This window comes from Oryza brachyantha, chromosome 1 (assembly GCF_000231095.2).
Source record: "Oryza brachyantha chromosome 1, ObraRS2, whole genome shotgun sequence".
Classification (NCBI taxonomy): Eukaryota; Viridiplantae; Streptophyta; class Magnoliopsida; order Poales; family Poaceae; genus Oryza; species Oryza brachyantha.
Genome location: NC_023163.2, coordinates 15,273,527 through 15,340,800, shown reverse-complemented (window position 1 = coordinate 15,340,800; position 67,274 = coordinate 15,273,527). Strand labels below are relative to the sequence as shown.

Here is a 67,274-nt window from a genome sequence, read left to right as displayed (position 1 = left end):
CTTCATCACTACGCTGAACAAGCTTCACCAGGCCGAAATCTGCAACCTGTTGTAAACAAAAAAGAAGATGATCAAACAGATGGAAGATCTGAGCAGACATACCTGAAAAATTGACTGGTTTTACACGCCTCACTTTAGCTCGTAGACCATTATCCAGCAGAATATTGCTGGTTTTGATGTCACGGTGCACATAGCAGGTCTTTGTATGATCATGGACGTATTCGATACCGCGTGCAGAATCCACTGCTATCTGTGTTCTTGCAGTCCATGACAGAGATTGATGGCCTATACAAATTTCACACGAACAAGAGGTGATGTAATAAGTCTTAGGTCGTGTTTGGCTATACCTTTTAACTATCTAGATTCTCTTATTTTTCGCACGCACGTTTCTCAAACAGCTAAACAGTGTGTTTTTTGCGAAAACTTTTTATAAAAAAGTTGTTTTAAAATATCATATTAATCTTTTTTTTATTTTTTAAATTAATAATTAATTAATCATGTATTAACTTATTACTACGTTCGGTTTTTCCGACCGGATACCTTATCCCAACCCAACCCAAGACAAACGCGGCCTTAAGGTAAGGGCCAACACAGATGCATGGTCATGTAAAAACAAGAAATGAGCACCTCATTGATGATTCTATGAGTTTTACCAAAAACATATAAAAATTTCTTTTGGAACATTGATATAAGTTATAACAATTGTTAACCTCAAAAGATGCATGTTTCTCATTTTAATACATGCACTTTTTTTAAGGTACACCAAGTTTTTTACTCTTACCTCCTATGTGGTGACAGTCATTTATTATGTTTTAAAGTCAATTACTATCATTTGGTACATTATAATAAGGAATTTAACAATATTTTTATACAAGAATTTAAGAGATGTGATTATATACATACACTATTAAAATTTAAATTTAAACTTGCAGCAACAATTGAAAATACCGTGATAATAAATAAAACATTTTAACTTTCAGCTTATAAATTTTTATTCCGTATTTCGAAAAGTTCACATATTCTATTTGAAAAAAAACATTTATAATTTGTTTAATAGCAAATAGGAAATTCAAACTACGGTCATGTTTTCTTATCCCAGAACTCTACCTTTCAGCAAAGGATCATGGAGATGCTCACTGAGCGATCCATTCTGGACATACTCATAAACCAGGTAGAGGTGATCATCCCCAGCAGCATAACCAATCAATTCGACCTATACATAAATGCAAATGTTAAAGAGAAAAACTTTACATTTCATCAATCATCACCCATGGTGTCTCCGTCTGGGTAATTAACTAAGTGCATACCACATTTATGTGATGTACTTTGCACAGCACTTTTAACTCAGCAAAGAACTCCTTTGACTTGCTTGCTTTCATCTTCTTGACTGCGATTTCCTACAATAATGGTCACCATTTTCAGTTAGGGATATGATCTTCTAATACTCTCTCCATTTTAAAATAGAGCAATTTTACGGTTCTTGAGCAAATACAGATTGATACCAAAAATTTAGTGTAAAATTTGGGACCTCTTGTACCTTCTCAAAGACCATAAAATTGCTCTTAAATATATAGAGGACCAAAGATTACTCTATTAAGATATAGAGTTTTTTTATGACACAAAGTTGATATTATTAGATTCTTATTTGAAAGTATTTTCTTCTTATTATATTTGTGTCATAAAAATTATATCCTAATAGAATAATCTTTGATTAAACTCTTGCCCTAATAAAATAAAATAAGCCCTATATTTTGAAAGAAAGAAAGTACTGTTTTGTGATTATGGTAACATTTGAAAGATAATTTCCCTGCAAAATGAAACATTTGAAAGATTCTTTAGAAATTAATTTCTTACGTGCGCTCCTATGAATCCAAGGTAGACACTACCATATCCTCCCTCACCAATCTTCCTCTTCTCATCAAAACTAGACGTAGCATCTTCTATCACCCCCAAACTGAAAATCACAGGCCTCTCTGTTTGGAATGGATCAATTTCTGCAGCCAATAATAAACCCATCATCACAATAGCATTAATTAATAAGGATATATATGCTTCACCAAAAACACAAATAATAATAATGAATATATGTAGCATAAACAAGACCATTGATTCTCATGGATGGATAGAAACGGCTCTCAAGGGCAGCAATGCTCGTGTTGCTGGGAAGTTTCTCCATTTTGTGCGCAGCAGGTGCTTCGACGTTGTGCAGAGTAGTAGACCTCCTTCTCAGGCGAAGTGTGATGGTTAACACGCAGAGGAGGAAAATTGCAGCTGATATGGATGCTGCTATTATGATCGGCAAACGGCGAACGTCTAAAGATTAATAAAGGAAGAGGGAAAGATTCAGCATCAAGTTTGAAAGGGAAGAAAAGTATAGTACATATACATTTGAGAGACCTTCTCCGGTGCATTAGAGTTAATTAATCCAAGACATTTAATTAAAAATGGTAATTTAGTACTTTGTTAATTAATTGATTAGTAGTATTTTGTAATCAAGTTTGCTAGATCTTTCAGCTTGTCTTACACTGGATTTATGATAGTTCTCTAGCTAGCTATCGAGATTATGATGAAATTTTCTGAAAGAATCAGACTTTAGGATCACAATAAAAATAACGATATTAGCCCTTCAAATTTCTACTACACCTAAGAGCAACTCCAATAGTTTTCTAAATTTTGTTTCCCAAATCCTAGATTTTAGCAAGTTTGTAAACAATATGGCAAGTTTATAAACAATATGGTTGGTAGTATAATTTAATCCCAATTATCCTATAAAAATAGATTAACATTGTTGATTAAATTCTAGTACCAGTAGAATGCACTAGAGGGACCCTAAATTTGATATTCTAGTATACTTGCCCTCCTAAAGCTTTAGATATCAGTTTCCAGTACTTGAGAAAATAAATAAATAAGTAAATGCAAACATCTCCTGAAAACCAACAGTGACTCACTCCTGTTAGAGGAACCGGCGACTCCCATGGGCACAAACAGCGTCCATCCTGGGCTTATAAAATCAGGATCTTTCAGGCTAGGGTTCAAGTCCAAGATATCTTTCGAACTCGATCCAAACAAGCTTGCGATGGCGCCCAGGGTATCCCTATCCTGAACTGCATACGACAGCACCTCCCCCGGCGCCGTCGAGGAGCAGCCGCACGGAAGGTGGATGACCAGCCTCTCCCCGATCGCCAGGGTATGGCCATCGCCGCCGCCGGCGTCCATGGCGAGCCCACTGAACGTCCTGCTGCTGATCGCGTCGCCCGTGTCGCCGCCCTTCACCGTGTAGCCGGTGTCGTGGAAGAGGCCGGCCATGGTGGCGTTGATCACCCTGCACGCGCACGGCACGCTCACCAGCAGGGCCTCCTCCTCCGAGTCCGACGTCTCCGAGCCGGAGAGCCGCCGCCGGGTGAGGCGCTGCACCAGAGACGCGTTCGCGGCGAAGTCGGAGGCTACCTGGGAGAGGTCGCGCCCCCGCGGAGTGACGTAGAGGTAGGAGCCGCAGACTGGGTTGGCAGACGACATGGCGGCGTCGCATGGCATGGGCTGCCATCCTGGAGCTGATGCCAGTAAGCTTCTTCCCGGTGAGTGATCAGGCAGAGAGATGGTGACGTGAAGGTGCTGCAGAAAGAGGAAGAAAAAGAGGAGGAAGCCATGGCTGGCCATGGTGAGCAAAATGGGTGGCAAATGGGGGTCTGGTTGCTGCAGAGGTTGGTTTATCTGCTGCTCCATTTGTTTTGGCTTCTAATGCTTGTTTGGTACTCCCTGATCGGTGTCAGTTGCCTGGCAATGCCGGCTGTGATGTAGCTTGATGCCATGGTTTTTCCTTGTTTAATCCGCTTCCCTGAAGATCCACATGTCTTGGGCTCTTGGCATGTAGGAAGAATGGCATCATAAACTGTCAAAGATCCAGATTAGAGGGGTGCTTTGCTTCCTACAATGTGCAACAGCTCTGGTGAAGTACTAAAAAAAGTCTGGTCTGCTAGCTGCAGACCTGACCTCATGGACTACGAAAGAGTCAAAGATTGTTTTGGCTTCCAACATTTGGCATGTTTTGCAACGTTTGAGGACTGGATTACACTTATGAGTGTAAAATATATAGGGTTAATTTGATCTGTGCCATTATAACTATGTATATTTAGATAAATGCCATTATAATTCGTCTATTCGTAACCGTGTCATTTAAATTTTACAAAATTAGACACGTGCCATCGCCGTTATGTTTTCCATCTTCTTTCCCATATACACGTAGAACCCACCCGTCAGATTCATCTTCTTTCTCATCCTCAGTTTTCCCATATCTCTGTCCACCGATGAACTCACGCAGGCAGATGACGCAGTCAAACGGGACCTTGCGTCGATGAAGGCTTGGTCCACGCCGGCGTCGTGGAGGTGAAATAGCTGCTGGAGCTGCCCCTGGAATGCCATCACGTTGTCCGCGTCCTCCCTTGCCTGCCGCTGCCAGGTGGGTCCTATGTGTAAATAAAGAAGAAGACAGAAAACATAACGGCGATGGCATGGTTTTAATTATATGAAATTTAAGTGGCAAGACTACGAATAGACGAATTATAATGACATTTATCTAAATATGTATAGTTGTGATGGCACGGATCAAATTAATTCAAATATATATGGCATTGAAAAGGACAGAATGACACAACTTTTTTTTTTTTTGAGAATACGCCAAGCAAGCGTATCATTGTATTAAGGAGAATGGCACAAAATGATTACGCAGAGAAGTAGCATTGGTTGTTGGTATATTTAGTTCACTGCAGATGCATGAGATGAGATGATACGACACTATTATGTCATGGCCCGAGGGCCCCGAGACCCCAATGGGATAACCAACGTCGAACGTTGGAAGGATAGATGTGCGTTGTTCGGTCCATTATAGTAGTAATATAATTTAATCGATAATGTTGATCTATTTTTATTTTTATTTTTATTGGATGACTATGATTAAATTATACTACCAATAATATGTAGAAATTTAAGGGGTAATATCGTCTTTTTTATTGTGATCTTTATTAAAAAACAAAATTATAAAATACTAGTAATAAATTAATTAATAAAGTACAAAATACCATTTTTAATCCATGGCTGAGATTAGTTTTACTGGTGCTACTAATAAAATACACCGGAGAGGGACCTGGAAGGATAACCCAGCAGCATCGGCTAATAGGGATGATATATAGACTCAGATTGAGGAGAAGAACATTAAATAAGAGATTAGACTAATTGTTGACTCATTGCTCATCTGAATAGAAATATAATCCATGATTATATAGATGGTGAGACTTAACCTCTGAGTAACTAGCCTCTCAATCTAATTTTATCTTATCTCCTACTACTTACGTTCCATTCGTTGCAAAATATAACATTTCTAAGGTGTTTATCATGTACTAAGAAGACGTTAAAATATTCCCTTTTAGTAACTTTGGTGGACAATTTTTGAATTTCGAATAATTAGATGGGTTACTTAGATCCATACTATTATAAATTTGCTAGTTTTGAAACATGCCATTGCTATTTGACTAATTGTAAGGATGTTATTATAATTTTAGAACTATTCGAAATATGCCACTCCATACACTTTCGGTGTATTTTTAAAAAAAATTGGACCATATTGTCCCTGTGCTTACACGGTGCCCTTGGTATGTCAAAGGGCAATTTAGTCCAAAAATGACATATCTGAAATAGTTCTAAAATTACAATGGCATCCTTACAATTAGTCGAATAGTAATATCATATTTTAAAATTGACAAATTTATAATGACATGAATCTAATTAACCCTAATTAGATTCCCTTTCTAAACATGTGCAGAAATGATTGTACCATGGGACAAAATTTTAATAGTAAAAATGCCTATATTGTTTTAAAAGTAGTGAACAACTCGCTGCTACAGTACCCATGATATTGTTCACTTGCTAGAAATTGGCTCCCCGGGCCTCGACCTCTCGCCCTAACGCTAAATACTGCTATACTTGATTTTTTTTAATGTTTGATCATTTATCTTATTTAAAAATTTAGTATAAATATAAAAAATAATAAGTCATATTTAAAGTTTTTTTTATAATAAAGTAAGTCACAAGCAAAATAAATAATATTTTTATAATTTTTTAAATAAGATAAATGATCAAACATGACAAGTAAAAAAAGTCAAATAAATTGAGAGAGCAGTAAATACACTATACCCCTCTTTTCAAGCGAACAGTGTGCAGGTGGGCTACAACCAAAGTCCATACCACCATGCCCAGTCCCCAAAGCAAAAGCTGATGTGGTAGCCTACGTACTTAGGCCCGTTCAGTTTGCAAAATGTTTTCTACGAACATCATATCAGATATATATAAGATATATGGATATATATTTGAAGTATTAAATATATTTTAATTATAAAATAAATTATAGATTTTACTAAGAAATTACGAGACGAATCTTTTGAGCCTAATTAATTCGTCACTAGCACATGCAGGTTACTGTAACACTTATGGCTAATCATATACTAATTAGGCTTAAAAGATTTATCTCACGATTTCCTTCGTAACTAATGTAACATTAGTTTTAATGTTTATGTATTTTATTGTAGTTTATTTTTGGGTTAGATATGTATTCTTAGCGATCTAAAAGTTTATTTTTCAGTTTTAACTCTTTGATCGCCAAAAATACATATATAAAAGTTCTATTACCATTTTTTTTGCAAATATGTTCTTTGGCCAAGGATCATGCAGGAGCATGTGAAGTTCTATCACCTCAATGGCCAACTCTGCTAGCCAAATGCCCTTTGACACCCCCCCCCCCCCCCACAAATCCTCTCTCTCTCTCAAATTTGCAATGTCTAAATATTTCAGATGGTCAACAGTAACTGAAGAAACAACAGAGAAAAGCAGAGAGAGTTTTGTGCTACAATCAACCTTCTTCAACTTTAAATTTTTTTCTCTAAAAAAAACTTTAGATTTTTTTCTTTTATTCCCTCAACTCAGAGTCTGTTACATATATAACGTAAAGAAAAGATCTACCCAAATCCAACTACTGACCGTGCCATCCAACGATATTGAATCCATTGACCACTGCTCAACTGCACAAGGTCGCGTTGGACGATGGATACTTCTAACCCATATTCTCTCTTTTTCCATGAATACGTTTAAATAGTATAATTTTTATAAAAAAATTATATATAAAAGTTACTTTAAAAATTCATAGTTAATAATTAATTAATTATATATTAATATGTTACTGTGTTTTTCGCATTAGTTAACAAGCTAACTGTCGAATGGGGCTGAAAGGATAGATGACTGCTGTGTGGCTGACTGAATCAACTACTCAGCAGCCAACTATACGCATGTGCAAAACAAAATTCAACTAACAGAACTGAAATATGCATAAGAGACGAAATCCTACGACTAGGAAGAAAAAGACGAATGAATGGGTTGCTGATTAAACTTTGAATATTTTTTATTCTGTGAATTTTTAATCTGATTATTCCGAAATTCCACTGTGAATTTTTAATCTGATTATTCTGAAATTCCACTGTACGTCTAGTTAATCGAATTTGACCCGATAAAATACGAAAACAGGCATTCACGGTCTTTTAGAAGGATTAATTAAATAATTTCTTTTGGTTAATTAACTCCTAGCTAACCCAACATGATTTCTCATAATTTAGTTTAGAGAAACGATTTATTGACTTAGGGCAAAACTCGGGGTGTGACCAGTGTCCCACCAATGACTAGCGCTAGCTTCAACATGAGGAGTTCACCGTGGCCTTCCATGAGAACTTCGTGTCCATTATTACCATCATGAAGATAAAGAGGGACAAGATTCGGATGCTTAGGCAAGACAACATGAGTGTGCAAGGCTACCTGAATAATTCAGGAGGAATTAACTATGTGTCACTTTTAGTTTTGACTACTCCTCTTGAGAAATTTTACCGTCCAACACGGTACCATTTTCTAGCCATCGGATCGTGTAGATCGAACGGCCAATAATACGAGGTACCGGCGAAGGGAAGAGCGGTACCTCGCTCTGTGCGTGCGGTACTGTCTCTGTGAAGATGGCTGAGAGGGTAGTACTGAAATTTCACGTTCGAGTGTTTTTTCAAGATTAGAGTTGGATCTCTCCCTTCTCTCCTCGTCAATCACCTTCAATGACAGCAAACAGGGACCGGCGGAGCAAGGCGTCCGGCAGCCACTGATGCCGCCGCGCTCGCGGCGCATGCTTGCGCCGGCCCAAGCCGATCTCCCCGTCAGTCCCCTGCATCTTCGCTCGCTAGTTCTTGCTGCATCCTGCTGCTTCCTCTGGTTGCATCCTCGCTCGCTTGTTCACTGCCTGTGCTGATCTTCATCCATCCCGCGAGCAGCGATACTGGCATCCTGCTGCTTCCTCGCTCGCTTGTTCGCCGCCTCGCCTGGTTCAACTGAATACCATCCAAGACGTCGCCGCGACAGCCGGCGGCGGCGCAAGCAACAAGCGCTCGCGGCCCATCCTGCCCTTTCTAATCGGGTCAGATTTTACTGGGTACCTACCGGTACTGGTCCCATCCGGTACCACTTGTTGGACCATAGTAATGCTCACCCATGCATATATAAATTTATTTACCACCGTTGAGAGAAACTTCTCTAATTATTTGTCACTTTTAACAATGTGCAGTGTCATGTAAGATTGCCAGCATGGAGGGGCACACAAAAATACCATGTTGCTCCTGTGTATTCGAGCAAATAAACAGCTAGCACCTGACTGCAATTTTGTGGATTCATCAAAAATAAATCAAGTCAACTTGGTACAGAGGGTTGAACTAGAGTAAATGGTCTGACTGCAATTTTGTGTATTCACCAAAAATAAATCAAATCAACATGTACAAGGATTGAACTAGAGTAAATGGCATGATGAACTAATAAAGTGTATGTCTGAATGCTTGATGACATATTTTGTTTTTTTACTGATGTGTGGCTTAAGATGTCGCGTGATGAACATGATTAAACTTCTAATATAATGCACTGTATGGCCTAGTTAGGTTTAGCTCTATTGTGTTATATATGTCTGATGTAGACATGTCAGATTAGCTATTGTGTTATATATGTCTGATGTGGACATGTCAGATTAGCTATTGTGTTATATATGTCTGATGTGGACATGTCAGATTAGCTATTGTGTTATATATGTCTGATGTGGACGTGCGGTAATCTTAGCTGGAACCACGGTTACCGCGGTTTCAACCACGAAAGCCGTGCGGTAAGCTATGAGTTTCTCCTTCCTCTAGTACTTTGCTGCCGTGCGAAGCCGTAGTAACCGCGGTTGATTAGGCGATTTCTCTTCAATTTCGCGTGGTTTGTGTTTCGAAGACAACAATTTCTAAGTGTGTTAACCCCAGAATTTAGAAATAGCCGTTGAAAAATTAGTCAGGAACAGTGACCGGATCAGATAAGAAAGAAGGTCAATTGGGCTGAAGAAAAGGTGAAAAATAACTCGGATTCGGTCGATAAAATCTGAATCGGATTGGAAAAGGAGTCTGATGGACTTAAAAGCACGTAGATAAATTCAGAAACAAACCAGAGTCTGTAACTTTTCATCCGTAAATATTGATAACTGTATGTACTCTGACACATTGTCTTATGTCTTTCTTGGCAATTTAGCTTAAGTTGGCAAATTAGATAGACAATCCAGTATTAACTCTAGAACTATAATTGTTTTGAAAGTAACATAAAAACAATGTTCACGAAACGGACAGTTTCTCTCCCGTGGTTATCCCAATAACCGTAATTATTGCAGCGCGAAGCCGCCCAAAACCATAAAAAAAACCGTAATAATCGTGCTTCAGAGCTCTCCGCGGCTTGACAAAAGTAAGGATAAAATTAAAAGATAAAGGGCTCCATCGTTTCACAGTTGCAACTGCTTATAAGCCAAAATTTGAATTTTAGAACTTAATTTTAAACTTGATTTTGTGGTTTTTTTCATCATGGTTTATTTTAGACATTTTACTTTTAAGTCACTATAGACACGTATATAAAAGTTTTACATACAAATTATTTTTCGTTTGTAAAAACGAAACGATGGGAGCCAAAATCCCCAAATCAGCAAAACGAGGATCCTGCCCCCCATACCATGCAAGGATCAGCGTTCCATCCCCAATGACTAGTACTAATTCTTGGGCAGATGTTCACCGTGCTGGTGCTGGGTTGGAAGAGGGGACAAGAAATCCGCGATGTGGCCTGGCCTGGGGAGGTGATCGATTTACTCCAAGAAGTCCACGAGGAGGAGGAGGAGGACGACGAGCGCGGCAACGTGTGCGGATGAATCCGTCACCTACACAAAGGTGAGCCCCTCCCATCTTCTCAGCACCCGCGCGCACATCACCATTAGCATTAGAGGCCTCCCGCAAGGGGTGCTCGCCTGCGCCGGCGCCGGCGCCGGCGCGGCTCTGCCCCTGCGGCAGTGGAGGAGGCGCTAGGGCTCAGCCCCGTGAGAGCTGGGTTGGTTGGTGGTGCGGCGTCCACTCCACTAATGTCGAGCTCCTCCACATCGCTGGTGGTGGGCTGGGTTGCGGCCGGATTGGGGGCAGAGAGCGATGACGACAGGTAGAGGTAGCAGCACTAGCACCGCAGCAAATCAGTGAAAGCATTGATTACATTAGAAGAAGCTGGATTAGATTAAAACTAGCTCGTTGACCTCTAGGGTCCACGACCAGAGTGGAGGCAACCACTGTGTGTGCATAACAGGGTCAACTCTACTGGGCAGGAAATGAAGATGATAACCAAAGCATGATTAGGCTAACTATATAATTGTTTCTAACTATTTAATTTGGAAGTATGTCTGAATGGATTTTTAAATTGGGGTAGAAGTTTTTTTTTTCCAACAATATTTTCATTAAAAATTATAGTTTTCATACGGACAGAATTTTGTCCTCGGTCTTCATGTGAGATTTTTTTTCAAATAACATGTAGAAATATTTTGCTATATAAAGATTTTTTTAGTGTATAGAGAAACTTTCTATTCTTGTTGTTAGCTCCTATATTAAGTCTTTTCTTTAGTACCCTTCCATCCTAAAATGTAGCTACTGTATTAGAGCCTATCCAGATTCGTAGTCGTAGAATGAATTAAATCTCACCATATGTAGCTATATCATGAGATGGATGGGGTAGAAAGTTTAATGTATCATGTTTCTTATTATAGGAAACATCCCATTAGAAGCACTGTAAGTGAATTTATGTGCTTGTTAAATCCTGCAGTACTCTTCCCTTAGTAGGTTGGGCCAGATATTAACTGGTCTAGTTGTTACCTGCAAGTGTAGGTGTATTCTTCTTCCTCTTCTTTTGGCCAGAAAGTATAGGTGTTTTCTAATAGAGCACACTGCATGCCCTCAAACGACTAGTCACCAAAAGGATTGTTTATTTGCATCGTGCATTGTAATTTGTAATATGCAAATATCAAGATGTCTCCCCATCTGTAAGCATGATATGTTGGAATGCTCAACTAATTGTTCAGACTAACAATATTTAAGTGACCAACCTGTTGCCCTCCAGTCATTGTGTAATGTACTAGTGGATGCAGCCGTTCAAAAACCTCCCAGAAAGCCAATACTTAGCATCCACTCCCGTTTTCCTCAAAGCAGTTACATAGTCCATTTTCTTTCTCTCCACACTGTTCGATCTCCTGCTGTGCTTGTGTTGTGACTTGTGAGTGAGCTCTTGGTGTTCCAATGGCGGACCTTGTGGTCAGCATGGTGGTCAGGCCATTGGTGTCCATGGTGAAGGAGAAAGCCTCCAACTACATCCTGGAGGAGTACAAGGTGATGGAAGGCATGGAAGCGCAGCACAAGATCCTCAAGCGCAAGCTGCCAGCCATCTTGGATGTCCTCGCTGACGACAAAAAGCAGGCGTCAGAACATACGGAAGGAGCAAAGGCTTGGCTCGAGGAGGTCAAGTCAGTGGCCTATGAAGCAAATGAAATCTTTGACGAGTTCAAGTATGAGGCGCTCCGGCGTGAAGCCAAGAAGAAGGGGCACTATGCCGAGCTTGGCTTCAATGCAGTAAAGCTCTTTCCTGCACACAACCGTATTATGTTCCGTTACAAGATGGGTAGGAAGCTGTGCCGGATTGTGCAGAATATTGAAGTCCTTGTTGCAGAGATGAATGATTTTAGATTTACATTCAGCCCTGAGGCTGTAGAATCCAAGGAATGGAGGCTAACCAAATCTGACATCTTTGACCCCATGAATAGTGGCACCATGAATATTGCTAGGGAATCAAGAGAAGAAGATAAGAAGAAGCTGGTTAGCATCTTGCTTTCACAAGAAAGCAGTGTGGAACTCACAGTTCTTCCTATTGTTGGAATGGGAGGATTGGGCAAAACAACCTCAGCAAAGATCATTTACAATGAGGCTGAAATTCGAAAGCATTTCGAGTTGATGCTATGGGTGTGTGTATCTGACAACTTTGATGTTGCATCTGTTGCTGAGAGTATATTTGAAGCAGCTCCAAGGGAGAAGACTGATATAGTAAACAGGGATGACAAATATGGAAAAGATGATAAAGTAACCAACAAGTACAGAAAACCTCAGGCACTTGAGAAGCTTGAAAAATTAGTGAGTGGACAGAGATATTTCCTTGTACTGGACGATGTTTGGAATAGGGATGCAAATAAGTGGGAACAATTAAAGGCCTGCCTCAAAAATGGTAGCACTAGTAGTGCAGTATTGGTAACAACTCGTGATGAAGGAGTTGCTCAACTAATGAATCCAGATTATGCCTACAACCTTACTGCTCTGGAGAAAAGGTTTATTAAGGAATTTATTGACACAACAGCATTCAGATTAGAAGAGGACAAAAAACCTGCTGAGGTAACTGAAATGGTTGATGAGTCTTTATCTGAAAAAAGGAAAATGGTTGATAAGTTTGTAGATAGATGTGCAGGATAGCCACTGGCAGCAAAAGCACTAGGCTCTGTACTTTGCACCAAGACCAGTGTGAAAGATTGGGAGGAGGTATTAACAAGTAGCAGCATCTGCAATAAGGAGACTGGAATTTTACCAATTCTCAAGCTCAGTTACGACAACTTGCAACCAGATATGAAGCAGTGCTTTGCATTCTGTGCTATTTTCCCCAAGGATTATAACATTGATGTGTACAAGCTGATTCAACTGTGGATCTCAAATGGTTTAATCCCAGAAAAGAAATATAGCCGTCTTGAAACCACTGGAGAACATATTTTCAATGAGCTGGCTTCAAGATCATTCTTTCAGGACATAAAGCGAGTCCCATTTGGCATATATGGATATCGTTCTAAAATCATATGTAAGATCCACGATCTTTTGCATGATGTTGCCCAGTCAGTTATGGGAAAGGAATGTGTTGCTATAACTAAGAATTCTACTGAAAGAGAGTTGCATTCAGATGCTCATCACCATTTGCTTGTCATGTGATAAGGCAGCTACCGTGATGAATAATTATCTAAAGAAAGATTCTCCAGCTATGCAGACACTGCTCTGTGATATACGTCTCTATAGTTCTTTGCAGCATTCAGGAAAATACAGATCTGTACGAGCAATGCGACTCAATCAATACAATAGTTCATTCTTGCTTAAACCAAAGCATCTGCGAAACCTGAGGTACCTAGATCTGTCTGGAAGTTATGTAAATGCACTTCCTGATGATATAAGCATCCTATAGTATCTACAAAGTTTGGATGTTTCTGGCTGCATATATCTTTGTCGACTTCCAAGACAAATGAAGTACATGGCTAGCCTCTGTCACCTATATACTCATGGATGTCCAAGATTGAAGCATATGCCTCCAGATTTAGGAGAACTCAGTTCCTTACAAACACTTACATGTTTTGTAGTAGGCACTGGCTCAGCCTCTGATTGCAGTAATGTTCGAGAGCTGCAGCATTTAGACATTGGTGGTCAACTAGAGCTACGTGAGCTACAAAATGTTAGAGTGGAAGATGTAAGAGAGATGAACCTTGAGAAGAAGCAGATCTCAGAACTATCTTTAGTATGGGAGGAACAGCTCCCTGGTTTCCCATCAGCAATCTGTAATGTGGGGTTTATCGAAGCTCTCAAACCTCATAATAAGCTTCTGGTTCTAAAGATGGATTCTTGCTGCAGCTTATCTTTTCCGTCATGGATGGGTATGCTTAAACTTCTTGTAGAGATTGATCTGGATAACTGTACAATGTGCCAAAATATTCCACAGTTTTGGCAGCTTCAAAATCTTCAAGTTCTTCGACTGGCTGGGTTGGACAAACTGGAATATTTGTGCAGCGTTGGTGAAAACAGTGTGACATGCACGGCATTCCCAAAACTGAAAATGCTTGCACTAATAGATCTGATGAGTTTCAGGCGATGGTGGGAAATAAATGAGAGGCAAGAATATCTTGCTTTCCCTCAGCTTGAGGAGCTCATTATTGATAGTTGTGGACAGCTGACAGGTTTGCCTAGTTGTGACTGTAATATGTCAGGATCTGCATTACCAGCTTTAAAGAAACTCAACCTCAGAAGTTTAGATTGCTTTGAGAGATGGCAGGGTGCGGAAGGAACACACAGCAAACCACCGACCTTCCCTAACCTTGAGGATATTTGTATTTGGAGTTGTCCAAAATTAGTAAGTCTACCCAAAGCACCAAATCTCAGGGCATTAGGAATAGGGGATGCTAACACCCATCTGATATTCCTTTGCTTACCAACATACATGACTTCATTGTCCACTCTGAGACTGCAGCACTTAGGTGAAGAAGAAAAAACACTGTCTGAGCACAGTTTGATTGAGAGTGTGGACAGAAAGATGAATTGGGATCGTGAATTCCCTCTGAAAGTTATGGGACTAATTGGGTGGAATGTGTTGTTCGGTCCAGGTGCACAAGCGCTATGGCCATGTTTTGCACAACTTCAAGATTTGAGTATCTCGGACTGCGATGCACTCATCTATTGGCCAGAGAAAGAATTTCAAAACTTGGTATCCTTGAGGACATTGCAGATAGAGGAATGCAACGAACTAAAGGGCTACGCAGACTCTCCCAAGCACTCAACATCAGAAAGGGGCCAACTCCTGCCGCATCTAGAGTCACTATATGTATGGTGGTGTAAAAGTTTGGAACATCTCTTCAACGTCCCACCATCTCTCAAGAAAATGGATATATGGGATTGCCCTATGCTTAAGTCCATATTTGGCAAGCAGCGATGCAGGTCAGAATTAATTGAAGGGACTTCCAATGATGTCCTGGCATCTTCAGGGACATCAGCAGCAGCAGCTGGGGATCACTCTGAAGAGCCCCCACCACCATTGGCACAACCTGAGCATACGCACACATTTGGCAAGCAGCAACACGGATCAGAATTAATTGAACGGCCTTGTGGTGACATCGTGGCATCTGGGGATTACTCAGGAGAGCTCCCGTCGTTGGTAGAACTCTGCCTTATGAGTTGCAAAGCTCTGGCATCGCTACCCAACGTGCCACAAGCATACTCATCCCTCCAATCACTTACAATCAATGAATGCCCAGCTATAAAAGTGCTCCCTACAAGCCTGCAGCAACGACTGGGCAGTCTCGAGTAGAAAGATCTTGATTCTCGTCATGAAGGTATGCACCAATTTCTACATTTCCTCATGGTGAAGCAACAGGTTCAATCACACTCTTGTTCGGAGATATTATAGGGTGGACTGTATTAGGCATCTCGACCCAAAGTGATTAGTTCGAACATATATGTAAGTGATTGCAAGTTATAAGGTTCAGAGAAACAAATGCATGCAAACAAATTACTGAGTAGTAAAAGGAGTAGGCAGACAGAATAGCTTGACTGGTATAAGGTGAAAAATCTTCAAAGAAAGAAATTACTCCATGTTTTTTTATACGACGTCGTTGACTTTTATATGTACGTTTGACCATTCGTCTTATTTAAAAGAATTATGTAATTATTAATTATTTTTTTATAGTTTAATTTATTATTATAGGAACTTTAAGTATGACTTATAATTTTGCATATTTGAATAAAATTTTTGAACAATAAGAACGGTCAAACGTATACCAAAAGTTAATGGCGTAGTATAAAATAATATAGAGGGAGTATTATTTTTTAGGTAAGAAATAGACGTATTTGTTTGGTGCGATTGCCCACATTTCTCACATTGACTAAACAGTATGGACCTTTAAAGCCAAATGGTCTTATAAATGATTAGGTGAAAATTAGGTCTAGCTACTGATTGGTATTTATGTTTCAAATGATTGTTCTTATCGTTGAAATTGGCCGAATTTTGCCAAATGCCAACAATATGAAATTAAACTGATAGTAATTTAATTTTTTTCATAGCTCTGTATAATTCCATTATTTTTCTGCCTTAAAAATCTGATGGTGTATATAAGGAAGTTGATTTTAGCAGACTGAAAGTCCGACCTGCATCTTGCACCTTCTACCACAAAATTCCATTTCTGCCACTGCTTAGATACTCCACACTGAAATTCTGTTCGGCATTCGCCAAAGATTTCTTCTACAGTATCATATATTTTTGTACTATAATAATCTCTAGCGAACGAACACTGGATCAACAGAGATATATTAGTTGATACATGTTTACCCCTAGTAGTTATTAATACGGAATAACTAGTAAAATTCTTCTTCATTGGGTGCAATGCCTCCCTGTATATACTCTCCGTGATGCATTATACATATATATTTTCTGACGTCAATGTCTATTATCAGGGCCAAAATTGTTACAACCAACGACCTGGAAATATGCCATCCGCAGGTAGTAGTTTCTATTCATGGAGACATGGACATACTGAGGAAAGTTACCAATAAGCCGATTTGTAATATCCAAACAACCTGGAAAAGGCTGGTATAGTTATCGAAGTTTATGCAGCAATCCATCCAACAAGCTACACTTTAAAGTTTTGCCCAAATCACAGCATGGAACCCCTGTGTTTACGGCATAAACTAATCTATTTGCTATACTTGTAGAGCCATGGAGATGCTATCTTCTAAGAGAAACCAAATCTGGTGAGTTTAAGCAATGTGACGCTCTTACAACTGCCGCTTGTATTATAGGCCTATGGTTTCATGTCGTGCATGTTTTCTTTTTCTGGTTGTATTTCCTATTTCCAGAATGCTTCCTGTACGTCCAGATGAAGGGGGTTTTTTTTTTCTGTCGTGCATGTTTTTTTTTGGGTTTTAATCATGTATTTTGTATTTCCAGAATGCTTCCTGTACGCCCAGATGGAGAAGAGCTTGGAGAATGTATTTTCCTAAGAGAAAAAACACCGACCTGTCCAGATGGAGGTTCTTTTCTTTTTTGGGTCGCTTGAAGAATAATGAAGCTGTGTTCAACAGAATTCAATTTGAATAATCTCTTGTCCATGGTAGTCCGAATGGTCTCTTTGAATAGAATGTTTGGGATGCATATTTCGTTATACACTTATACCGTGTTCCAGGAAGTGATTCAATAAAGATTTTCTTCTTTTTGATGTATTTCTAGTTCTACAATAAATGGCATACTTCCAAAATGGTTTTCCTTTCCAATATCCATACTATTTATTCAGCTTCTATGAATATGTGAACATCTAACCCACACCTTTCGCTATAGTTGACTAAGCTCCAACTCTATCATTCGAGTTTGAAACGTTGTTACTACCTCCTCCGTTTCTGTTTTGTAGCGTAAGTTGTTTGATTTTTTGATTGCAATGTTTGACCATTTATCTTATTTAAAAATTTAGTATAAATATAAAAAATAATAAGTCATGATTAAAGTTCATTTGATAATAAAGTAAGTCACAAGCAAAATAAATGTTATTTCTATAATTTTTTAAATAAGACAAAAGGTTAAATATTACGAGAAAAAAAGTCAAACATCTTTGATATAAAACGAACGAGTACTTGTTAGGCCGTGTACTCGTGGATACGTGTGAACGCATGGTTTCAGACCCATTAGGCGCATAAACTCCTAAGGTTGATATGCACATACACTCCGTCAATGGAATAGAGAGTTCCACAGCGAAAATCTCCATTGACTTGCTACAAGAACAGTCAAACAGATACGTGGCTGCAAAACATAATAGTAGAAGCTGTTCATCTAAGGATATCACTTCACATATTATATTTTTTCCACGAGTAAAATGATGCAAAAGAGTGGATTATGGCTGCTCTGTGAGTGCCCAATACACAGAAACATGATATAAAAATATTTTCACTTAATTATCACAATGTTATAGTATCGTAATTCTTGTCTCATAAACATATGCGTTAGGCATACCAAAATATGCATTAAATAAAATAAATAATGTAAAACAGATAGGCTCATACTAACAGAAATGGCTTGATTGATCCTGAGCTCCAAGTAACAAACAAAGGTTGATCAGTCATCCAAGGGGCTCTGTAGAAGCAAGCAAACGAAGGCCATACTTGTAACAAACATATTGGTAAACCAGAGATCTATATACAAGTTTGACACTGTAGAAACAGGATAAATGACAAAGGCAGCCTTCTCAAGCAAGCAAGAACAATGCGGGAGTCAAATCAAAAGGGACTGAGCTTCAGGGTACTAGACAGCATTAGCAAGTAATACACGAAGTAGCAACAGAATGTGGCATGCATAAAACTGCATGCTTATACACAGGAACAGCAAAAATAATGCTATGATAGAATAACAAAAAGTATGTTAAAGGTAAATCTAACAAGCATAAACTATTACATTTCTATCTGAAGACACGATAGAGTTTACATGTACATGATCTATGCCATGTCTCTAAACAATAGATGTCCGATAATCATTTCCTTGACCACCAACCCAACTGATCGCTGTGTTTTTATGCGTATCGTCATTTGTCAGGTCAGCCCTCACGTCCTCGACATCCCACCACATCTCCTGTGATGCATAAAGATTTGAAAGCATGACCCTGTAAGAAGCCTTGTCTGGACATAACTCAGATAGCCTCTCAGCAACGATCCTTCCAAGGCTGGAATCACGATGGACACAGCAACCCCAAAGCAATGCACCCCACACACCGGAATCTGGTTGTACTGGCATAGTTTGTATAAGATCATATGCCGCCCTGAGCTGACCAAACGTTGCAAGAAGCCTCACAATATATACATAGTGCTCTATTTTAACCAATATATTGAACTCATCTCTCATTCTGCTAAACAACTTCCACCCTTCATCCAAGAGGCCCGCATGACAACATGCAGCAAGTAATGCTGAGAATGTAGCACTGTCAGGCCTGAGGTTGTCACTTATCATCTCATCAAGGATTTCAATGGCTTTCACTGCAAAACCGTGAGAACCAAGGTTTGATATGACTGTGTTGTACATAACTAAATTCTTACTAGGCATTTGGAAGAACACCCCATATGCAAGATCAGGAAAACCACATTTTGCATAAGCATCAATTAGAGAAGACGAGACCTTGATGTCTAGATGAGCTCCAAGCCTAACTGCAAAACAATGTATCTCCTTGCTATGATTAATATTTACTGTAGAAGCACATGCCGAGAGAAGGCTAGCAAGCAATATGTTGTCAGGCCTCCTACCCGAGTGGCACATTCGCTGAAACAAATCAAATGAGTCCCCGTACATGCCGATGCGCAATAACCCTGTAATTAGTGAAGACCATGTAACCAAATCTGCATCCAACAAGTTATCAAACAAGGTGTGGCCCGAATCCATGCATCCACACCTGAAGTACATGCTGACAAGCGCGCTTCTCACATGGTGTCCTGCATCATAACCTCCCTTGATACACACTCCATGAACGGCATGACCGAAAGCTAGCGCCTCATGATTCCAGAAAGATGAGACCAAGCTGACCATTGAGTACCCATCCGGCTGCTCCCCAGCTCTCCTCATTGCGGAGAACAGATCAAGGCCATCGTACCACATCCCCCGGTACCCATAAGCAGACATCATGGAGTTCCAGAGAACCAAGTCTGGCTCAGGCAATCCATCGAACACGCGGCGAACGTCGGCAAGGGGACCAAGCTTCGCGTAAGCGCTGACGAGCGCGCTTCCGACGACAGGATGCGAAGACATGGCCGAGCACACCACGATGGCATGCGCAGCCCTGGCGGCGTCGGGGCGCGAGCAGTCGACGCAGGCGCGGAGGACGCAGGCGAAGGTGTGCGCGTCAGGCGCTGTGGCGGAGCGGCGCATGCAGGCGAAGAGCGCGAGCGCCGCGCGGAGGTCGAGGCGGCGGGCGTGGGCGCGGATGAGGGCGTTGTAGAGAAGAGGCGAGGCCTTGTGGCGGCGGTCGTCGAGCAGGCGGCGCGCGGAGCCGAGGTCCCCCCGTGCGGCGTAGGAGCGGAGGAGGAGAAGGCGGAGGCGGAGGTGGAGGTCGTCGGGCACGGAGGAGACGAGCAGCCGCGCGTGGAGCTGCTTGGTGTGGGGGAGCGGGAGGAGGAAGGCGGCGCCATTCGCGGTGACGGCGGCGAGGCTCCCGCGCATACGGGTCTTGGTCTAAGGCCTGATTCATCCCCGGTGATAGGTGAAGCCCAAACGCGGTGAACTCTTCCTTTTCGCCATCCGGTGGAGGAGGCAAGGCCCAGAGGAGGGAGGCGGCGGCGGCGGCGGAGGAGGAGGAGGAGTGGGCGCGATCGGAAGAGGGAGGCGGTGGCGCGGCGGAGGTGGGGGCACGGTGTGGGTGGGCGAGGCGACGACGATGGCGATGCGGAAGAGGTGAGGGCGAGGCCAGCCCTACTGAACCCGTGCGGCCGTGCCAACCCTTTTTTTGCAAAGTGAAGTCCATATTATGCCCTTCAACTATACTTGGAGTATGAGCATGCTCTTAAGATTTAAGATTTTAAAAAGCAATCGGTGAGAGGTCAGTTTCTTATAATCTATAAAAGTTAGAAAATGTGGCTTCTAACTTCTAATTCATTTTATAGATATTACAACTCTAGATTCTTAGAAGCTAAGTATTGTTTGGGAGAGCTTCTGACTTCTGAAGATTCTGTAAGAAGCTTCAGCTACGAGAAGCTCACCAAACAGGCCTTATGTGTCATTCAATCGTAAAACCAACCGAGTATAGACTGTTCTTTAAATGTTGAAATCCAAACAAATTAAATATCTTGGTGGTTCCAAAGACTGTTTCAACTTACATGGTGCTTTTTTTAGAACCAACTTACATGGTGCTTTAACATAGTCTTCATCTTAAGTGGATAATATAATTAATCTCTTAATAATAAAATAAAACAATTTATGGGACTTATGTGTCATCCTATCTCCCTCCTATTCTCTCTCTGTTTCCTTCTTCCTCCCTCCTCTCTCCGATAGGGGCTCATCCCATACCTTAGCGGCGGTCAAATGGTGACAGTTAAGCAAATGGGAATTGGGATGGGGGAGCTCGACCCTGACACCAAGAACTTGAGCAACTTAGAGCTATGATGGAACCCACGGATAAAATTTGAACAGTTCTAGCAACATTAGAGTGAAGAGTTTCAAGGTCAAAAAATTACAACAACAACATGAGAAGCAAGTAGTTGAGTCTATTTTGAAAATACATACCACGCTGGCAGCTGCAGTAGAGCTGGCGGAGGAGGATTGGGATGTGAGAGCTCGACCTCGACAAAGCTGTTGAATTTGCATCTCTACTATAGAGAAAGAGATGGGGGAGAGGGCTCCTGGAGCCTAAGTTGGCGGCAATTGCTCATCGTCATTGTGGGATGCCTTCGTCCTAATCTCAAGAAGGGAAAGTAGCAGATGAGCTTGAGTGGTGGCAAGGGGAGAAAAGCTTGAGGCAGTGAAGCGTGCAATGGTAGCCAACAGAGTAGGTGAAGCCCGTCGATCGATAAGGAGATGACATGGCTCTCCTTCAAGACCTTGCCCTACTTCTGGCATGTCCATCTTCTATGAGGAAGCAGTCGCCAATGAGCTCAAGCTCTCCTACTCATAATCAAAAGCATGGTGACATCAGCTAACAGTGAGCCCGTCAGAGCTCAAGCTCGCCTAATTGTGTGTGGGAAGGGCGGGGGTGTCAATACCCAGCGGACCCCAACTAAGCTCAAGCTCACTAAGCTCAAGCTCACCAACTTGAGGGTGGTGTATAGTCGTGACCGAGGCAGCTAGGGGAGGAATAGATCTCTCATCAACATCCATTCCCCAAACCTTGGTAATTGTGTAGCTCGAGCTCAAGCTTCTCTTCGAGTTCGAGCCATGGACATGCCCTCCTCTAGTCGCTCTAGAACTATAGGAGGCAAGGACACCCAAGAGGAGTGGCAGGGATAGGGTGAGGAACACGTTTGTTAGCTACCTCAGCTCTAGGATCGTGTGCCACCGCAGCCTCACTACCACATCTAGCTATGTCTCAACCTGACCTGCCAAGCAAAGCTAGAGGTGGAGCGTACTAAAGGGTGTTGTTAAAGGGGCCCAACTGACAATGTCAGGACTAGAGTATGGTGTGCAACCAAGGGTGTGCAGGGACGAATGGTGCCTGGTGGAGACCACATGTCAAAGAATTCGACAATACCGCTAAGGAATCTGTCCTAGCCAACACCTACCACTTTTGTTGCTTCTCCTCACAGTGTACGTCCACTAATTTTATTTTTGTTTGACTGACACATGGATCCCATTAAGTTTTGTGTTTTAAGTGCCACGTAAGTGCTACCTAAGACGAAGACCGCATCAACACTCCATGTAGGACGAAAGCTCCTTTAAGCCTGGCTTTGATAGTTGTGGGACATTGTAGACCCGAGTTTGCTCTTGAGCGATGTGAATGGAACCCGACCTAAACTGAGGGATGTAGTGCAAACTTTTCCCCTTCTTGAACAACCCAATTCAACCCTACCCTTATCTCTATGACCTGAATTAAGATCCATAAGTTCTCAGCCCACGGGAATGTTGGGCTGTTCGCCCGTGGGCTATCTGTCACGCCTAGAAATTCCTCACACGAATTTCTGAACTTAATTGTGTATTAAATCCCTGTCCAGGACCAGCCAGGGTACACAAAAAGACAATGTTGATTACATAACCATCGTTCTTAGAAACAACTGAAAATTACACTTATTCTAGCGGAAATGCAGCGGAAAGAAAAAGGTAAACTAGCTCCAGCGGGTACGGCTCCAGTCCACAGGCAACGCTTCGACGGCGAATCAGCTCACTCCTGAGAGGCACCTCCATCGGACTCAACTTCTAGCTCTGGTGGGGAAAGTTAAGCAAGGCTGAGCACAAACCACCGTACTCAACAAGTAACACGGACAAGGGGGAAATAAATGATGCATAGGGATTAACAAGGACAGGCTAGGATTAGTTGCAATAAAGCAGCAGTTAAACAAATAACAGAGATTAAAAGAAGAAAGGTAATTGAATACTGCGAAGCATAAGTAGATAATAGTTGTAAAAATACCACAACACTGTCCAACGTTACACCACGTTGCAACAGGCCCAACCACTACTCAACGCTACACCACGTTGCAGTAGTCCCGAGTGAAAAACCAATTACTCAAGTTATTAGAGGTTCACTAATCACAGTGAAGCTGGGAGCTCGCCCGTAACTGTGGGCACGGCTATTCGAATAGATTATACTCTGATCAGAGGTGTACTACTGTACCCACAAGACACGACTCCACTACACTTGAACGTGCGCCGACATACCACCATGGTATACCGGAAAGGAGACCGTGATAGGACCCGTCACATAACCCTCCCTATTTAATCGTACCACACTTCAGGTTGCACCCCCTCCTTTACACCAAGTCGGGCAGTCCCCTCTTGTGCCTTGGTAGATCTGGAAGCAGCAGAGGCTTTCGTTACACCACGATTGCCCGTCCATACTCCATCACGCCTACCCTTGCCTGGGTACGTCAAATAGTTCGAAGTCATGCTCCAAATCCCACCTTACCCATTTCGGCATGTGGTTAGCACTTAATTACTTCCAGGGTTTCCCGTGAACCGGTCCTTAATCGCCATGGGTGCGACTCTCAAAACCATGCACCCACAGCCCACCATTATCAATATTTTAGATGACATTAACCCGAACCGGGTGATGAATCAATATCTCAGCTATCCAGAACTAAGCATGATTAAATGTGATCCCATGAGCTATTTGTTCTAAGCACGGCTAAGCATTAATCTAAGCCTAACTCTAATCAAATTACCCCTGGTCTAGCAATGAATAAAGTTGGATAAACAACGGCATAATAATAAGGTTTACCCGAAAATAACATAAAGTTAATACTCTAATTGAAACAATGCATATTTGAATAAATAAAGCGGGGAATTTGCAATAATGGGTTCAATATGTTCAAGGATGAGTGTCACTTGCCTTGCTCTGGCCCCTGGGGAACTTCGGCGACGATCTCGAAGTAAACCGGCTCTTCGGCGGGGTTCGAATCTAAGCGACAAAGCACAAAAATAAATAAAACAGGCACAAACTCTACTGAAACAGCAAAAGAAACTATTTTTAATGGATTCTTGACAATTTTATGAATTTAATGAAATTTGAATGGACCTAAACGGAGACTAGATGAATTACTTATGAATTTTAGAAGTTTTCTGGGTTTTTTAGCTAAACAGAAAAGTCCTGAATCAATTATTGCGCAATTAATGGGGTTGCTGACGTCAGCGAGGAGAGAGGAGGCTGACGGCTAGGGTCCACTTGTCGGTGGGAGAGAGGGGAGGGAGAGACTGACACGCGGGCCCGGGCAGGAGAGAGGAGGAGGGCGCGGGGCGACTGACGGGTGGGCCCCGTCGGTCAGCGAGAGGGGAGCAGAGAGGGGAGCGAGCGTGGCCGGCGGCGGGAGCTGGCGGCGGCGAGAGCGGCGACGCCCGGCGACGGCGCACGGCACGGCGCGACAGCGACGACGGCGCGACGGCGACGACCGGCGACCGGCGACGGCGGCGGCGGACAACCGGGACGGCGGCGCACTCGGCGCAACCGAGCGAGGCGGCGGCAGCGGGCTGGTGCGACGACGGCGAGCGAGCGGCGGGCGCGGGAACGCACGAGCGCGGGTGGCGACGGCTTGACGACGGCGTCGCGAAGGCGACGACGACCGCAGCGGGCGGCGGCGAGGACGAGCTTTGCACCCGTCCGGCGATGGCGTGCGGCTCGGCGGCGGTCGGCCGGGAAGGGGGAGAGAGAGAGGGGAGGAGGATGGAGACGCTCACCGGCGGCGGCGAATGCGCGGGCGGGTCGGCGAGATCGAGGCGAAGGTGGTGACGCGGGTAGGAGCGGGAGATCGGCGGTGGCGATGGAGATCGAGTGGCGACGGCGAGGAGGCCGGGCGCGACGGCGACCGGGCGGCGAAGGAATGCGCGGTGCTGGGGAGGCTCCCTAGCGGCGACGTGGGCGGCAGCAAGTCGGCGACAGCGACGCGGAGGCGGTGACACAGCTGGACGACGACGACCGACGGCTGGCGGCGAGATTGAATGGTGGCGGCGAACGGCGACAGCGCGGCGGCGACTCGAGCGAAGACGGAAAGTGGGCGACGGCGCGCGGCGGCTCGGGATTTAAAGGGCGGCGGCACCGGCTAGGGCGGGCGGAGGTTGGAGACGGCGGCGGTCTCGGCGGCGGCGGTTGCGGCGGCGGCGCGGAGTCGGACTCGGCGTGGCGCGGCGCGGGCGCTGGCGCGGGCGCTGGCGGGGGAACGGTCACTGACAGGTGGGCCCCACCTGTCAGTGGCGCGAGGGAGGAGGGAGGCGACGCGGACTCGCGGGCGCGGGCGACGCGGCGAGCTGGGCCGAGCGGCGGCCCAGGCGGGGGCGCGCGCGGGGCGGGGGAGAGCGGCCGGTCGGCTGGGCCGGCCAAGGGGGAGTGGTGGGCCGGCTCGGCTGGGCCGGCCCGGGAAGGAAGAAAAAGAAAAAGAAAAAGGAAAAAGAAAAGGGAGGGAGGAAAATTGGACTTCGGCCCAATTTGAGAAGGAAGGGAAAAAAAGGAAAAAGGAGGGAAAAAGGAAAGCCCCACTTTTGCCGAGTTTTAAATTAATTGTTTGGCCAAATTTTATACTTCTGCAATTTAAATTTAAATCCAGTTAGTCGATTTGCGAGCCTCGGTTTAATTGAATTAATTCCTTTTAGAGTGATTTTTCCTGAGTTAATTAAGCCGATTGTTATTTACGGATTTCTTTTTACGATTTTAGGCTTAGGACAAAACTCCGGGTGTGACACTATCCTAGCCCATTTCCAGGCCTACGCATACCATATGATGGTTATCGTTAATTTGTTTAGTAGGGCCCCATAAGTTTTATCCGAGGAAGCAATAATTTTTCCGGTAGTCCATCCTAACTGAAAAAAAATCAGTGACTAAAATGAGGAAAGAATAATTCAATTGTATTTCATAGACAAATGGATGAAATTAAGTAATCTTGTGAAAACACACTCGTGTGCTTGATGGATTTCTCTCCTTGTGGCCTTTGGATTGGATTAAAAAACTGAGAGCATTGATGGATAAAAAACAGCCAGCCTTTTAGCTATGGAAAATGTGTTTATATTCGGCAACCAGAACTCTCCTATTTATTTTGTTAAAAGCGTTTAAATGTTGTTAACAGTAGTTACCTAAAATCTACATTAAAAATTAACCCTGTAAATGAAGAATTACAATTAAGAGAAGTCAAAAAAATTAAAATTATTAAATTAAAAAAAGTCAATGGTACACCATAAAATTAGTAAAAATTTTAGCCAGACGCCCCCATCTTTTAGGTTGGGGTTTGGGTTAATATAACACAAAATCTTTTAGATCAAGTATCTAAAAATTTTATTCAAAATTACTTTATGTTTATAAATATGTCGATTGGTTTTTATATTAAAAACACCTAAATATGACCGGAGAACACGAACTGATATATTCTTTTCTACCATTACATAGAAGATGCATACTATCATCCTTATCCTTTTTTTTTGCTTATGCTTATGAGCAAAAAATTAAATTCTTAAATTTGAAGTTGATTCTAAGATTTTTTAATCATAGTTTATTTTTTAACATTGACTTTTAGATTATTCAAAACACATCTATACAAGTTTTATTAGGCGGCTAATTATTTTTCGTTTGAAAGGTCGTTTGACTTTTTTCCTATCCCCCTGTACTCTTGTACTTTCTGAGTCAAAATTTAAAAAATAATTTTGCTCTATATGGGCATCAAGACAATATATCCAAAAGGAACAGCTCTTATTTCAACTATCAATTATGATATGCCATGCCCTAGGCACAATCAAAGAAGTCAACATAATCATGATTGTCTTCTTACAAGTTACTCTCTCCATCTCAAAATAAATCAACTTATAAAGTTGAATCATGCACAAGCGAGAGATGGGTGGTGGAGCAACGGTGTGGTGCATGTGCGGTGCGTGGTAAACGCTGGCAACACAAACACAATGAATGTAAGTAAGCTAGGCTGCCTGTTGCGTAGAGAAGTTAACGGGTCGAGGCTCTTGGGTCCTCTTACAATCCTACTTAACCCCTACAAATTTTTAGCTCAAATGTTTATAAAATTTTGGTCTGTTCTATTTTGGGCCTAGCTCTTAAATTTTTTACAAAAAAAAAAGTTAAACCGTTACCACCTCTACCCTTGTCTGCCTATATATAGGGTTTTAGTCTTTAGGACAAGGAGTTGGATTGTTGCTTGCCTCTGTAAGTACCCGGTAACCAAATCCACTCAGGCTACTTGGTAGCACACATAGCGGTGTGCCCGGGCTTGCCCCCAACTTGTTTGACTCGTGAGCTAGCTTGTGTTGCTCGTTAAACCCAACAAGCTAAAATAGCTAATGGCCCGAGTAAGCTATCGATCGAGTCATGAGTTATTGGTCCAGTTCCACCTACGGTGGGTGACACGCCTTTCTTTCGTGGGGTGGGGGCGCATGCATGAAAGGCATCAGCCACGACAGCCCATGCATCGATTTCAGGTCAAAGTAGTCTCGTCGCAACGTGTTCGTACTCACTCCACTAGCACGGGATCCCTTATCTCTAACGGGCTAAAAGCATCGATCATCTGTATCGGGTAGCGCCCTCATCAGTCAGCAAAGGTTACTGATGTGTGCTAACATCTCAACCGGGCACAAGCCCGTCACCGATGGATATTATCTCAATCGGGCCGAGTAATATGCCCATCAGAGATAAGCTTGACCAAACCGTACGAGTCAGACCTAGCCCGTCACGGATATCCTATCTCAATCGGGCTAACACACAAGCCCGTCACTGATAAGTACCTATCTCTATCGGGCCTAGAAAGGAGCCCGTCACAGATAGATTTGACCCACGTGAGGAATAAAAATTGTCCTGGCTCGTATAACCTTATCTCTATCGGGCTCAAGCCTTAAGCCCGTCACAGATGACGATATCTCTACCGGCCTATTCTAGAGCCCGTCACAGATGACTTTATCTCTAACGGGCTTAGGTTGTACGCCCGTCAGTGATCAGTAGGTTAGTAAAAAAAATAAAATTTGTATTTTTGGCTAGCCTCAGGCTTTTGCTAGCTATGCCCGCTGCAAAAATACAGATTATATACAGATTTATCGATCCTAGCGACCCAGATTTCAGTCCATTCCCATCACATATATATACACATTTCAGTCCACTCACATAATCCATCACGACAAAAGCAATTCATAAAATATTATACAAATACATTCACATCCTTTATGGCCCACCAAAGCAGAGTTATGAACTAAAGCAAGTTAAGATGTAATTAATTAGCAACCAAGACATTATACAATCTAGAAAAACAAATAATACATATTAGATCAACTTAAGTGCAGTAATTATCAAAACATTGTAAATTTATGTCGCAAGTATGGACTTAATTACAACTCTTGTTCAACACAATTCAATGATTATATAATTACACAAAAATAGATGTTTGTCACAAGCATTGGAAATGTGGAAGTATTCATGGACGAGCTAGCTAGCACTTGACTCTAAACATTCCCTTGCTTGACAAGATATCATCAAGTATGAATCGTGCTATCTCTTCTCGAATGATAGCGAAGTTGTTTTCCGGCATCTTTGAAAGTTTATCCTACATGCGAGCCGCAAAGTTAGTCTATATACGTTGCGAGTTATCGTCCTACATTCATAATAAACAACCGAAGCACACACCTCAAGGTCGAGCAAGGCCACCTTGTCTGCGAAGCTTCTCATGTTATGGCAGACATGGAACCCACACTGGTCACCGACCTGTTGACGTATTGGGAAGTCTTTCTTGTGACTGAGTGTGGGATGCCCGACCTTATGCCTCCCGCCTTTTGCCATGTACTTGACCTAGGCGTCATTCAAGGCAGCTTCGATCGCCGTCCAATCATATATGTTTTTTTATGTTGGAGTTAAAGGTAGTAAACCAAACTCCACTTCGGCACTATGACCAGAAGAATCCAATGACCCCTACGACATAAATAAATTGATAGTTAAATACTTAGAGATGTGCATGTCATCGCCTTTCATGGTAAGTAGGGTGCACGCTTACTGTTTATTGTAGGCGCACATAAGAAAGTCCTTGTCTTGACGGAACCATAAGCAATCATACAAATACTCTACCATGCTAGCTCGATCAGTCTTCATAGTGGTCTCGTTGACGACAGATGGATCGAGCAATGCAACATGGGGTACATGACAATAGACATGCTTCCAAGTCAACCTATATGCAAGGAAAGGATCCGATTAAGCGTAATATATAGTTTGTTATTACCATATTTCATACGTAACAATACTTACAAGGAGTAGCACTTAAGGAGGTTGGTGTCGATTGATCGTAACCTGTAGAGGTCGCACAGATCTGTACTAGTGCTCGTTCGCCACACAGTACAGGTAACCTCTGTCTCCGTGCATGTGTGTTCAACGGTTCTCGCCAGGCCACCCGGCCGGTAATATACTTACCAAGAGCCTGCATGCATGCCACAGTGGATGCATGCAACCCACCTCAGTCTCGTTTCCAAAAATTTATAGGACAGTGGTCACCTCGACGCGTACGGTCACATATTTAAAGTATTAAACGTAGTCTAATTAAAAAACAAATTTTAGATTCCGCCTGAAAATCGCGAGGCAAATCTTTTGAGTCTAATTAATTTGTCATTAGACACTTATGGTTACTGTAGCACTTATGGTTAATCATACACTAATTGGGCTCAAAAGATTCGTCTCACGATTTTTCCCATAACTGTGTAATTATTTATAATTTTCATCGATATTTAATGCTATATTTAAATGTCCACAGATTCGACATGATGTTTTTAGGAAATGATTTAAGAAACTAAACAAGACCTTAAAACAACGACGACATGCCTGCCACAGCCCACAGCTAGCTACTACTACCTACCTGCATCGATCATCACTGTACGTACGTACGTACGTTTTCTGTATATATGCAATTGTGGCACCACCACTACTACTGTTGCACTGAATGATCGATCGATCGATCGTGTTCGCCGGCCGGTTCTCATGCCGTCCACACGAAATCCCTCAACCACATGGAATTGATGAAACGGTCGACTTAATTTCTTCAACCTCAGATCTATAGCTAGCCGATTCAATTCGACGATTCAGGTGGAGAGAGAGAGAGAGAGCGAGCGAGCGAGCTTTAAGTTTGGGGTTACAGCTGATCTGCACGAATCATGGAGCGATCCCAGAGGTCCCCGAAAGAACCACTTGTTGGAAAGAAAATTTAAGGGCCCTATTGGCCGAGTATAAAGGTGTATTAGCTGTCAAGAAAGTAATTCTTTTATATGCGTTCTTAACAACTAAAAGCCAATGTTTTTTTTAAAAAAGTATGATATCTGAAATTGATTTTAAATTTAAGTTTTTGAATTTAATTTTGGTAGCGACACATGCGCTACAGGACAAACAATGGGTCCGCAATCAGACAACCGATACCACATTTTGACAAATTAGTCTCATATTGTGATGTGTTTCTAAGGTTTTTATTAATTAGCTTACCCCTCATCTTTTCATTTTTCTTATGTTTATAAGCCAATATTTAAATTTCCAATCTTAAAATTGCAGTTAATTTTATATACTTTTATCGTAGCTTATTTGAAGTTTTACTTTTAGATCACTAAAAACACGTATAAAAAGTCTTATTCACAAATTATTTTTCGGTTGCAATTATGTTATTAGTTTTTCTAGGAAAAGCCAAAAGATGAGCCACTTGTGGCTTATGGGAATAAGCTTTTGATTTGACCTTTTGATCTTTACAAATTATAAGTTGTTACTTAAAAGCTTTATGTTTAATGGTAGAGTTCTAATGACCAAAAAGGTTTACTGAAACTAGCTTTTTCGCTTAACAGTGTAAGAGTGGTTATGGTTATAAAAAATCAAAACAAAAAATCTGCCAGTTTGTTTAAGCTAATATTTTTAGCTTAAAAATTGGCTTATAAACCGAGGGTTCACTGTCACAACAAACAGCAAACCACCAACCAGCATGAACCGTTAAGAAAAAAAGGAGCAATGACAAGAGAAAGGTGGGCAATATATATGACAACAACAATGATAAAGCAGCCTAATTATTAATTAAGGACCTTTAATTAGCGGTACCACGACAGACGAAGATGGCGACGACGATAATGCATTTCGAGGGCCGGGGCGTTGGTTGCCCCCACATGCAGCAGCTAGTACTAGAGATCAGCTATGGCCGCCTGCTGCTGCTGCTGCTGCGTTAGTTGTCGATGGATCGATCAGAGATTATTGTACTTGATCGCCTCTTCCCTGCACCTCAAGCTACCTTCTCCCTCTCTCTCCTCTCTCTCTCTCTCTCTTAAATAATGACCCTTTTCTTCTTCTTCTCCCTCTCCCTCTCCCTCTCTCTTCCGTTGTTGCTTCAACCCCACACTTTGTCATCAACTGTCATCTCTCTCCGATCATGTCCTCGTCTAGATCTCTCTCTCTCTCTTTCTTGGTGTTGTAATTAGTTTTTCTCTTTCTCTCTCTCCTCTTCTGCAGCACAGTGCCTTTTAATTATTTTTGGTTAAGCTGCATTGCTAGCAAGTGGTGGTAGTAGCAGCAGCAGCAGCTAGGAGAGCGAGCATGCATGTCATGTTACCGCTTTAATCCGCTATTATGTGTGGCTTAAGGCGCAAGCATCGAACTGCCTCCTGTCGCCTCTCCTCCATCGCCTGAGCTGAGGTGAGCTGAGATAACCACCGCCTTTATAGCAAACGGCTGCACACGCTAGCTGCCGCCCTGCCTGCCGGCCAGTTGCATTGTGTACGTACGTGATCGTCGTCGTCATTGCTGCCGGCCATCGATCGATCGCCAGCGGCGGCCGGTCTGTTTGTGCCGGCGAGTCGCGCCGGCGCCGGGGATGGGGCGAGAGGCGAGCACGAAGCCGAAGCTGAGGAGGGGGCTGTGGTCGCCGGAGGAGGACGAGAAGCTGTACAACCACATCATCCGGTACGGCGTCGGCTGCTGGAGCTCCGTCCCGAAGCTCGCCGGTACGTTCGTACCTAGGGGTGGTAATGGGCCTAACCAGCCCGTAAAATTTAAAAGCCGGATTTTAAATGAGTGGAAAATAAAATTATTTAGAGTTTTGAGTTAAAATTTTTTCAGAATTAAATATAGCTGTGAAAGAACCCATAGGTCTTGGCCCATGCCCACCATATTCATGCGTGCGCGTATTCGTAACCAAATGCAGGTGATCGAGATGCTTTGGTCAATTAATCTGTTCTTTCCTCTTTCACTAGCTAGAATTAATGTGCTTGATCAGTTCATCAGTTGCTCATATAATTAATTATTCGATCTCTGTCGACCTGTACACTAGAATGTGCTTAAGACAAAATTTGAATTCATATTGAAAATATTTATATTTTGGAATGGATGGATTATCTCTTGTTCGACCGATCACTCTCTGACAGTGCGCAATTTGTGTTGCTGTGTGCAGGGTTGGAGAGGTGTGGCAAGAGCTGCAGGCTGAGATGGATCAACTACCTGAGGCCTGACCTCAAGAGAGGCAGCTTCTCCCAGCAGGAGGAGGATCTCATCATCAGCCTCCACAAAATTCTTGGCAACAGGTGATCTTCGGGGTTCAAAATTCCAGTTTGGAATTTCTGAAATTTTTGTCCAGCAATGGGTCCTAGACTCCTAGTACGATAGGAACCTTCAGCCAATATATATATATATATATATATATATATATATATATATATATATAAATGAATGATATAGCCGAAAAGAACTCCCTAACTTAGTAATAAAAAATATGTTCAAATTTTCAATTGTTCTTTTATCTTTCTCCATTGTGAGTTTCTAAACCGCACATATAAGTAATAGGTGATTAATTATCTAGATAAGCATGAATGCATGCATGGATAGATTCAGTTTAGTCAACAGAAACCATGTGCTAATTAATCAACAACCACTAGGTTTGACTGTCGACGTTGTATATGCAATTAACTCGGTGGTTCGGCTACTAAAAATTCATACCATTCAGTCTTGCTCCCATATCATATTAAGGGGTGATTGTACGGCCATTTTGCAAAAAAAAAAAGTTATGAAAAATAAATTATACATACGTTTTTAGTGATCTAAAAATCAACGCTGAAATATAAACTACGATAAAAAAATCCAAAATCTGCCACTAAGGTTTAAGCGAAAAGATGGCCATGTAAGTCTTTTATCCTAACGTACACATGTCAGCGTTAATTAGCGACGTTGATACATGAGCTGAGAGTGCCGTGTTCCGTTACTATACCGAAAAAAGTTGGTACGAGTAGTCGACATGGTTCCAATGTTTGCACATGTATTGATTGTGAATTTGTGATCGATCGATCAGGTGGTCCCAGATCGCGTCGCAGCTGCCAGGCCGGACGGACAACGAGATCAAGAACTTCTGGAACTCCTGCCTCAAGAAGAAGCTCCGGCAGCGGGGCATCGACCCGGCCACCCACAAGCCGCTCAACGACGACGGCGACCACGGCGCCGGGGAAGGTGGAGAGCAGCAGGACGACAGGCAGCAGCAGCAGCAGCACCTACCGGACGAGGAATGCTTCGCCGTCGGCGGCGCCGGGAGCGACTCCCTCGGCGCGCCGCACTCCCCGGCAGTCAGCTTTGACCCGCTGTCGGTCACCAACGTGCCGACGATGATGCAGCAGCCGTCGTCGCCCTACGCCGGCGCCGAGCACTCTTTCCGGTCGGACACCCTTTGCGACTACGGCGGCGGCGTCGGCGTCGTCTCCGACGCGGGCACGTACAGCGCATACACCGGCGACAGCTCAAGCAACAGCAACAGCACGGCGTGGACGACGTGCGGCAGTAGCGTCGTCGTCGTCGGCGGCGGCGAGCCGCGCATGGACATGTTCGGCGGCCGGGTCGACGCGGAGCCGCCGCCGTACCCGTTCGACACGGCCAGGTTCAGCCCCTGGCACCACCACCACGAGCCGACGCCGGCAGTACCGCCGCCGCAAAGGCTGGACGACGGCGGCGGCGCGGCGAGCTTCCCGATCCGGTCGCTGTCCCGGGGCATGCCGGAGTCGTGCTTCGACCTCGGCCGCGGCGCGCTCGACGACGAGTTCGGCGTCGACTTCCTCTGACCAATCACGAGCGGACACGCGTCCACGTATACGTACGCACGCCCACTCGAGCGTACGTACGTACACGGTACATAAACCTCGCTGTATGCCACAGAAGATCGCGGATCAGAAGACGCGACACGTGTCAGGAATCGGCCGGTTCTACCTTCTTACAATCTCTCTCTACTCGCACCTTTTTTTTTATTGGACTAAATTGTTCAATTAACTCTTTCTTTGGTGTAGCTGTGTGTGCATAATAAGGGCTACCTATATATATATATTATCCAATGATGATGGACTCTTTTTTGCCAGAATACACACATTGATGGAAATGATTAATATTCAATGATAATCACATATTATATATAAGAGCTAATTTTGTCTACATGTTCCATCGAACAGTTATTAATTACCAACCAAATCAGAGAGAAAAATAGAGACGGTATTAGAACATCTGCAGTAAAACATTATCTTGTCCATAAAAAATAATTTTTCCGTTGTGGAGAGGAGAGAGAAACATCGTCACCTGGCGAAAGATACGAAGGTATATTTGTGCCGTCTGAGGTTGGACTAAATTCTCCGTGTATTTATACCTTTTAATTTAGAAGTATATTGACTAAATTGTAAAATAGATTAGGGCTAGACTCACTTTTTTTTTACTTATATGCAAATTGTTAGTTGATGATTCTATCGGGGTTCTCTGTGCACAATTTTTGAGAGATATATCAGTTAACTGCTAGGAAAACTTATTGCCGTCAGCACTTTCTATAACAGTTTTTATGTGCAGCGAAAACTTACTACCGACAGATCAAATGCCAGGAGAAGTGTTTTTCTAGGACATATTCTTTGTGCTTGGTACTAGGTTTGAATCGAGAAATATAACTTTGGAGCAATTATAGCAGTGAACTATAAGAAAGCTAATATGAGGAATGAAATAATAAAACATAAGTGGATTGACTAATGCAAAAGTTAATTGTACATACGCTCCAATAAAGAAAACATTAAATGCGGAGGCGAAAGAAATGGATAAGAGATAAAAAATTAGAGTTAATTTTATAGCCAAAATACTATGTGTTAATATAAGCTTAAATCTAGTAGGTTGGCCCCTATTAGTAAACTTTCTCTTAGATGCCTATGATTATCATCAAATACTTTTTGGACCCGAGGAAAACAAGCCCATTTTAGCCGAATGAGTGAAGGTGGAAGAGAACTTGTAAAATGGAATAAATAGGTCCTAAAAATAAGAACACATTGGCACTAACTGAAATAAAATTTTGGAGGCTTCTAATTTTTATACCTTTGTGTGATCTCACATCCAACACTTGCTAAGATACTGGCTTGCACACTAAAGAGCATCAAAACAAGAGTAAATTGACTAAATTCTCGCAAACTTATACTCTTAAAATTGCAGATTGCTCTTTTTAGTTACATCTAAAATACAATAAATTAAATTAGAAAAACTATACATGACTGAAGTAACTTTAGAAGCATTAAATGCAAAAATCTGTTTCAAAGATTTTTCTAACATTTGTTAGCTTAAATTTATAGCCAGTGCCCCCGAACCTTTCACCCTATATTTTTACTCCTGTTTATACTTATAAACCAAAATTTAAATTTTTAACCTTAAATTTAGAGTAAATTTTAGGAGTTTTTTTACCGAAGTTTACTTTTCAGCCTTGGCTTTTAGATTGCTAACAATACGTATATAAAAGTTTTATTTATAAATTATTTTTTCTTTGCAAATATACCGTTTGGTTTTTTCTATAAATGCCAAACAGTCACCCTCTTTGTGCATGCTTTCGTGCCTATATATACTTAATCTGTCTGCTACTACACAAGTATATATAGGTAATAAGGTAAACCGCTAGGCGCTAGTCCATATTTCCGATGGCATCTTTTATCGTAACTTATGTGCATGACTTGGAGCAAGAATAAAAAATAAAACGAACTGCTAACCGTACGCCTGTAACTTAAATATTAACATTGCATACTAGCTAGTTAATTTGTACAATAACCAGCTGTTATCAATAACTCTTTCCGGAGTGAGTACAGTAAATAATATAAACTGATATAGAAATTTCTACATCACATATATACTTATGTGGAGAAGAGAAAAAAAAATAGGCTAAGATTTACACCAGCTACAATATAAATTTTAGAACATTGTGTATATGGAAAGTAAACCATATATTAACGATGTAGTATATATTTACGTGTAACTATTGTATGAGTTATTGTATGAGTTAGCTCTGTGCATGTTAGTTGTTGATGATATGAAAAAATTTTGAGCAATTTTATAATAGTTGAGTAGGTAACAAGAGGTACCAAAATTTTAATATAAAATTTGGTACATTCTATTACCTAAGATACCGAGAGGTATCATATTTATATTAGAAAAAGGATACCTTCTAATAACTTCTCAAAGACTAAATTTGCTCAAAAATTTTAGAGCAATCAACTAGCTCTTTTATTGACTCCTTTCTCGAGCAAGGTCAATTGTATAGCCAAATACTAACTATAGAAATTGACATGTCATCATACTCAGTGTAATGCTCAACTCATACAACACTTAACCACATATACATAATACAACATTAATGTGCGCCCATATATCTCTCACACATAGCTCTTTAGAGTCATGCTGTGGCTGACTATAAATCAAATATATAGTATGTTTTTCTTCTCTTCTTTTCTGGTTCATCCACCTAAGAACAAATCTAATAAGTGACCCTTGTAGTTCAATAATATAAGCAATAACTTCTGTATGATTTCCAAGATGTTCCTGATTACAATGGTTTTACAACCAACCAAATTGCTTAAAAACACAATATCAACAATTCAAATTACAAAATTTGACCGCTGAAGTTACAAAATGAATCTTTTGAGTAAAAACCTTAATTAGCATGGACAAAATAACCTACAAATATGGAATGGCTGTAGTATTTGCTAAGCTATCAGGCCAGTCTCAATGCATGTTTCATAGGGTGTCATGCGTATTAAATAGCGTGTCACATCAGCAAAATTGCTGACTTGGCAGAGCCATTAAATGATGAGTTTCATGAGATGAGATGAGTTTCATCTATATAAAACTCATCTGGCTCGATTACGTAGTTTACCGTCTACCTATGTCATAAAACTATACATTAAGACTGGTCTTCGGTATATATGCACTAATTAATGCACCCCTAGGATAATTAGGTTGTCTGTAGTTTTGAACACGTGCGCCCAAACCATGTACAGCAGCATGGACCAGCAGGAATTAAACGCACCAGCAGGGTACATGAAAGAGCTAGAGATCCAGACGTACTACGTACGTGCCTAAAATATTTACGGCATTAATGCAGAGAAGAGAAAAGGACTCATGTACGTCATCAGCTGTTGAGACCTCAATCAACTCATGTGGTGCCCTGCCCGATCGACACATATATGTACTGTTACGAGCACATGCATATAGTGTTTTCTGCCTGACAATTAACGGCCTAATACGCAATAATTATGCATATGCATCGTATGTGTACTCCCTCCGTGAATAATTCTTATTGTTTTAAATTCGTGTGTAATTAATTTGAAAATAGTAGGACAATATATATACATGAGTCATACAAAATAATGCAACAAAATTAAATAGTTATTTATTTTTTATATATTTTAATAGAAAGTCATAGTCAAAAATATGTTTTATTATTTTATTGTAATTATTTAAATCTGTCATTCCTGTAGGAGCGTATATTATTAGTAGACATTTATATTTATATTGTATGTTAATTGTTATATAGTATTTTGTAGCCATATAGTTGTGTTGTTCAAATAAAAAAATAATCGATATTTAATTACATAAAAAAGAAACATAATTAAATTATGCTTAATCATGACTATACATAATCCACAGGTGTATTATTGTCAATATACTCCATATCCTCTATTTTAGGAGTTCTGAAGCAGACCAAGCTAGCCAAACAGTTTTGATCTGTTCTCCAGTTCCCACAAAAACAACTCTCACTGAAGTTGGAGTTTGAAGCTAGGATCTAGGGTTCAGAGCCGTCCAAACATACGCTTAGAAGAAATTGTCCAAAACAACCCGAATTAAGTCCCACACGTAGTTAGTTGCGAGAGAATCCAGCGACTTCCTACGTCACAAAATAAAGCTAGCTATTTCCGTTAATCAATTTTTGCCCCAAAACAAAACTATATGTCCACCTACCTCTTATCTAAATCCAGCAAAACGATGCTCTATTTATTTTCCTCATATTTTCTCTTCTCGACCGATCACAGTATATATTTTTATAATAATTCTCACATATTTACCTACACCCGATCACAGTATATATTTTTATAATAATTCTCACATATTTACCTACACCTATACCTACCTACGTAAACAATTATATTTTAAAACATATCAAGTATTTTAAGATGCACCCCAAGTATGGTGGTGTTTAGTTACCAAAACTTTTTGGCAAAAACATCACATCGAACGTTTGATCGGATGTCGGAAGGAATTTTCGGACACGAATGAAAAAACGAATTTCACGGCTAGCCTAGAAACCCGAGACGAATCTTTTGAGTCTAATTAATTCGTCATTAGCACATGTTGGTTACTATAGCACTTATGGCTAATTATGGACTAATTAGGCTTAAAAGATTCATCTTAAGATTTCTTTCATAACTGTGTAATTAGTTTTTTGGTTTATCTATATTTAATGCTTTATTTAGATATCCAAAAATTGAATGTGGTGTTTTTGGAAAAAAAATTTTAGGAATGTCTAAATATAAAAGACGCCTGATGCGTACGTCAGCAAAGCTATCTAACTAACTGGAGTACGTTGCAAATCCACCGAAAGGTACTTGGTCGACAACCACACACATGCACGCAGCTTTTTGGGTGCTGTCATGAGCATGCATAGGTTGTCGTCCATTTTGGAACCCACCAATATCACAAGTAGTAGTCCCTGCAGCCTCCTACCCGGCCCTCCATGACACCGGCAAAGCAGACACTGATCAGGCATGTACATCTGTCTAGCTATATTCTCAAGGAGAAGCTTAAATGATATCGATGTACAGTAGTAATGAAGCACATGGACAATATCGATCACTTTAGTTCAACACGCCATATCACGTACTATCAACATATATTTTTGATAGATAGCACGGTTGATTTTTTGGCACACGTCTATAACCATTTATATTATTATAAATTTATGTGCACATATGTAAAATTATAAGTTATAAATTAAATATATTTAGTAAAATAATGTAATTGTAATAAAGTAAATGATAACTACATAAAAATTTTTTGAATAAGATGAATGCTTGATGGAACGTATAGTAAAAACTAAATGACATCATCCATTAAAATATGGATGGAGTGGAGTGTGTTAGGACTCCTATATCTTTTTATAACTTTCATTTCTTTTCTTATGCTTATAAGCCAAAATTTAAAATTTTTAATCTTACATTTGGAGTTGTTTGGGTTTTTTTTACCGAAATTTATTTCCAGCTTTGGCTTTTATATCGTTAAGGATATACATATAAAAGTTTTATTCATAAATTACTCTCTATTTGTAAATATATTGTTTGACAATCACCCTATATACTTTGTAACCCGCTAGAGGGAATTAAGTCCAATAAACCTGATACTACGTATGTACGAGGTATAGATAGCCATATGGGCCGCCCGACACGACACGGCACGGGCACGTCAAAGCACGGCACGGTAAGGCATGGGCACGACAGGCACGACTTGCCAACTATGCCATGCCATGTCGCGTGCCGTGCTTACCAGCAAGCCTAGGCATGGCACAGAAAGGGTTTAAGCGTGCCGTGCCAGCACGTTTGGCCCGCCGTGCCGTGCCGGCCCGGGTACATACACAAATCAGCAATACAATAAATATTTACTCATTCAATACAGAAACCAGATTTGACAGACACAATCATAGAAATTATAGAAACCAGAATTCAGACTCAAACCAGAAACTAATCAATACTTCATAAGTCAAAATAATCAGAATTCAACTCAGGCAGACATGCAGTAAACCAAATAATAGAATTACTAGTTTATCAGGCTATCAGCCAAACCAAACAGTCTCAACTCAAGCAAATAACAAAATTATCACACCATTCAACCATTCAAGTAGTCACAAACTCACAATTCACAGTCACAAAGTCATAGGCAAACAACCACAAAATATATCAAATAGAGTTGTTCGTGCAATGGCTGCCTCATTAAAAACCTATCTAGGTAAAAACTCACACCTCGTGAGAAAACCCTAGATAGGAAAAAAGAGTGTAGCCCAGCTCAAGTTTATAATTGTCCATACAATAGTTAAAATGTTTAAGTTATTACAGATCATTATTACAAGCTCATTCAGTCTCATTATCAAGAAATAATTCACTGAAGGAAACTTCAAGATCCTTGTCCTCGACAGTGTGTTGTTGCTCATCATTAGCTAGCTCCCAATCCTTCATACAAGAGACCATCTCCACCATGTCCGAGGTCAAGCATCGTCGTCGATCCTCCAAAATCCTGCCAGAAAGACTAAAAGTAGACTCGGAAGAAATTGTTGAAGCAGGCACTGTTAGTATATCTTTAGCTAAGAGAGCAAGAACTGGATATGTAAGCTTGTGGTCCTGCCACCAGTTCAATATATCAAGATAATCATCGTTGTACTGATTGACTGTGTCACTATCAAGGTACGACGACAACTCAGTGGCACCAATATGTGAACCAGCACTTGCTGCCTTGTAGCAAAGCAGTAGCAGAACCCCTCGTAGATACAGAGGGTGATGGAGACACAAGTCCAACACCAAGAGTTGCAGAATCAACACCTAAAGAATTTTTCCCAAAGACCATACCCCAGTTGATCCTCCTCTTACCTGGACCAGATGGTGCAACAGGGGGCCTTTGCAATCTAACTGAACCAAACTTATTATTGTATTTTTCAAACATAGTATTGAGTTCAGCTCTAATTTGAGTTGAGTATGCAGAGTAATCGGTACCAGTTAGTGAAGATAAAACCCTGATAACATTATGAAAACCTTTCATTTTACCTCTATGGTCTAGGATAAATGCAAAGGCATACAATGCAGGTATGTTTCTCCAATACTTAAGAAATTTAGTCTTCATAGGAACAACATAATGTCTAAGTAAATCATCATTCTCATATGCATGCAAATGTCGTGCTATTGAAAGAAGTTGATGAATCATAAGTGGAGATGTAGCATAATAAACACCAGAAATAACTACAGTAGCATCATAAAAAGCCTCAAGAAATTCTAGAATCTTTTCAGCAACATACCAATGTGAGTCAGTTATAAGTAAATTCTCATTAGGAGCTCTTGGGTAGTGACTGTTAATGAACACACCAAATGAGCTCCTATAAGGGACCAAATGCTTAAGCATAAGATAGGTAGAATTCCATCTAACATCCATGTCAAGACCAAACTTACGAGACCGAACCCCCACAACAATGCAATAACTTTTAAATCTAGCAATCCTCAAGCTAGAAGAGTTCAAGAAAGAGATGACAGTCCTAAAAGCCTCAAGATAAGGCTTCAACCTTTTCAAACCAGACTTAACAATCAAGTTTATAATATGGCAAGCACATCGTTGATGCATAAACATGTTACCAATATAACCATTAATGCTAGGTGTCAGCTTATCCATAGCAGTAGTATTGGATGATGCATTGTCTAGGTTAACAGAGAATACCTTATCCTTTAAACCATACTCATCTAGAACAAGAAGAACACTTTCAGCAATGTTTTGGCTAGTGTGAGACTCATCAATGAGCCTAAGAGCAAGAAGCATTTTCTCTAAGCACCAATTAGAGTCAACAAAGTGAGCAACCACACTAATATAGTCCTCCTTAGCATTCCCAGACCAAATATCAGAAGTTATAGAAATAGAGGACACACTAGTCTGCAATACATTCATAAGCTTAGCACGACAAGTATTGAAAAGCTTAACAAAATCTCTAGTGGTTGTTTGCCAAGAAACAACAGTAAATCTAGGATTATGTGCAGTTCTAATATAGTCTTGAAAAGCAACAGATGCACCAAAAGAAAGGGGTAGATCAGTACGTGCAATTAGCCTACACATTTCAGCACGAGCAACATCAGGATCATACTCCCAATGACGAACAGTGCCATCAGGGTTATATTGCGGAAGAGATTGATGCATGTTCTTATGACCAGCCTTAAGTTTGTAAGCTTTAGCATGTCTTCTAAGATGACCAGTACCCCAGTTGATTTAGCAGACAAAACAGTTTTGCAAATATGACACTTAGCATACTTTACCTCCATACCTTACTCGATTCACTTGATCTCTTCAAAGTCGTTCCACACCTTGGATCGACACATTCTGGTTCGCTTGCAGCTAGTGGCTGATGATGCGGCAGCTTCACCGGCACCATCTGCTTCATCGGCACCGGTGGCGCCACCAACGCCAACACCCCCATCAGCACTGCTATCGAACACCTCGACATCATCCTCGTTGTCCCCCCGTTCCCCCAACAACCTTAGCTCATCGTTGATGGACATCGGGTCACCACCGTCCGACATGTCGAGGTCGGCCCTCCGGTTCCTTGACGGCGCGCGTCGCACTCACCAGGCACTCCGAGGAGCACCGGCCAACGACCTAGAAGAAATTAGAAAATTAGGGTTAGGATTAGGGTTAGGGTTAGGAGGTCGAGACCCGAGAGCAGTGAGAAGGGGAGAGGGAGAGCTCACCTCCGCTGCCGGAGCAGCGGAGTTGCCGAGATTGGGGGGTACAAGAGCTGAATCGACGGCTTTGCTCACTCCAGCCGAGTGCCGACCGATGAAGTCGTGCATGGCGGCGTCGTGTCGAGGTTCGGCGACGACGGCCGACAGGTCATAAGAGGAGTTGGGCTGCCGGAGCCGGCCAGAGATGACGAGGGAGCGGGAGGATGTGAGGGCTAGAGCCGCTAGACGGTGGCAGCGACGCCGCGACGGGAAGAGAAGGCCGAGGAGAGGCGAAACGGGGGACGAGGCCAGGGTTAGGGTTGCCGATTTGGCGCCCCCCTTTTATACGGCGGCGGATGGCCTCTCCCCCTCTCCAACAGGCCGATCCAAGGGGCCTCCTCCCCTCCCAGGCCAGCTGCCGCCAGCCCATCCGACCGTTGAAGCGGGCCATATCGGGCCGTACTCGTGCAGGCCCAACGTGCTGGGATTACGGCCCAAACACGGCACCCCCCTCGGGTTGGGCTGGCATGGGCACGAATTGTATTGGGCCGGGCATGTTCGGGCCATGCTTTACCGGGCCGTGCTCGTGCTTTTAATAAGGCCCGGCCCATATGACCATCTATAGTACGAGGCCATGTTACCAATTTAAAATGCATATATCCTTTATCTATTTTAATTGAACCGGATTCGATCTTTTGATATGCCATACGTCCATATTGCATTCGGCCTGAGAAGCACAGAACGATTATTTTTGCAGGCGATCTTTTTTTAAGTGTTTTTTCTTTTATCAAAATACATTTGTAACTACAAAGATCAACTGTTGTTTATAACCGGAAAGTCCCAATTCCAGTGGAGGGGAAAAATGGACACCATGGAGAGAAATCGAACCAAACTAATCATGAGTTAAACTAGCGAAGACGACCTACAAAATATTTTGTCCAAAAATCGTTCATCAACTCCTACTAACCCATCTAAAATGTTTTTTTTTGGCCATCTCGTCCGGTTAACTGAGACAATTAACAGAAATTTTAGACCAAGACCCAAGCTGAGAAGGAGTTTAGAGCACAAGTCTTCGAGCAAATTGATCGGTTCAAACTATGTAAACCCCTCTTGATTTGCTATCGAATTAGTGCCATTTAACAATTTCCTTATGTACCTCTGTGCCGAAACCGAAAAATTAATGTGAAAAATGTTGTGGTTAGGAGGTGGGGGGATTGTGACAGTCTGTGCCACCGGAGACAAAGGAAGGTGACTAGTGAGGCGGCGTAGGGACATGAATTTTTTTATTTTTTAAAAATTTTTAAAAAATAATTTTATTACTAAACCTCGGAGAAAAATATTTTTACCATATGAACCTTTTGGCCATGCCAATGTTGGTGGCATGACAAAACAACGTTGCCATGTAACCTGGTTAGCGTGGCAGTCTTGCCACGCCAGTGTCAGTGGCAAGATAATGCTGCCACAAAAAATCTGCATGACAACGTTGTTTTGCCACATCAATATTGGTGGCGTGGCCAAATCATATGGTGGAAATATTTTTCCCCGAGGTTTAGTAATAAAATTATTTATTAAAAATATTTTTAAAAAAAATTAGGGATCTCTCATCACCGGCGCCAGTTGATCTTGGGGATTTTAGAGAAGGGAAGAAGAGGATTAGTCTGGTTAGGGTACGTAGGAAGTGGCACGTGGCACGCAGGGGTAGAACCAGAAAATATTGAAGTCTATAGCTAAAAGTAGCATGGTTCTAATTATTTCTAAAATTTACATGGCTCAAGTCCTAAGTCCCTTAGGCCTGGTTCCGTCCCTGCCAGCACGGTGGGATGGGGGAGGCGGTGATCGATGGCACTGTGCTCGATCGAACTCGCGGTCTGGCCTGCCGGCCATAGTTGAGAGGGAGATGAGGCCGGGGCTAAGCTGGCTAGCTAGGACTGTACGTAGCAGCAATGAATATATCTCAGATTTGTCCTAACCGTTTAAAATAATTGTCTTAAATTTACACCATATTTAGAAAACTTCAAGATATATAGATACGTACTCCCTGTTGTAATAATATATGTTGGATCGATGGGTTATGCATGACACATGCAAGGCACGCCCATATTCATGTGGCCGTATCAGTCGTGCTTCATCAATGGGCACATGTACGTACTCCACCTGCAAAACACAAGCTACCAATATTGAGTCAGATTACTATAAGCCAGATTATTATAATCTGTAGTAGAATAATCTGTGAGTTATTTCTTTTCTAAATTATTAGAGTCTGGATTATTGGGTTGCAAGTCTAAATAGGGAGTGGAGTGGCATGGTGGATAATTTTTCACACAATAATCTGGAAAAAGCTCACCTAGCTAAATGAGTTTATCAGATTATAATAAGCTAGGCTCCAGATTATAATAAGCTACTTTAATAAGTTGTATGTTTCTTTCAGCTTACTCCCAATAATTTGGATTATAATAATCCCGAGCCGAAAGAAACAAGGCCTAGATTATAATAACCTTAAGCTGAAAATTATAATAATCTTAAGCTGAAAAAAATATGGCCTAATCCTCGTGACGACGTACAGTGTACGCCTTGATTTCCACTAGCTGTTCCAATTCTTATCGTTTGGAATAAAGGTGTTTCTAAATTTTAAAAATTTAGTTATAATAACTCTTAAAATATTCTGGTTCATATTAGCAGGACATATATATAGATCAGTTATAAAGTTCACTTTAATAAAAACATTTATTTATTATATATATTAATAGAAAATCAGGATTAAAGTTAGATTTAATTAGAATACCGTACCATTGTACAAACCAATAAAAAACATTAAACTGAAGGGATGTGTAATAATAAATAAACAGCGTGACGATTCTTTTGCTTTCAGCAACATATCAAATTGCTGAAGTTAATTAATCAAAACTCAGAAAATTAAACACATAAAATATGGAATTAATTAGCTAGTGATACATATATTTCAGATATGATATCAGAACACAACAAAACATGCCTGCTCCATATGTACTACTGCACTGTAGTAGTATACATACAGTTGTCGTTGCTGTCGATCACGGTTACCGACACGCAACAAACTACTACCACCATTGACTTTTTTATATATATTTGAACATTCATTTTATTAAAAAAATTTATATATTTTTATATCATTTCATTTATTATTAAGTATATCTTTATGCATATATATATATATATAGCTTTACATATTTTGTAATGAATGGTCAAACGTATATAAAAAAGTCAACGACTCCAAACATTTAGGGACGGAGTAAGGTATTAACTTTAGGAGATGACGACACACACAGACACGGAAACATGCATGTGCTCGCGATCGATCGATCAATCAATCAACCGGTCCATATATCTCTCAATCTGATATCGATTGATTATTGACTTCGGTTAGAGAGAGAGAGAGAGAGATTGATCGATCATCAATACAAATGCAGGACGACACATAGTACACATCTCCACACGTACGAACGAAGGATGATCCATGCATGCATGAAATGATACGTAACCAACCTGTGTCCTCGATCGGCTATTAGCATGTCGTTCTCATGGGAGCTGTACGTAGTCATGTGTGAATTCCATGGAAAAACACTCACCATTAGATAGATTAATTAGCTGCCTTGCTGGATGGCATCCGTTTAATTAATTCCATACCGTTGATTTTTTTATATACGTTTGATAATTCGTTTTATTCAAATTTGTTTATAAAATATGTAAAGTTATATATATATATATATATGCATAAAAATATGCTTAACAATAAATGAAATGATATAAAAATAATTAATAATTTTAAATAAGACGAATGATCAAACGTGCATAAAAAAGTCAATGACGTCAAACATTTAGGGACTGAGGTACTACATGCATATTCGATCATGGATTCATGGTGATGGATGCATGATTCGCTGCAAATTAAACCACTACTGGCTCCCCCCGTCCTATCTCTACCAAAATTTGAGGGACTTTAGACCTACACATGCGTGTACTAACGAAGTTAATGAAATTATTACGAATAGGCTGGAAATTTTAGTGCTGTAATACTGTGGTTGATTAAAAGAAGAATGCAGTGTATAAAGTGTTATATATATCTTTAAATAAATTATGGATGTTAATTAGAAGCTGTTATATTTTAGGACGGACCGTGAGCAGCTGGCTAGCTACCAAGTAGCTTCCATCTGCAGGTTTATCAGTGTTTGTTAGTGTTGACTTTGCTTATGGATCACTGGGTCTACCTCTGTCACACTCGGTCGTTCGTGATGGATCGATGGATTTGTAGCCATATGTTCTATGCATGATTATTATTCAAGGGCTAGCTAGCTAGTGGATTGCATTGCATGGATAACGGACGTGTTATGTCACTAACAATGGTTACGTGCGGTTCAACGTTAATGCTATCTATCACATGAAAATTGAAAAACCATAGAAAATTCAGCTGTTATTTTTTGGTCGGCTGATTTTTGTTTCAGCCACCTAAACCCTCCATACAAAAGGAATCATTTACTAATTCACAAAATACAAATCTAGATATGCATTGCCCCTTAGGATTTTTTAGTATTTTTTCTTCATTAAAGCTAGGTACTCCTATCTTTTAATGTATGGATAACAAATTCTCAATATTTTATCAACTGCATTTAATTATAAGCTAGCTAATTAATTTGAATTTACCTAACTGTCTGTGCTGCTCTCAGAAATATGAAGTCGTGGAGATGGATCCAAATAAGAATGATATTAGCATGCATGGTCGATCTGTTTACGTCATTGATACTATGCTTTGATCTGTTTACGTCATTGACACTATGCATCTCTTGCTCTTTCCAGCGAAAGATCGCATGATGCGTCAAGCCAACCACCTTTTCTTTAACTTTATTTGGTTTCGTTTCGATTTTTCCCTCTTGATTTACCCGTTTTAACACTTCAACATGCAGTGTTAAGTGCTTAGTTGAGATCGAAATTGAGGTCCATTGATAATGGCAAGCTACTTTCGAAAGATGTGATATCTCGATAGAGTTGCTGATGGTTCTCCAAAAAGAAGTATATTTGTAGTTAGCACACTACTAGATAAGAGACACCTTATTTTACTTTGAACAAGGTTCTGGTATATATGTATACTTTTAATTTGGTATATGTTATTAAAAATATATAGAATTTTTATAAAAACCATTCATAATAAATTAATTAGGTTCGAAATCATATATACAATTGGATATGGTTAGTCATGCATGATTCAATGGTACAGATCCTCTCATCTATGACGGTCCATCATATGTCTAGACTATTCGGCCGTTAGAACGAAGTCATCTCAATCGGGCCTAAAATGAGCCCGTTGTAGATGTAGTCGCACGGCCGAATCCAGGTGCATATGTTAGAGCCTGTCAGAGATGATACTCATCTGTAACGGGCACAAAATGTATGCCCGATTGAGATTGTCTCAATCATCTCAATCGAGCCGAACTATCAAGCATGTCAGAGATGACACTCATCTCAATCGAGCCTAGATTATGGCCCATCACGGATGACTCTCATCTCTGACGAGCCTGATGACCCTCATCTCTGACGGACCTAAATTATGGCCCGTCACTGATGACTATTTTTAAATATGACAACTTCAAACTATATTTTTAAATACTAAATGATTTTAAATAGAAAAATTATCAACAATAAAGTTGTATAACTTACGAAGATTTACAACTTTTATTTTGGTCATTTTTGTATATAACGTTTTTTTTGAACAATTTGAATTCGAATTTAAAAATATGATAACTTCAAAACAACATTTTCAACTACTAAATGATTTCAACTAAAAAAGTCATCAACAACAAAGTTTTATAACTTATCAAGATCTATAACTTTTATTTTGGTCATTTTCTATATTACTTTATTTAAAATAGTTTAAATTTGAATTTGAAAATATAACAACTTCAAACAACATTTTCAAATACTAAATGATTTTAACTAAAAAAGTCATCAACAACAAAGTTGTATAACTCATCAAGATCTATAACTTTTATGTTTGTCATTTTTTCATCCGACAAAGTTCTAGTAACATTGTTTACAAAATTGACATATATGTGTTATAGTTTATAAATCAGATTAGAAATATGTGAATTTTGTAAACAATATTACTATCACTTTATCGGATGAAGAAATGACAAAAATAAAAGTTATAGATCTTGATGAGTTATACATCTTTGTGGTTGATGACTTTTTCAGTTGAAATCATTTAGTATTCGAAAATATTATTTGAAGTTGCCATGTTTTAAAATTTGTATTCAAATTGTTCAAAAAAATATTATATAGCAAAAATTCCAAAGTAAAAGTTATAGATCTTGATGAGTTATACGTCTTTGTTGTTGATGACGTTTTCAGTTAAAATCATTTAGTATTTCAAAATGTCATTTGAATTTGTCATATTTTCAAATTTAAATTCAAACTGTTTAAAAAAATATTGTATAGAAAAATGAACAAAATAAAAGTTATAGATATTGATGAGTTATACGACTTTTTTGTTGATAACTTTTTCAGTTGAAATCATTTATTATTTGAAAATATTTTTAAATTTGAATTCAAATTGTTCAACAAATGTTATATAGCAAAAATACCAGAGTAAAATTTGTATGAATGTGGTTGTGTTAAATATATTGATGGTTGTGTTTGCGAAGGAATGTATATGAATTGGAGATGTTAGGATGTGATATCCTGGCCCAGGGGTTAATAGGATTAAAAGGATACTTATACTAATAAATTACAATTTCTTTCCCGGAAGCAATCTTGCGTGCTTAGCCTAGAGCAATTTCTAGATGGGTGACCTACTGGGAAGGCACACGAGTGAGGACAAAAGCTAACAAAATGCCCGTCAGAGATGGGTGACCTATCAGGAAAGCAATGAGTGACCACCAAATGCACTTCAGAGATGACCAAAGACACACATATGATAACATTTATTTTTTTCAGATTATACTCATCTGTGACGAGCCTAGATTGTGGTCCGTTAGAGATGAGAGTCATCTGTGACGGGCCATAATCTAGACCCGATTGAGATGAGTATCATCTGTGGCCCGTCAGAGATGATGGACTTTCTTCCTTTTTAACATCGCTACTTGAGTAAAGGGACTAGAACCTTTGGTTCTCTATCAGTGTCACCACCATACTCACCGTGTGAAGAGCCTCCAAATGCCTAGGATAGGTTCAAGGTACCATTTCCACTTCACATCTCTAGTCTTACAAGGGCATATAATGTTGTGACCGGCCCGGTTTATTTTCACTTTGGATTGTTATAATATAGATTATTGAGGTAGATTACTGTAGGCTGGTAAGTTGAAGTAGATAATGCATGGTAAGATTACTATATGTTTGATTATTATAATTTGAAAAAACTAAGGGTAGTGGGTTGTCAAAGGGTAAACTCTTCGAACAAGAAACCGCGGGGCACCCTTTGCATTCCGACTAGGGTGTGGGCGAGAACGTGAGGACCGGGAGAAAGTGAGAGAGATGGAGAGGGTCAGGCCCCCTCGAGAACGACACGAACACAGCCTAGTTATATAGGTTCGAGCCGCTGAGAAGCGTTATACAGGTTAGGTCAGGAACAATAAAAGAAACTACTTTAACGGATTATTGATAAAATTATTGATCACTGCAATTTGAATGGGCTTGAACAGACTTAGGATAAATTAGTTATGGATTTTAGAAGTTTTGTTGCTATCTTAGCTAAACCCGAGAACGAAGTAACGATTTATTAAGTGACAACATGAACAAAATCTGAATTCGCACAACCGAATCACAAGCATGTCCAACACTGAACAAAATAAGGAAAAATGAAGGAAAATACGACGTTACCCTGACGACGGAACATGAACACATTTCACGTCTGTAGCTGTGCAAATCTCGACGACGGAGGCAATACGTCCAACGATGGCTTAAAACGACTGTCGGTAGAACAAGATAACCAACTCGTGTGCATACCAGATTCGCAGAACGACCCGTTAATGTCTCACACGAACAGTAGTGAATCAGTGGCAAAAATCGCAGAAAACACAGATTCGCACGGACAAACCAGAACCAATCATATCATAGATTGGATGGCCGAATTGATCTATTGGACGGATAATGAAAAGGGGTAAACTGACAGCAACCATGTCTCACAACTGCACAACGTGAAAAAAACAGATTCACAACATACAATAGCACAGTGAAACAACCGACTCGGCAGAGGCACGGCCAGGTAGGTCTCACAGGGGCTGGGCACACAAATGGGGCTAGTGAAAACTTGTGCGAAAATGATGCCGCATGATCGCTTATATAGCAAACACAACAAGATCAAATTAAAATGTTATCGTCCTTCCTACATACAGTTGAATAAAATGAACTCTGATGAGCAGTCCAGATGGTTGTATGAGGAAAGGAAAATTTCAGAATATGCAAGATAAACTTACAAGAGTTGTAACAGATTAGGGTGACATTCACCTATCGAGTGGGAGAAAGGAAATAAAAATAAAAGCTGTGGCACAAGCTCTACCAGTGTATGTTATGGGGCTGTTTAAACTACCAGTAAGTGTATGTGATGATCTAACGAAAATTGTTAGAGATTACTGGCGGGGCTCTGAGAAAGGTCAACAGGAAGGGGAGGGTAGGATTCCCAAGATATGTCTCTTTAATCAAGCCTTGTTAGCTCGATAGGCTTGGCGGCTGATTTCCTATCCAACTAGCTTATGTGCTCGGCAAAGTATTATCCAGATGGTTGCTTGAGTGACACAATATTTACAGGTAATGCTTCACCGGGTTGGACATGCATAGTCCATGGCCTTGAGCTGCTGAAAAAAGGTCTAATTTGGCGAGTAGGGAATGGTAAATCCATTATAATCTGGAGAGACCCATGGTTCCCAAGAGATCACTCGAGAGGGTTGATGTCATCTAAGATGGGTTTGGGAGTTAATAGGACCAGATTATAACTAGGATGTTGCAAAAATTAATGATCAGTTCCACCCCGTCGATGCTGCAGAAATAATGCAAATAAAAAGGTATCCAAGTGGGGGAGATGATGATTGTCTAGCTTGGCACCCTTTGGGTTCGAAGTGCCTATCGTCTCAGGGGGTATTCCGTCATCTTCTTCAGCTGATGAGCATAGGAAGATATGATCTGATTTGGAAAAGCCAAGTGACTCAGAAGATCTGGATTTTTGCTTGGAAGGTCGTTATAGACAGCCTGCAAACAAAAAGCGGAGAGGCTTGTTGCAGCAAAGTCGCTGCACCTTGTGTGGTACTGACGATGAGGATGCTTACCATGCTCTCTGCATGTGTGATCACGCTCGAGGACTATGGGCTGCGATGGAGGATGACACGATGGAATGCTGGTTCCGAATGGTTGCTACTATATTTGTAGCAATATACTGACATTTACCGCACTATGATTTTGATGCTATGTGGAAAATGAATTAGCTCATGGGAAAGCGGCTTGCCCGATCATGTCTTCATGCAGATTCCTATTGACATATGTTGACAATTTATTACTTATTAAACAGTGGCTGAATGTGCAGCCAGCAAAGGGAAAGCAAGTGGTCAGTTACTTTCCGAACAATCAAGGTACTATGAAATTACAAAATGACACATCTAAAACTATTAGTCCTAGCTAGAATAAGCTAGAGCCGGGTTGGATGAAACTTAATATCGATGATTCTTTTGCTGAACGATCATGCGTGCTTTTGCAGGTTGTTCGATTTTTTCTGCTTGCCAGGCTTTGAGTTTTTGCAAAGGAGCGCTTAATCTGAATGCTTAGCTTTTCTAGAAGTCACGAAGACCCTCCAATGGACAATGCTTCCACTGGTGATGGAAACAGATTGTGCAATCATGATCCAATTGTCCTGACTAAAACAGGGAAATAGTTATTCATAAAATTACTCGCTCTCATAATAGAATTAGCCATGAATTAGCAAATTATGCTACAACTCAGGATAGTTCTCTTGTAGTCTCATATCACATTTAGTAAAGGAAGATGGAACTGTTTAATATATTTCTGTTTCCCGTAAAAAAATGGGGCTAGTGGCTCCTAGGAAAACCTTGTAAGAAAATGACGCCGCATGATCATTTATATAGCAAACACAACAAGATCAAATTAAAATATTATCATCCTGCCTACATACAGTTGAATAAAATGAAACTGACGCCCCACATTACAACTCTGATTAGCACTAGCATGTTTCATGTAAGTAACCGTATCAAGAACATCATCTAGGAAATTACAGTCAGCCATCCAAGTCGGATGTGTAAGCAGTCTCCACTTAAACAACGGACCAAGCCTTTGCCATCCCAGATATCATACACATCAGACCCTCTTGACACTGTCTCCGTGGATGACTACGGCTCCCTCGGTCATCAGAGTGCCAAGAGCACTGCGAAGCTGTGAAAAAGTATTTCAGGAATGGGTTAGTACCTGCCATGGTTGACAGGTTGAATGCAAGTAATGCAGACTAAATCTCTCAACTTACATCATGCAGATGAACTTCCACTGAGCTCTGCTTCCTAAGTTCTTCCAGCAACTGTGAATTGATCAGGAAGGATAACTTAGCCCATTGGTTTGCAGACAATGATTAGAACAAAGGACACTTATTGAAGGTTCTTTACCTCAATCATTCTCATCGAGGGCCCTCCAAGCTGCATTTTCTCCATGATAAGGTTGCGGGTTGCTGCGACAAGATTGTCCCGCCTCTGCCTTTCACTCGCAGATATTCCAGTCATGATAAGATCCATATCGATTGTACCTTTTGTAATTGATAAAAGGGGTCAGCATTTCAACTGGTGGTTACAAGGAGAAAAAAGGCAACACAGTTGAGCAAATTTGTCTAACCAGTTGCATGATCTGTCGCTGATTGCTGCATGGCAACTTCGAGAAGCCTGAATGCCTCTACAACATCACGTACTTCCACCTGTAGACAGAAAATAATGAAATCATGAGTCACAACAAACCAAACTAACAATAATTGCGCTGTGAAGCTAAAGATAATAAGTAACTTGGTATCAGGAATGATCATTACCACTTGTGAGAATCGCATTCGGGCCAGTGCTTCACTGAGCCGAATCAAGCTCTCAATTTGTCGAGCTGTCGCAGTTATGACCTATACAATAAGCAGAGAAGCATCAGTTACTTGTATCATCTAACGGTTCAAAAGGCCATATTAACAAGTCTGTACCTTCTTTCTGCTACCAGGGCTGTTTCCTCTTTTCCTCATCTCAACATAGCCACGAGTCAATTCTTCCGCAGCTTCATCAGATAACTGTGGTTGTATATGCTTCCTTGCATAACTTATGTATGCTACAAGTGTAGCCAAATCCAAAACCTCAAGCTCCACTATCTATGTAGCAGAAAGAATGCACAACTAATAAGAAATGGGGACAATTTCATTCTTAACCTTATTTTGATGTCTAATATTGATTTTGCCCCTGTTTTTTAGGGTTTTCATTTTTAACCCTGGTTTTTTTAAACTGAAGTTGCCCCTCTTTTGGACGGACAACAGTAACGGCGTTGAGTTAGCGATAAAAGTACCTTTTTAGCCTTACTCGGGATTTTCATTTTTATCCCTGTTTATTTCTACAAGTATAAAACAATAAGATGTGCTGCTTCAATGTAGAATGGAGGGCAAAAATACAATTGATGAAATAAAGGGATAAAAATGAAAATCCCGAGTAAGGCTAAAAAGGTAGTTTTCTCACTCACTTAACACCGTTACTATTGTCTGTCCAAAAGAGGGGCAACTTCAGTTCAAAAAAACAGGGACAAAAGTGAAAACACTAAAAAATAGGGGCAAAATCAATATTAGACATCAATATAAGGGTAAGAACGAAATTGTTCAATAAGAAGTAGGCTAAAGCTGCAACCAGTGTTCTGATGTGCAAAACAGTAAGCTGTTTGTATCAATGAGCAAAAAAGAAACAAACTTCAGAAAAAAAAAGGGGAGTTATGTTTTACATTTGGGTTATCGAAATGCAATGAAACAATATGCTTAGCCAAGCGTCTATCGGTTTGCTCATCTGCCTTGTCCAATATCAGATAAATGAGGTCAAACCTGAATTAAAAAAAATCAAGAATTAAATAACTTCTGTTACCAATCTGTCCGTCCTGAAAGAGTACACATATTCACTTTGCATTGTACTCACCTTGAAAGAAGTGTTGGAGGAAGGTGAATATTGTCAATCACAGAGAGCCTTGGATTATACCGCGATTCAGTAGGATTTGCACATGCTAGAACCGATGTTCTAGCATTTAAAGATGCAATTATTCCAGCCTTGGCAATGGAGACAGTCTGTTGTTCCATTACCTGCAACATTTTTTAAAAAAAGGCAATTTAGCATTGACTAAATACTACTATGAAATAGAACTTTGGGGTGCAGCATTTCAAATGACCTCATGTAACATGCTTCGAGCATTATCAGACATCTTATCAAATTCATCAATACAGCAAACACCTTTGTCACTCAAAACAAGTGCTCCGCTCTCAAGAACCTGAAATGTGATGTCATGGTTGAAGTCATCAAGCAAACATTACATGTAAAACGAGTTAAAGTTAAATTGTGAAAATAAGGGATTCATGGTAGACTTACAGTTTCACCAGTTTCAGGATCCTTGGTAACGTATGCAGTAAGGCCGACAGCTGAACTTCCTCTCCCACTTGTATAAATGCCACGGGGAGACAGTTTGTGCATGTATTGGAGAAGCTGAGATTTACTTGTTCCAGGATCACCAACAAGCAAAATATTGATGTCACCTCGGAAACTAGCTCCAGATGGAAGTCTCAAAGGATTTCCACCAAAAAGCTGGAAACAGCAGTAAGAGCATGTTATGCTTGGCTATTATTGCAAAAACATTCAAACAGATAGTTTGATATTATAGTATGTTGCCTGACAAAGGAGGCCTCTTTTAACATCATCCAGCTCCCATATGTTTGGAGCCAATGACCTAGTTAACCTGTCATATATATCTGGTAACTTTGACAACTCTTTTAATTTCTCAATCTGCAACGCAGGAAAGACAGTGTCAAACATATTTACACATAGTGCCATCCCAGAGGAAGTTATCGAGGAAGACCTTATCCGTGAGAAAATCATCTTCAGTTGTCTTGTTAGCATTGGGGTTATCAGTATCCATGGAGTCCTCAACATGAAGTCTAGACTTGTCTGTCTTCTTTATGTGAAGACAGTCAATGTACGTCTGATTAAAGCAAATTGTTAGCTGATGCTCGAGCACATAATTTGAAACATTGCAGAAAAGGAATCTAATACAACGAGTAGGATAAATTTTATATCCTCTACCTTGAAAATCGACTTCACTGTCCTCTGAGTTGGGCCAACTCTAATACTCATGGCTCTGTATATCCCAGTTATCTATAAATCAAAAGAATGGACAAAATCAACATTTTTACAGTGTGCATAAGCAAGAACCACAAACCAAAGTATTTGCTTGTATTAATGACCAAACAAAGATTCATTCCTAACCTCAACCCTGTCACCAGGCTTTCCAGCATCGACAAGTTTATCATGCATCAAGACACTAACTGTATGAGGTGTACCACCTTCTGGTATCTCATCTGGTGTTTCCTGCAACTTTATGATCTGCTTATCTGCAAACCTAGTTACAAACAAAATGTTCCATCCAAAGGTCAGGACTACATATCTGTCAAGACTCCTATAAAGATAAGAAAGTATTACAAGTAGGATATAGCTACCTGCATCGGTTATGCACAAGAGTCATAGAGTTTGTAGCTTTACATTGTTCTTTCTGACAGATATGTGGCTCAGTAACCCTCCCTAAGAAAATAAGAGTGAATTAATTTCTTGATAAGAACGATATAAATTCATGGAGCTTTAGTTATAACTCCCACAAAATTTTGTTCATAGGATCTGTGGCTCCATGGCAATCTCATGAATCGTTAACTACTAGAGTATAATAGGTTAAGAACACAATCTACATTTTTACTTGTAATTACTTTCACGATACAAATGTTACTTTATAATAATGTAGTATTGGATTGTACCAGGGGCAGTATGATATGTGAACTCAAAGAGGATCACTATCAATTCGACAGCGATGTGGTAAGGGAAACAAAGATCCTGATTGTTGCATTTTACTAAAAATTCCAACAAAATGAAATGTTTTGGGGGGAGAAAAGATAAAAGAAAATCTATACTAGAAACGACATGTAACATGTAAAGACAAATGTGAAGTCTGCACTTCCATCTTTCACATCAACAATGATTTGTCAATATATAAATTACTAACAACAAAATTAAGTCTAGCAATCCGATTACTCGTTAACCTGAAGTTTACCAAAGGCAAAAGCATGGAAAGCATAGCATGTAAAAATATAGCCACATTAGTAGTGATATACCTCTATCAACCATGACAGGCTCGGAGTAGAACCCACACACTAGGCAGCGGAAAACAGCCTCCTTGAGCTCCGGAATGACGGAGCTGCATCGAATTATCATGCCCTTGATAGACACCATCTTCTCAATATCTGTAACGAAACGCGAATTGGGAATCAGATCCAAAGAATTGCCAACCACAAGAAGCTCGGAGAGCAAACAGTGCGTGTAGGGGACGTGTAATCACCAGAAGGGTTCAGATTCCTCAAGCAAACCGACGACTTGAGGTTGTAGATCCTGGTCTGGATGTGCTTCTCGAAGAGGGGCTCGATGCGCGCGACGAGGTCCATGAGCACGATGTCGAAGATGGCGAGCACCTCGAGCGGGTACCTGACCATCTTGCCGTAGAGGTCGGGGTCGTGGTCGAACACGTCGTGGGCGTCGACGTCGAGCGACTCCCCGCCCTCGAGCTCGAGGATGCGGTGGATGGCGCGCATGTACTTGCCCTCGTCCATGACGGAGTCCACGCGGCCGGCGTCGCGCGGGTCCCGGAAGTGGCGGAGGAACCGCAGGATGGCGGCGTTGACGTCCTGCACGCTGATGTTGGTGCCCCAGACGAAGACCGGGGTGGCGTCGGCGCCCGCGCCGGCGCCGTCGGTCTCGGGCGTGTCCTCGTCCCCGGCCTCCGACGAGAGCGGGACGTCGTCGGTGGACATGGGGGTGGACGGCGTCGGCGGGAACCGCCCCGTCCAGTTCTGCCGCGACGCCGCCGCGGCCGCGCCGCGGCCCGGGTGCGGCGGCGTCTCGAACCCGCCGAGGGACGGCGACGACGGGTACGGGCTGGCGGAGCCCCGGCGGCGCCGCCCCACGCCGCGGCGCGCCGACTGGGGCGGGGAGGAGTTGGTCGCCGGGAGCGGGCTCGACGGGCGGACATCCGGCGACGAAACCGCTGCACAAAAAACAAAAATCAAACAAACCCAACCGAAAGCGTCACATCTCTCGCACCCAGAGAGAATTGCGATCTGCGGCGAGCGGGAGGGCGATTGGATCTTACAGGCAGGAGGGGAATTGCCGCCGCCGCCGCCGCCGCCGTTAGACGCCATGGCTCCCGCGCGCGCGCAGAGATTGAGAGAGAGAGAGAGAGAGGAGATTGAGAGGGATGGGGGACGAGGCGGGGCTAAAATGGCGGGAGGCGGCGGCGGGAAGAAGGGGAATGGCGGGAACGAGGGCGGGGTTTCCCGCCAACCGAAGCGCGGCAGCTTCCTTTTTCTACGCTATCCGCGATAGGCAAGGAAGGGACAAGGGCTTTAGTTTCGGCCCAGGTAAAGTCCATGGGCCAAAATCGAGGCCCATCGAAATGAGGCCTCCGTGGGTAGATGTGATGGGCTTACTCGCTGAATGGTTTTCTGTTGGGCTGGGCTTACTAGTGGCCTACTAGTCCACAGCTCAGATATGGTGCAGGCCCAATCTGCTGTTTTACTGAAGAAACATGGGGAAAACACCACATTGCTACTATAGTATTTCACGAGAAATTTAATTTTTCGCCTCTCTTACATATAGCAGAGGCAATAAATTTATCATTCCCTTCTCACAAACCATGTGAGAGAAATTAAACTCTTGGTGTAAGGAATGGTAAAAAGTTAAAAGCCCCATGTTTATCTGTCTCCGTGCTACTAACGTACTATTGAAATGTGCGTAATGTTTGATTGGTTGTTCCAAAAGGAAAGATATGGAAGAAATTAGCATGAGGAAGTAGGGAAGGGGCATACAACTCTTAATACGAATGAAATAATCTCTTCGTATTTTAATATATTACGGCGTTACGTTTTTGTCACACGTTTCACACTTTATGTTTTTCAATAAATATGTGCAAATATGTAAAAGAATAGTTAAAATTAAAATACATTTAGTAATAAATCCAATGATGTTAATTGTTTTTTTAGAAAAAGAGTATTTTTACGCGGCCTTCAATTAGGAAACTTAGCCACTCAAATAACACAATCTAAAATTCGCTTCTATAGAGATTTAAACTCAGAAATTTGGGTACTAACTGGGTCTTTGCAACTCCACTGTGCTGCATGCCCAATCATACAGAGATAGTAATTGGTTACAGTCTCGACACATATAAGGCCATGTTTAGTTCCCAAAAACTTTTCTCAGAAACATCACATCGAATCTTTAGAGGATATCTAAATAAAGCATTAAATATATATGAACATTAAAACTAATTATACAGATACGGGGGAAATTGTGAGACGAATGTTTTGAGCCAAATTAGTACTTGATTAGTAATAAGTGCTACAGTACCAATATGTGCTAATGGTGGATTAATTAGACTCAAAAGATTCGTCTCGCGGTTTCTAGCTGGAATCTAAAATTTATTTTATAATTAAACTACGTTTAATACTTTTAAATGTGTGATCATACGCGTCGATGCGACCACTCTCCCAAAAAATTTTCTCAACTGAACGGGGCCTAAACAACATAACCATCCGCCAAAGCTAGTAAGAAAGACCAGTCAAAAAAGCTTAGTAAGAAAGAAAAACCTTGCACATTGTCGCTACAGCTGATTGTATGGTTAACCAGTTTGAGATCAAAGGCACCCATTTATTAGCAGGACTGGGATGCAAAGCTGGGAAGAATGGTTTGCAAAGCTGGCTGTACGTCCATGGTGAAAACCGTGATTATCACGAAAACCGCAATTATTGTTGTGAAAAACCATTAAAAATCATGAAAGAAAAAAAACCACAACAGTCATGCTCCACCGAACGGCTGTTTTGGAGACCTCGGCAATAGCATACCCAGGGAGGTCCCAGCAGAGGGGCCGTTTTACCAGCATAATATGCTCGTCCAGTTGAAAGCATGGAATTATGTCTTTTTTATTTTGTTGAGAACATAGTTTTGCTTTTCGTTTCTTTTCTTGTGGCTGGATGATTATAGCTTTTATGTTTTTGAGTTAGTTGTTTTGTTTCTCCAGCACGTTGCTACGAATTGTATAGCTTTTGGACGGCTTGTCGACACTTTATTGTTCACCATGATATATGTTGGTGTTTTGGTTTTCATCCACTTGTTGATATAAACATTTTACATGTCAGTTTGTTCAAAAAAAAAAAAGGAACAATTGGTTTTAAGCCCAATGAATCAAGCTTGGTCGGTGAATAATTCAAGGCGGTAATACACAGTTTACCTTTCAGATATAAAAAAATAATTGGCATATTGATGTCTATAGCATAGCAGAATCATTAACTGAGCTTGAGGCCTTGATCGTTTGGTTTTTTTCGAGGGAAAAAAGACCAACATATTTACAAATGAAAAATAATTTGAGAATAAGACTTTTATATATGTGTTATTAGCGATTTAAAACTAATGACCTGAAAATAAACTATAATGACAAAACTTAAAATCAACTCCAAATTAAATTTTAAAATTTAAGATTTGCCTCATAAGTATAGACATAAGTGAAAAGATAGGCCATAAAACAAAAAGCCCGCCTCACTCCTACCTCTACAGGATGAAACATATTAGGGACGGCATGCCATGCATGTAGAGGGTAGTATTGGTCATATTTTAGTTAATGGTCGTATAGTCGATATACCAAGTTTTCGTTGCAAACCCCGAGATATTATTACTACGAAGGATAACCAAAGATCAAAACGTCTGGTTCAAAATTCTATTGCTTCATCCGACCCGGGGAAATTGCCAAAGCATTTGACGATTGACACATTGCAATATAAAGGACTAGTAAAAAAAATCCTGGATAGGAAGTGGGTCGGTCTCAAAATAAATGAGTTGTTAGTTGTAGAATATTATTCTCGTCAAACTTGAACTTAAGGAAAAACAGAAAGGTTCATAGAATTTTCTTCCCCTTCCCTTTTCCCCAAACAAAATCGACCTAAGGCTCTTAATTCGAATTTTCTCATTCACCTAACAGAAATGGATTAACACCTAAGAGAAATGCATTAACCCTAGGATTCCTTTTTGTTTTTTGTTCCTTCCTCTATGTGTATTTTACATACCACAGTGGCTAGGTTGACCATGGAGGAATACGACACATTGGGAGGTAGTGATGGTACAAAAAGATGCAGCAAGCCACATGGGCTGGTCCTCATATTTCAGGGACTTAGGGCGAGATAAAAATTAAGGCCCTATAAAACTATAGAGTATCCGTTACAAATTAATCATAGTTATATGTTTGTTGCATGTAAAATAAATCATATATATATATATTGATTTGTCTAAAAAAGGAAACATAATATCATGAATTTATTTTTTTATAAACTTATTCTAATGTAAATTTGATGATAATTTTTATGTTTGACTGAATCTTGACCCAAAGGTCAAATATTTATAACCAGAGACAACAACTTCTAGTGCTATGAATACATAATCAATGACATCCATTTATCCTGTAATTGTAGCACTAAAATTAGTGGTAATTGTCTTGGGGATAGAGCCATGCATACTGGTTGAACTCATCCATGTAACGAATTTGCTTTCCACAGCCAACCAACGTTGTTTGTTGTATGACATATAGGATGCATTATATAACTAACAATGGAAAATATCTAATTACACCCTAAGTATGGAAGGTTAGGGGCCCTCAGCTCGGCGGGGGCCTGGGCGGTTGCACCGCTCGCCGTGTCCCAGGGCCGGGCCTGAAGCCATGCTCCACTTGTGTGGTCTTTTTATTTTTTACTTTTTGACCTGAAAACGTAATTTACAAATGAACTCTTAAAAAAACTTAGCCCAAAAATTGACTATTTTCTTAGCGTCAACATAATTGACGATGAAATCCAAGGTCTTGGTGTCAACAATGCTAACATCGACATGCTTACCCCCTGCCGCTGACATGGAGGGGGTCAGTGACAAAGAGACCAGCGCTCATACTTTATTTTTATAAATAACTTGTTTTAGAAATAGACCCTTAGAAAAACAAATATATTATTTTATAATAGGTCCTTCGTACCAAAGACACTCTGACGAGACATGTTTGTGAAATAAGTTATTTATAAATAGACGCTCATCACCAGTCTCTCTGGTGCCGACCGTCTTTATTTGTGCCTGTCATATGGGCCGTATTGGTGCCAAACTTAATTGCTTAAGGTAATACAGCTTTCTTTATTAAGAAATAAAAACTCATAACTAACGTGAACTTGTTTAAACTAGTCTTGAGCTTCAACAAACATATTTTCATAACTAATCGTGTGGTTGTTTTTCAAAGGGAAAGCAAAATATTTATGGATCTTTCGAAAATATTTGCATTAATCATGAAAACCGATTGAAATACACATTAAGAAAGCTGCGTTAAGACTATTAATTGAGCACATATCTCCTAAACATTTGTCCTAAACAGCGGATGCGTGAAATAAAATTAGTTACAATACGATCATCATAGAGCAAGTTCAATAGTATAGCTAACTACTCGCTCTAATTTATCTATAGACAATTTAATAGCCAACTCATATAATAGTTACCTACAAAACATTAATACATGGTCCCACCTGTTATACACATATTTTGTCTTGGAGCCCGTGTGCAGCTGGCTACAAATTAATAGATCAAGGGATAGGCTAAGGTTAAATTACACAAAGCTGCAGTAATTTAGCAAAATAGTAAATAAAATAGACTGAAATAAAAATAAAGTAAACATTTAAAATAATCATCCACTGTTCAACGTTACACCACGTTGCAACAGGCCCAAACCACTGTCGAACGTTACACCACGTAGCGACAGGGTCAACCCTCTGTCCAACGTTAAACCACGTTGCGACAGACCCAAACCACTGCCAACGTTACACCACGTTGCACAGGGTCAAACCGGTTCCAAGATTAATCAGGTTATTAATAGTTTTACTCTGCAGAGGTGTACAACTTACCCACAAGACATGGCTCCCAAGCATGTTACCATGCCCCAACGTATCACCACGATACCTTAGTACGGAAACCATGATAAGACCTTTCACCTAACCCTCCCTAAACAATCGCACCACACTTCAGGTTTCACCCCCTCCTTTACACCAAGTCGGGCAGTCCCCTCTTGTGCCTTGGTAGATCGGGAAGCAGCAGAGGCTTTCGTTACACCACGATTGCCCATCCATACTCCATCACGCTCACCCTTGCCTTGGTATGTCGAATAGGGACAAGCTAGATTACGAGTCTCACCGTTGCCCATTCTGGCTTGTGGTTAGTACGTGTAAGACTTTCAGAGCTTTCTGAGAACCGGTCCTTAATTGCCATGGGCACGACTCTCAAAACCATGCACTCACAGCCCACCATAAGTAATATTTTAGTTGTATTAATCCTCAACGGGAAATGAATAATGATAACAACCATTGAAGGTGTATCAAAGTGTAACAATAATTAAGTAATAATTGGTGAGCTAGTTGAACTAAGCATGACTAAGCATTGTCTAACCCTAAGTCTAGTCAAATTAACCCTAGGATGACAATAATAATAAATGGGGATCAACGGGTATAAAGGTAATTGCCCAATAGATAAGTAAAGTAAATACATTTGAATACAATGCAGGTTTGAATGTAAAAGCGGGAGATTTTATAATCATAGGTTAAATATGATCAAAGAAGGGTGCCACTTGCCTTGCTTAGACCCACGAGGAACTTTGGCGACGACTTCGAGAACGAACGGCACTGCGACGGGGTCAAAACCTACGACAAACAAGGCAAAGCAAACAAAACAGGCTATAAAACTACTGAAACATAGAAAGAAACTATTTTTAATGGATTCTTGGCATTTTTCTGGATTTAATGAAACTTGAATGGACCTAAACGGAGACTAGATGAATTACTTATGATTTTTAGAAGATTAACTATGTTTTTAAACTAAACAGAAAACCTTATTGATTTATTTCTGCAATTAATCGGAGGCATGACGTCAGCACAGGAGTGAGAGGAGGCTGACGGCCGGGACCCACATGGCGGTGAGAGAGAGGGGGAGGGGAGGCTGACCGTCTGACGAGTGGGGCCCGCTCATCAGTGGCCTAGAACAGAGGAGGATGGGGCGGCCTCGGCCGAACAGAGGGGAGAGGCGGCGCGACTGCGTAGGCGGCAGAGGGCGGCGACCGGCGGACGGCAGCATGGACAAGCGGGCGGCGACGGGCGGCGGTGATCCGGCGGATGGCGATGCGAGAACCGGCGGCGGCGCCAAAGGAGGACGGTGGCAGCTCGGGAAGAGCGACGGCAGTGACGCGACGAGCGCGGCGGCGCTCCGACAGTGGCGGGGTCGTGTCGGCGACAGCAAGGCGAGGGTGGCGGCTGGCGGACGGGCGACGGAGACGGCCGAAGCGCGCAAGAATGCGGCGGCGGCGTCGGCTCCGGCGGCCACGGGCGGAGAGGAAAAGAGAGGGATAGAGAGGACAGCAACGGCTTACCGGCGACGAGGACGGCGGCGGCAAGTCGGCGAGGGCCGAGGACAGGTGGTGACGGCTGGCACGAGGTAGATCGGCGGCGGCGATGGAGATCGCTCGGCTGCGCTAGCGCGGTGGCACGACGGACAACGGCCAGCGACGGCAACGGCCGAGAAGAGAAAAGGAATCTGACAGGGAGAGGAGGGAGGAGCGGTGCGCGACGACGGCTTGGCGTCGTGGCGTGTGCGCGGGGAGGCAGAGGAGGATGGAGGGGAAACCGTGGCGACGACGGCCGGGGACTGGCGGCGGTGTCGGCGCGACGACGACTTGGCGTCGCGCGGCGCGGTGGCAACGACCGAGGGGGCCCGCTGCAGCGATGGTAAGGCGAGGGAGACGACGCCAGGATGGCACGTCGGCGGCGAACAGTGGCGCACGCACATGGCGGTGGCACATGGGCCGGCGGCGGCGGCCGAAGGGGAAGAAAAGGAGGGAGAGGGGAAGGGGATGCTCACCGGCGGCGCGAAGGGCGGCAGCGAGTCGGCGTCGAGCGGGAATGGGTGATGATGCAGCTCCGCGACGGCGACCGGAGGTGAGGCGCGAGCTCGACTGGTGGCGGCGAGGCAATGGGCGCAGTGACGGCTCGGGGACGTGCGAAAAAAGGCGGCGGCGGCTCGAGGAGAGGGGGATTTATAGGTGGCGGCTACCGCGCGTAGGGCGGGGAGGTCGTTGGTGCGGCCGGGGTGGACGCGGCGCGGCGAAAGCGGGAGGTGGTTAGCGGCGGCGCGGATTGCGGCTGGTGGTGGCGCCCGGCAGTTGCGGTGCAGCCGTTGGGCCGGCGCGGGCGGAGCGGCGGCGCCTGGCAGTTGCGGTGCGGCGGGACGGTGCTGCGACGCGGCGACACGGCGACACGGCGAGGTGCGGCGCGACGGGATGAGGCGGCAGCCACGGCGAGGGCAAGACTAGCGCGGCGGCGAGGTGACAAGGCGGTGCAGCGACTTGCGCGGATGCGTCGCACGGTGGTGAGCGCAGCGGCGAGGAAGAGCGGAAGCGTGCGTAGGTGGATGGTGGTGCGGGCAGCCGAGGCGAGGTGACGACGCAGCACGGCGGCGCAACGACACGGGTGCGGCGTGACTGGGGCACGGACGCGGGCAGAGAGGTGGACGACGTGCCCGACAGGTGGGCCTCACCTGTCGGTCTCTCGGGAGGGGAGGAGGAGTGGAGGACTTGGGCACAAGCGTGATGGGCTATAGCCTGGCTCAGCCCGGAGAGGAAAAGAAGAGAGAGAGGAGGGCGACCGGAGCGGCTGGGCCGTGGCCTTTGGGCCGGCCCGAGGCGGGGGAGAGGGAAGGATGGAGAAGAAGGGAGACGGGCCGACGGGCTGGGCCTGCGGCCTACTGGCCGGGAGGAGAGGGAAAAGGAGTGGGCCGAGGGAGGTGATGTAGACTTTGAGTGCGGGTTGGGCCGCAGCTCAGGAAATCGCAGACAGTACATGCATTCACACGACAGAACCAAATCATGCACGAATTAGAGATTCGTACGACAAATTAGATCCGATATGTGAAACCGTGAAGTGTTAGCGGCACAACGGCAGGAGTTAACGACCCGTTAAATTGAGATTTAACGACTCGCTAAACTAGAATTAGACGACTTTAACGTTAAACCAATCTACGTGTACGAAATAGAATTTCATACTGTAGATCAATCTCACGTTAGCTAATAGATTGAAAAACCTAAGCAATTACACAGTAGATTAACGATAGATTGATTTGCATGAATAAAACGTATGCAAACCTGAGGTTTGGTGGAGAGATCAGCGACGGATTGCGGTTGTTCCTCGCTGTTTGGCTAGAAAACCTAAACAATTAAACGGTAGATCAATTTAGATTGATTCGCAAGAATAAAATAGATGCGAACCTGAGATTTGGTGGAGAGAGACCAGCCGGCGACGTGCTGCGAACAAGGATGCAGCAGGGCTGCTAGCAGCTTGCTGCGCTACTACTGGATAGGGGGCGGCATAGCTGTAGCGGAGGCGCAAGAGGCGACTGGAGATGCACGGGAGAGGGAGAGAGGGAAAGAGGCCAGGCTGCAGTGGGTATTTATAGGGGGAGCTAGAGATAGATCTTGTTACCCATCTCCTATTAACAAGGAATAGATAAGGTTTCAAGGGGATAAGATTTAGAGTCCTAATTAATTGGAATTGATTTTTTTGATGGAGATAGAGATGAGGCTGCATGGCTTGGAGAGGAGGAGGAGAGGATCGTACAGTCCAGGGAGGAGGAGGAGTTCGGCCAAGGGAGAGAAAAAGGAAACGAGAAAATGAAAAGGGAAAAAGGGAAAAAAAGAGAAGGGAAAAAGAAAAGAAAAAGGAAGGAGGGAAAAAAAAGAAATTGCCTCCAATTTTGCCGATTTTTATTAAGTTTATTAAACCAAATTTTATTGACTGTAATTCAAATATAAATCCT

General features: G+C 41.8%; 4 protein-coding genes, 1 long non-coding RNA gene and 1 pseudogene across 6 annotated transcripts in view; 3 read left to right on the top strand and 3 right to left on the bottom strand.

Annotated features, from left to right (window-relative positions):
* Positions 1-3,914, bottom strand: part of LOC102710446 (lysM domain receptor-like kinase 3) — a 4,928-nt gene extending 1,014 nt beyond the window's left edge. Inside the window, exons 1-7 of one of the 2 annotated variants that reach the window (XM_006644226.3) lie at positions 2,949-3,914; positions 2,104-2,313; positions 1,855-1,994; positions 1,308-1,397; positions 1,108-1,213; positions 134-285; positions 1-46 (exon numbers count right to left, since the gene is read on the bottom strand). The exon at positions 1-46 is cut by the window's left edge and continues 52 nt beyond it. In XM_006644226.3, the coding sequence (XP_006644289.2) occupies positions 1-46; positions 134-285; positions 1,108-1,213; positions 1,308-1,397; positions 1,855-1,994; positions 2,104-2,313; positions 2,949-3,723 (1,519 nt within the window). In that variant the 5' untranslated portion in view covers positions 3,724-3,914. The remainder of the gene's footprint in view (positions 47-133; positions 286-1,107; positions 1,214-1,307; positions 1,398-1,854; positions 1,995-2,103; positions 2,314-2,948) is intronic. The other variant, XM_040520095.1, reaches the window with a different exon arrangement.
* A 6,122-nt stretch (positions 3,915-10,036) lies between these two features.
* On the top strand, positions 10,037-17,447 carry LOC107303448. The gene is made up of 4 exons (XR_001551798.2): positions 10,037-10,301; positions 16,683-16,728; positions 16,941-16,979; positions 17,176-17,447. It is a non-coding gene; the product is annotated as an uncharacterized LOC107303448 (long non-coding RNA).
* LOC102719347 lies at positions 11,035-15,560 on the top strand (annotated as a pseudogene).
* A 1,064-nt stretch (positions 17,448-18,511) lies between the features above and the next one.
* On the bottom strand, positions 18,512-20,549 carry LOC102719068 (putative pentatricopeptide repeat-containing protein At1g64310). Its single transcript, XM_040520487.1, has one exon. The coding sequence runs from the start codon at positions 20,413-20,415 to the stop codon at positions 18,721-18,723; it is 1,695 nt and encodes a 564-aa protein (XP_040376421.1). The 5' UTR covers positions 20,416-20,549; the 3' UTR covers positions 18,512-18,720.
* Positions 20,550-31,593: 11,044 nt separating this feature from the next.
* Positions 31,594-34,755, top strand: LOC102718793 (myb-related protein Hv33-like). The gene is made up of 3 exons (XM_006645916.3): positions 31,594-32,316; positions 32,763-32,892; positions 33,654-34,755. The coding sequence occupies exons 1-3, from the start codon at positions 32,187-32,189 to the stop codon at positions 34,408-34,410; spliced, it is 1,017 nt and encodes a 338-aa protein (XP_006645979.1). The 5' UTR covers positions 31,594-32,186; the 3' UTR covers positions 34,411-34,755.
* Positions 34,756-53,074: 18,319 nt separating this feature from the next.
* On the bottom strand, positions 53,075-58,392 carry LOC102718231 (DNA replication licensing factor MCM4). The gene is made up of 17 exons (XM_006645915.3): positions 57,697-58,392; positions 57,473-57,601; positions 56,810-56,891; positions 56,580-56,712; positions 56,397-56,468; positions 56,173-56,295; positions 55,986-56,099; positions 55,689-55,901; positions 55,492-55,590; positions 55,245-55,405; positions 55,057-55,153; positions 54,281-54,442; positions 54,125-54,205; positions 53,938-54,016; positions 53,715-53,851; positions 53,579-53,629; positions 53,075-53,490 (listed from the first exon to the last, which is right to left on the bottom strand). The coding sequence occupies exons 1-17, from the start codon at positions 58,163-58,165 to the stop codon at positions 53,416-53,418; spliced, it is 2,277 nt and encodes a 758-aa protein (XP_006645978.2). The 5' UTR covers positions 58,166-58,392; the 3' UTR covers positions 53,075-53,415.
* Positions 58,393-67,274: the final 8,882 nt, after the last annotated feature.

Excerpts from the sequence above, each read along its gene's own strand:
- LOC102719068 (XM_040520487.1), bottom strand. The coding sequence starts at position 20,415 with ATGCGCGGGAGCCTCGCCGCCGTCACCGCGAATGGCGCCGCCTTCCTC.
- LOC102718793 (XM_006645916.3), top strand. The coding sequence starts at position 32,187 with ATGGGGCGAGAGGCGAGCACGAAGCCGAAGCTGAGGAGGGGGCTGTGG. Across the intron at positions 32,317-32,762 it reads CTCCGTCCCGAAGCTCGCCG|GGTTGGAGAGGTGTGGCAAG; the intron begins GTACGTTCGTAC and ends TGCTGTGTGCAG. Across the intron at positions 32,893-33,653 it reads CACAAAATTCTTGGCAACAG|GTGGTCCCAGATCGCGTCGC; the intron begins GTGATCTTCGGG and ends TCGATCGATCAG.
- LOC102718231 (XM_006645915.3), bottom strand. The coding sequence starts at position 58,165 with ATGTCCACCGACGACGTCCCGCTCTCGTCGGAGGCCGGGGACGAGGAC. Across the intron at positions 57,602-57,696 it reads GAGGAATCTGAACCCTTCTG|ATATTGAGAAGATGGTGTCT; the intron begins GTGATTACACGT and ends GTTTCGTTACAG. Across the intron at positions 53,630-53,714 it reads CCTCGATGAGAATGATTGAG|TTGCTGGAAGAACTTAGGAA; the intron begins GTAAAGAACCTT and ends ATCAATTCACAG.